At 50.7% G+C, this 72,089-nt stretch overlaps 1 protein-coding gene across 1 annotated transcript; it reads right to left on the minus strand.

The window, feature by feature from the left end:
- Positions 1-8,209: 8,209 nt before the first annotated feature.
- LOC116954657 (villin-1-like) lies at positions 8,210-55,917 on the minus strand. Its single transcript, XM_032975344.2, has 21 exons — positions 55,820-55,917; positions 55,586-55,685; positions 35,518-35,621; positions 33,028-33,102; positions 31,060-31,256; positions 29,616-29,724; positions 28,542-28,652; positions 27,552-27,757; positions 26,882-26,960; positions 26,224-26,322; positions 25,720-25,873; positions 23,438-23,538; positions 22,084-22,221; positions 20,980-21,138; positions 19,420-19,599; positions 17,655-17,800; positions 17,087-17,231; positions 16,316-16,504; positions 15,021-15,089; positions 14,117-14,572; positions 8,210-11,431 (listed from the first exon to the last, which is right to left on the minus strand). Exons 3-21 carry the CDS (start codon positions 35,584-35,586, stop codon positions 11,318-11,320), a joined length of 2,796 nt encoding a protein of 931 aa, XP_032831235.2. The 5' UTR covers positions 35,587-35,621; positions 55,586-55,685; positions 55,820-55,917; the 3' UTR covers positions 8,210-11,317.
- Positions 55,918-72,089: the final 16,172 nt, after the last annotated feature.

A 72,089-nucleotide genomic window follows, 5' to 3' on the forward strand; every position in this document is an offset into this window, starting at 1 on the left:
TCTTGGACTCCCTTCCGGCCAAGTATGTTCCATCAAGATCGTGAAGATCCTCAGACTGTGCCGTCGCTCACCGTCACCACCACCACCACGAGGCCTCTAGACCACCACGAGGCCTCTAGGCCTGGTGGTGGTGACGGTGCCTTTGTAATCGCGGCACCTTCACTCTGTAACTCGTTGCCCCATTCGAGGTCACGACTTCCTAGGCACTGACACATCTCCAAATCTCGACTCAAAACCTATCTCTTTTAAAACGGCTCAGGGTCACCTAACCGCCTTAGGGGCCGTCCATAAATGACGTCACGCACATGGGGGGGGGGGTGTGGGGTCAGACATTTGTGACGATGTGTGACGAGTGGGGTGGGGGGCGGGGTTTGAGAAATGTGACGTCACATCAAAATGCGCAACTTTAAATAAATATATAATTATTACAACAACACTAATTGTTATAACAACACTCCTACAACATCAGAGTGTGCAGCGCCACATTGAATACGCACTACAATGACGATAGTGATTTAAGAGTGTTTTATTGTCAAAATGGAAATATGGTTTTGGGGGGAGGGGGGGGCAGAGCTTTGTGACGTCATATTTGATGGGGAGGGGGTCTGACTTTTTGTGACGCCGTGTGACGAGGTGGGGGGGGTGGGTCAAAAGTCGTCAATGGTGCGAGAGGTACAATCATCAATCGCCCAGGTTTCTCGAAATCAATGCTTTATTAATTCGTTGTTTCCAACACCATCTGCACCGCATTGTAAAAAAAAAAATACAGTGTCGCTGTTGATAACGGATAAAGGGGCAGCCCTGCAATTTCCCACGGTCACTGCTGGCTAGGGTTTGCCAACTCTGACCGGAGCTCTTCCCGGAGATTGACGCCGTTACTGAGAAACTCCCCGATCAATAATGGAGGGTTGGCAACCCCACCGCTGGTAGAAGCGGAATTAAATAAGTCTTCCATTCTGCTGCCCTGAAGTGGCCTGAAATTAATGACAAATCCATACTTTCTGCATCTTCGACAAATGTAATGACGTTTAAAAGCAAAACTGTCAAACCCCCCCCCAAAAAAATATTCGTAGCAATGTTTTTATTTTATATAATATAGGAGGTTTTGTTGGGGTGGGGGGCGGGGTTATATCACGTAAATATTTAATATTTACCCACAAATATTCACGCGATATAACCCCCCCCCCCCCACAAAAAAAAAACTACATTATGAATGATTGGTCGCGAAAGCCAACTTACGTTTTTTTAAATTAATATATATAGAGAGGGAGAGATTTATATTTCACGGTGGAAAAAAAAACAAGAAAGTGTTCACTGCCGCGTAATCTGGTGGTGGCACTCTCATCGTTAGCGACGTGGCGCCGGATTGGTGTGTCGGAGAAGCCGGCGGTAAGATTCGACGTTTCGAGAGCGGCGTCACGTGCCGACGTGGTCCGTGGGCGAAGGCGGTGGGCGCGGATCGGCCGACCTTGGTTCTCGTGTTTTTGTTTCCCGTCAAAAGGCGGTGGGAGATTTGACAGCTGTCAACCCCTTGTCAGTGCCCTACCTTATCACAGAACAACTCAGACCTCACAGGTCACCCCGTGACCCTTATAAATCTCATCGTTCACCCTACAAAGTTACTATACACTACTCTACTATACACTACATTACTATACACTACACTATACACTACACTACTATACACTACACTATACACTACACTATTACATACCTGTCAACCCCGTATCAGTGCCCCTACCTTATCACAGACCAAGTCAGACCTTATTAATCACCCCGTGACCCTTATAAATCTCAACGTTCATCCTACAAAGTTACTATACACTACTCTACTATACACTACATTACTATACACTACACTATACACTACACTACTATACACTACACTATACACTACACTATTACATACCTGTCAACCCCCTTATCAGTGCCCTACCTTATTACAGACCAAGTTAGACCTCACTGGTCACCCGTGCCCTTATAAATCTCAACGTTCATCCTACAAAGTCACTATACACTACTCTACTATACACTACATTACTATACACTACACTATACACTACACTATTACAAACATGTCAACCCCTCATCAGTGCCCTACCTTATTACAGACCAAGTTAGACCTCACTGGTCACCCGTGCCCTTATAAATCTCAACGTTCATCCTACAAAGTCACTATACACTACTCTACTATACACTACATTACTATACACTACACTATACACTACACTATTACAAACATGTCAACCCCTCATCAGTGCCCAACCTTATTACAGACCAAGTCAGACCTTATTGGTCACCCCGTGCCCCTTATAAATCTCATCGTTAACCCTACAAAGTTACTATACACTACTCTACTATACACTACATTACTATACACTACACTATACACTACTATACACTACACTATACACTACACTATTACATACCTGTCAACCCCCTTATCAGTGCCCTACCTTATTACAGACTAAGTTAGACCTCACTGGTCACCCGTGCCCTTATAAATCTCAACGTTCATCCTACAAAGTCACTATACACTACTCTACTATACACTACATTACTATACACTACACTATACACTACACTATTACAAACATGTCAACCCCTCATCAGTGCCCAACCTTATTACAGACCAAGTCAGACCTTATTGGTCACCCCGTGCCCCTTATAAATCTCATCGTTAACCCTACAAAGTTACTATACACTACTCTACTATACACTACATTACTATACACTACACTATACACTACTATACACTACACTATACACTACACTATTACATACCTGTCAACCCCCTTATCAGTGCCCTACCTTATTACAGACTAAGTTAGACCTCACTGGTCACCCGTGCCCTTATAAATCTCAACGTTCATCCTACAAAGTCACTATACACTGCTCTACTATACACTACATTACTATACACTACACTATACACTATACTATTACAAACCTGTCAACCCCTCATCAGTGCCCAACCTTATTACAGACCAAGTCAGACATTATTGGTCACCCCGTGACCCTTATAAATCTCAACGTTCACCCGACAAAGTTACTATACACAACTCTACTATACACTACTATACACTACACTATACACTACACTATTACATACCTGTCAACCCCTTATCAGTGCCCTACCTTATTACAGACCAAGTTAGACCTCACTGGTCACCCCGTGACCCTTATAAATCTCAACGTTCACCCTACAAAGTTACTATACACTACTCTACTATACACTACATTACTATACACTATACACTACACTATTACAAACCTGTCAACCCCTTATCAGTGCCCTACCTTATTACAGACCAAGTCAGACCTTATTGGTCACCTCGTGCTCCTTATAAATCTCAACGTTCACCCTACAAAGTCCCATCACAAGGAAGAAACACAAATTATCTTTTGTTTTTTCCCGAATTGAAACGGCAGTACGCCGTATGGACCGGGAAACTCAATGTTCCCTGTACAAATACGGGTAAACCGTAGTGGAGTTTGCTTGCCGTAGTTGTCTCACCTGATGACGATTGTTTGTGTTGCGATCGAAACGTCGTGATCTATTATTATTTTTTCTACCTACGTGACTTTACCGAAAAAAAACAAAGAGTATGGATTCCTGCAGTCACGAAAGCTTCAAATCAAGTTTAAACCGTAATGGTTTTGACAGGTATGATATGTGGACACGAGAGGCATCTGCGTATCGCAAAGCTATCAACCCATACGGTTAATGCCGTATTCTTGGGCAGGGAAATTGAGTTTTCAGGTCCATATAGCGTCCAGCCGTTTCAATACGGCCACACATTTTTTTCGTCTATTTGTCTTTCTCCCTTCTGGTGATGGGACTTTGTAGGATGAACGTTGAGATTTATAACGGGCACGGGGTGACCATTAATGTCTGAATTGGTCTGTGATAAGGTGGTGGTATCGCCATTCTTACAGCGGTCAAGTTCACTTTCGGCGGAACCTGTTGCAAATTTTAACATTTGAACATTTTTTTCTTTGACCAGGTAAGGCCCCCCCCCCCTACCGGGTAACGTAGCTCTATTTTCTCCCCATATCCGACCTGGCCATCGCTGAAATGATAGCCCAACGCACGTGGCCCATGGCGTGAAGAAATTTACAACAGCGGCCAAACTCTTCGGAAGTCAAAAATTGTCGCCGTGCAGCGCGGCGGCACGCTCCTCCCCGAGCTCGTTCAGAACGAGGTCGGGGATCTTGTGCAGGGGTCGGCAATCCTGCACGACGCGGCGGGTACTTTTGAAAAAGGGGGCAGCTTTCTGACGTCATTCATCACGGTGCGTGGGTGGCTCCTTTTGAAAAGGGGAAGCTTACTGACGTCATTCATCACAGTGCGTTGGTGGCTCCTTTTGAAAATGGAGGCAGCTTGCTGACGTCATTCAGCACGGTGCGTCAGTGGCTCCTTTTGAAAATGGGGGCAGCTTCGTGACGTCATTCGTCACGGTGCGTCGGTGGCTCCTTTTGAAAATGTGGGCAGCTTCGTGACGTCATTCATCACGGTGCGTCGGTGGCTCCTTTTAAAAAGGGGGCAGCTTGCTGACGTCATTCATCACGGTGCGTTGGTGGCTCCTTTTGAAAATGGGGGCAGCTTCGTGACGTCATTCGTCACGGTGCGTTGGTGGCTCCTTTTTAAAAGGGGGAAGCTTACTGACGTCATTCATCACCGTGCGTTGGTGGCTCCTTTTGAAAAGGGGGAAGCTTACTGACGTCATTCATCACCGTGCGTTGGTGGCTCCTTTTAAAAAGGGGGCAACTTCCTGACGTCATTCATCACGGTGCGTTGGTGGCTCCTTTAAAAAAGGGGGAAGCTTACTGACGTCATTCATCACAGTGCGTTGGTGGTTCCTTTTAAAAAGGGGGCAGCTTCGTGACGTCATTCATCACGGTGCGTTGGTGGATCTTGAACTATTTGGAGGATGTTTTTGTCTTTACCGAATTCGAAAACAAAAATGTCTCCCCTTGTTATTTTCGTTTGCCGACCCCTGGTCGAGAACAAGAACAACCAGAGCCCCAGAGGAATCCCATCAATGCCAGCTCCCATGGTCGTTTCTATATTATATTATTTAGCCGACCTACGCTCTCACTTGTGAATACGACTGGGGAAAAATCATAATAATAATATATAGGCCATGTTAATCAATCAAGTAATCTATGCAATCCCTTAGCTTCAAGTGTTAACTTAGCCGGAATGTTTGTTTACATGTTCATCGTATTCATGGCCACGTATACATCCTTAAATCTTGACTTAAAGCTTTCGTGACTGCAAGAATTCATATTTATTTTGGTCTTTCGGTAAAGCCACGTAGATAGAAAAAAAAATACAAATATATGTTTCCTATCTACGTAGCTTTAAAAATATATAAATTTGCATAAAAAATGTTTCTATCTACGTGGCTTTACCGAAAGACCCAATGAATCCTTAGTTCAAGGCCCGGCGCAGTCTTGGCTCTGGCTCAGCTAAGTGAGCAACACGACTCAGATACACGCAACGCTTGACCCTGAGCAGGCTCTGAGCACGGCGCCCAGCTGACGCTCACGATTGCCACGAGGAGTGAGCGAGCGGCTCGCTCACTCCTCTGCGCGTCTTTGGAAGCGACCCGAGCGGCCTTCGGCCAGAGCTGTGAGCCCGGAAGTTGGGAGCCAGAGCTCAGCCGTGACTGAGAATATGGCCCTTGTGGTCAAAGGCGGCAGAGTTGTCGAGAGTGCGACAGCCACATAGCGGAAGTTTGCGGCGACCTATTGTTATTATTAACAACCGGCATTTAATACATCCTGGATTTGAAGCTTTCGTGACTGCAAGGATCCATACTCTTTGGTTCTATTCGGTAAAGTCACGTAGGTAAAAAAAACAACAAAAATCACGACAATTCCAACGCTGTCCTCGTGACAGTACGGTCCCTTCACCTGATGAAGGCCGCTTGTGTTGTGGCCGAAACGTCGTGATTTTTGTTGTTTTATTTTTTACCTACGTGACTTTACCGAATAGAACCAAAGAGTATTTAATACACCTCCATAATACAGGTTTGTCTTTTTTTTTGGGGGGGGGGGGTTAGATCACATAAATATATAAAATGTGTCGTTAAACCCGCCACCACCCAACACAGCCAACTAGTAAGGTTTGCCACGTAAACTGAACGTGCCAATTCGTCACTAGTTCAGCACACCGATTGTGTTGGAGAGCCAAGCCACAACATTTACAATCTGAGTACGACGTTTCGCCAGTAATTACAACTAGCAAAAAAAAACCTGTATTATGCATTTGACAAACCTCTTTATTACATACATTTAACTGCAACAGCAACGTAACAATGCAGCATTCGTCTTGTGCAATGGCAATGTTTAGTTATGACCTTGCTGCTGCAGTGAACTTGCATGTCAAAAAAACAAGTGGTTAATCAGACAATAATAGCAACGTTTTGACACTTCTCCCGTGCCATCACCCCGTGGCCCTGGCGAATGGACTGTCCTGGGTAAAAAGTACTTCTGTGGAAGTCGGTGGACATTTAAACAACAACAACAACAACAAATAAAAGCCAATCATTTCCATAAATACATTCTCACTGGTAGCAGGTGTAAGGAATTTTTCCCTCGGAAGCAACTTTTCGGATTATGCGGAGGTCTGCTTCCGGTGACGGGAAGACATCTGAAAAATAAATCTGTTCTGAACAAGGCCATGAGGCGAGCTCCATCTTACCTGGGTTCACCTTTGCCTTGACCCATGCCATGGAATTTATTTATTGATTTTAAAAAAATTCCAGATCGTTTTCAGAAGCGACCTGGCTGGTCAAAAATGATAGCTCACCGAAGTGGCTCATCATCATCATCATGTGGACATTGATAGCAGCCAAATACCCATAAACGCGTGACGTTGATTCTAGACAAATCCACGCGACCACAGGAAGAGACACGCAAACTCGAAATATACAGCAGCATGCGTCAGGGTCGGGATCGAACCCACGACCTCCTGGATACGAGGCGAGGTAGTTAACATTTCCTAGCCAGCGTGATGATGATGAGAGAGAGAGACACTGCAAACTCCAAATATACAGCAGCAGGCATCAGGGTCGGGATCGAACCCACGACCTCCTGGATACCAGGCGAGGTAGTTAACATCTCCTAGCCAGCGTGATGATGAGAGAGAGAGATACGCAAACTCCAAATATACAGCAGCAGTCGTCAGGGTCGGGATCGAACCCACGACCTCCTGGATACGAGGCGAGGTAGTTAACATCTCCTAGCCAGCGTGATGATGATGAGAGAGAGACACGCAAACTCCAAATATACAGCAGCAGGCGTCAGGGTCGGGATAGAACCCACGACCTCCTGTGTACCAGGCGAGGTCGTTAACATCTCTCCACCGTGGCGCCCTTTTCATCTTCACAGGTCTGCCATCCGCGACGTAAAACTAACCTCGATTGTCCCGTCGATTTTTCTGCATTTTATTAACATCCGTTGTAAGTAAGTTACGAGGCGAGGGTGGCGGAACGTACATTTCTCGAGAGGCAACACGTTGGGACTTGTGTGTGGCGGTGGCCGTTCGGTGGCTGCCTGTGGCTCGTTGCCTGGGCCTTTTGGGGATGGTTCTCAAAAAATGTCCCCCCTCTCTTACACAACGCTGTCGCTGAGAGCAAAGCAATTGTTGAGTTTTGCCCCCGACTGTTCTTGTTGAGAAGAAAATCTAAACCGAGGTTTACATAGAGAGAGAGAGAGGGGGGGGAGTCGATTTGGTCGCGGTCACGTGTGGCGCTTGTTGCAGAGGTTTGTGCGTGGTTCGTGCCCCCGGCAGCTGCCCTGGTAAATATCGCAGACCCCTATGCCATCCCGCTTAGCTCTTGACAATTTTTTTTTTCAAGATCCCCTTGGACCCGATCTGCAAAAGAGCCGGCGTCGTGTTCCAATCATGGGACCTTTTTTTTGCCTGTATCAAAGTATGAAAAACTAAGAAGAGGTTGTATACCCTTTGGGGCCATCAATTTAGCACGTACGCATGGGAGGGGGGGGGGGTGAACCCAAATGCGTACGCATGGGGGGGTCTACTGACAATGTGCGTACGCATAGGAAACGGGGGGGGGGGGGGGGTGAAGCCTCGATAATAATTAATTTGTCTACATTGGCCTTCAAATGAGTTAGATAGTCCGGCGGTGGACTATCTGTTTTGCTTAAACACGTTTAATATTATTAATCCTTTATCGCTTATGCGTGGATTAAATATCGGCCGTTCTAATGGATTCGGGGGGGGAGGGGGGGGCTCAAGCGTACGTACGCAGGTGGGTGGGGGTGTAAAAAGTCCGCGTGCGTACAGGTAGGGGGGTAGTGGTCAAGTTTTGGCAGACGTTTGCGTACCTACTCAGAGGCCAAAAATACACCTTTCGCAAGGAATCAAGTATTGCATTAACCACACATGCATGCAAACAAACATGCTCTGATAATATCTGCATTGTCTTTGAAACGGATTGGCCCACAGCAGAGATTGCCTTCTTTCGGGGCCTAGTTTCACCAGTGTCAGACCAGAGAACGCTAAAAGGCGAACAGTTCCTAAGACAAAGCGCGTATCAGAGCATTCATCATAGCTCTGGGTAAGCAGCTATATCATGGGATAACTTTTTTCACCTCCTGACTTATTGCCAGAAAGGATAAAACCTATTATTATTATTATTAATTTTCATGTCGTGGTTCAAATCTATTAAGAAAGCCCGGCGTTCTGTTTTGTCCGTCAATTAAATTAGAAGATCTTTCAGAAGGCCTGAATCAAAAAGTGAGAGAGAGTGGACTCCCCTCCCTCCCAGACGTGAGGGTAAAAAGTTGATTCAACAGGTTTACAGCAATCGTCGACCTCCCCAAACATAAAATACAATTTGTAGGCCTATATGCCTACACGCCCTACATACAATCGAGTCAGTAGCATATCCCATAGAGTCAGCAGTATCTACTGGTACTACACCTGTACCTAGCCACACCAAACCACACGGCAAAAACCTCCACTTGCGAACCCTTTTTCTGGCGTCTCTCGCTGCGTCTTCTCCAACCACCGTTTGAACATCTCTCTCGTCTTGTGCGATATCCCTTGAAGAGGGGGGGGAGCGGTTGACATTGTTGTCTCTGTTGTTGTCGTTTTTTTATCTCTGTTGTTGTTGTCTCTGTTGTCATCTGTTGTTTTCTCTGTTGTTGTTTTCTCTGTTGTTGTTGTTGTCTCTGTTGTTGTCGTCTCTGTTTCATCTATGTTGTTGTCTCTGTTGTTGTCTCTGTTGTCATCTGTTGTTTTCTCTGTTGTTGTCTCTGTTGTTGTTTTCTCTGTTGTTGTTGTTGGTGTTTTCTCTGTTGTTGTTGTTGTTGTCTCTGTTGTTGTCGTCTCTGTTGTCATCTATGTTGTTGTTGTCTCTGTTGTTGTCTCTGTTGTTGTTGTCTCTGTTGTTGTTGTCTCTGTTGCTGTCTCCGTTGTTGTTGTTGTTGTTGATGCCGCTGCGTGCTCAAGCAACGCCGTGCACCTCTCGTGCAATACAGCCGTGGCAACGACCGGCTAATTGGGAAGTGCCATCCGCGTGATGCTGTGGTTCTTCATTGCTCCCTGGTGGCCTTTAGTGCGGCCCCTGACGTGCGGACCCCCCCCCCCCCCGACAACACACAGCGACAACACTCCACCCCATCATCATCATCATCGTGCTGCTGTCAAACCACAACAGAAGTGTTTTTGGGTTAGGTCTCGTAAATATAAACGCGTCCTTAAACCCGCCGCAGCCAATTAGTAACGGTTCGTCACGCAACACAAAACGCGCCAATTAGTTGCTGCTCCGGCACACCGTCTGAGCGTTGGAGAGCAAAGCCCCCACAACGTTTACCGCTGGATGCCGTTGGTCGCGGAAGGCCTACGCGTTAAAGCCGACGGACCAAATGGTGTGAAATGGCGCGGCGAGACCTCTCGCGCTGACGGTGCCTCATTTCGGCGAAAGCGGGCCGCGGCACCTCTGGAAATTAGCGAAGAGACGCTGGCGCAGCGGGTCGCGAAATTAACTCGAACTCAGCGGCTGCCGTTCGTCGCCAAAAGTCTTGCGAGGCGTCGTGCCCCTGGCGGCGATGCGTCACAATGATCCGTGCAGGCCGCTTTTTGTGAAGGTCGCTCTTTTTCTGCAGAAGGACGGCCGGAATGCCAATGTCCCCCTCCTCCTAAACGAACAGATGACTAAACTGAAGAAGAAAAAAAAAACCATCGTTATTATTTTCAATGAACCCGTTGTTTTTTGGTCTCGCGGAAAACTCTCGTTGTCGGCGCTCGGAAAAACGGCTTGCGAGCCAAGCACGCGGAAGAGCACGGTCGACAACGTTCCAAATTTGATGAAAATTTAATTGGGATGAAAAACAAACAAAAAACGCACGCATACAAGCACGGAGACAAAGACCCCCCCCCCCCCCCCCCCCGTGTAGCCTGTACACAGACTGTAGGGGCAAGTGCTGTTAGCGAGTAGCACCTACGAAGGCCGAAACGGCACACGAGGGTGTGGTTGGCCAGCACCACGCCCGGCCGCCTTTGTCTCCCAAGTGGTGATGTTTACGCATCTCACCGGGCACTCATTTGAGGCTGAATCGACCTAGGGGAGGCCCGGGACCGGTTTGGATGATCGTCACCGGTGTTGACCATTGGCGGGAATCGAACCCGGGTCGCCGGGTTCGTAGCGCTAACCGCTACACTACCGCTTCCCACACACACGGGAGAGTAACATCGCCCCCCCCCCCCACCTCCTACTGCCAAGCCGGTGTACTGCGTCCAATTTGTACCACGCAGGGACAGCTACCACTGGGGGGAGAATGGGGGGCCTCCCCTTTGGCTAAGGGGCCGTGCGTAAATGACGTCACGCGATTTTTGACGATTTTTGACCCCCCCTCCCCCTTCGTCACACGGCGTCACAAAAAGTCAGACCCCCCCCCCCTCCTCAAATATGACGTCACAAAGCTCTGCTCCCCCCCCCCAAAAAAAAAATATATATAAAACATGCTTCAAATCGCTTTAAACTATTGTAGTGCGTTTTTAATGTCACGCTGCACTCTGATGTTGTAGGAGAAAAAAATTATTACAAAGTCTATTTGATTAAGTGGAACGCGTTGTCTACATTTATTTAAAGTTGTGCATTCTTACGTGACGTCACATTTCTCAAACCCCCTCCCCCCCCCCCCCCCCCCAGGTGCGTGACGTTATTTATGGACGGCCCCTAAGATTGTATCCGGGGGGTGGGGTGGAGTAGGGGGGGGTGAGGGGGGATGATATGAGATGACGTCCAAGGTGCTTCGCCGTGCCGCTGCGCTGTCCTCAGAAGAGGCCTTTGGCTTTCTTCAGCTCTTTCTGCCTCCACTGGGGCAGGGCGGCGAACTGCGATCGAGACATCTCGAAGATCCTCTCGAAGTCCCCGCTGCCGAGGTAGACCTGGGGAGCACGGCGGGGGACGGGCGGAGACGAGCGACGACGATCAGTGCTCGTAGAAGGAGGAGGAGGAGATGACGAAGAAGGAGAAAAGGAAGAAGTCGAAGAAGAAGAAGTCGAAGAAGAAGTCGAAGAAGAAGAAGAAGAAGTCGAAGAAGAAGAAGAAGAGTTGGCGACAAGTCAGTGATTGCATTCCTCAGTGGCGGCGTTGTGTAAGGGGGACATTTTTTTATGAACCTCCCGAAAGGCCCAGGCCACGAGCCACAGACAGCCACCAAACGGCCACCGTCACACACAAGTCCCAACTTGTTGCCTCTCTAGAAGTATACGTTCCACCCCCCCTCGCCTCGTAACTTACTTACAACCGATATCAATAAAACACTTTTTTTCTGATCCGTGGGGGGGCCCATATCGTCCGAGCGGAATCGTGAATATCGGCCCGCAGATTCTGCCGTGGTGGGATCAGTTTCGCTAAGTTAATCAATGGCAGCCCTCAATAATCAACAATCCACCGCTGGATGAAGGCCCGCCCCCACGCTGTGCCGTTCATGGGGGGGGGGGGGGTCGCTTGACCAAACTTCACGTTGGTCAGTGCGGGCTAGCGATGGTTTGGGGGTGGGAGTGGGGGAGCGGGGGTGAGCGCGCTTTGCTACGAATTCGGTGACCCGAGCTCGATGCTCGCTCACGGCCACCACCAACACCGGTGACGACCGGTCCTAGGCCTCCCCCTCGGGCGACTCAGCCTTAGATGAGTACCCGGTGCGGTGTGTAAATATCGCCACTGGGGAGACAAAGGCGGTCGGGCGTGGTGCTGGCCACATCCCCTCGTGCGCCGTGCCGGCCTTCATAGGTGCTGCTCGCTAACAGCACTTGCCCTAACGGTCTGTTCAGGCTACACGGGGGATCTTTGTCTTTGCAATGGTTGGGGGGCGGGGGTGGGTGGGTGGGTGGGTGGGTGAAGCCATGATCAGTTCAGATAATGCTCGCCACTGATGTTAGCCGTGCGTGGGAATCAAACGGAGGAGGATGCTGGGACAGCTGCCACTGTGGGCTCTACGCCACAGGCCACCACCACCACCACCACGATCACTTCATCTACGAGGAATTGCATGTCCACGGTGCTTGATTAAATGTCTCATATTTATTTTTTGGATTTGCGTTGTTGTAACTTTCTGAGCCCCGTGTCCCCTACTGGACATCTGTGAGAAAGAGCTTCATAGCTCATCGGGATTCCTCCTGCAGTATACAGTAGAAACCCCACCTCTTAACGACGGTGATTGGTTCCACGAAATCAGTCGTGCGATTTTGGTCGTTAAGGGAGTTTAGGAAATTCACGGTTAAAGGCCTTAATTCGTTCCGACAGCATCGGAAGTTACCCCTTTTTCACCCCAAAAACCTACTTTATAATATTTAAACAATGGATATTAATACACCAAAAGATACTAACAGCATTATGAACACGTACTATTAAAAGAAACACGGTTAATCGACGCGTTAAATAATATTTACTGCACCTACAACAGCCCCTCGTTAACAGGGGAATGGTCGGTAAGCAAACACATTGGGCTCTATGGAGGCACTACACTACTATACACTACACTATACACTACACTATACACTACTATACACTACACTATACACTGCACTACTATACACTACACTACACTATATACTACACTACTATACGCTACTATACACTACACTACTATACACTACACTATACACTACACTATGCACTACCCTACTATACACTACACTACTATACACTACACTATACACTACTATACACTACACTATACAATGCATTACTATACTACACTATACACTACTATACACTACACTACTATACACTACACTATACACTACACTACTATATACTACACTACTATACACGACACTATACACTACACTTCTATACATTACACTACTATACACTACACTACACTATACACTACACTACTATACGCTACTATACACTACAATATACACTACTATACACTACACTGTACACTACACTACTATACACTACACTATACACTACTATACACTACACTACTATACACTACACTATACACTACTATACACTAGACTATACACTACAGATTGGGCTCTAAGTGATTCGTCGTTAACAGAGGTCCTACTCTAAATACAGACTTCTGATGCTGATTCTGTCTCGGGGACCCAAAGAGCCTCGCGCCTCAGCTGAAGCCTCTCCGGGGGAACCCCCAAGTGGCAGCTGCCAGTTCTGCTCTTGGGTACGGCAGCGATGCGGTTCAGGAGCTCGATGCCAATGTGGAGGCCCTGCTGCTACTGCTGCTGCTGGATACGACCGGAGGGCATCAGCAGAGAGAGAGAGAGAGTTCGTGTCGTGTCGCTGTTCCTCCTCCTCCTCCGTTGAAGGCGTTGAAGCAGCGCAGACCACAGTGGGTTTACCGTGCGCTCCATAATTTGCGTTACATGGCCACAAACGCACTACAGTGGCTCGCATTTAGCGTATCTCTATGGGTCTCTGAGTCTCTGTGAGTCTCTATGTGACTCTATGGGTCCACAGTTTTGGTTGCGCAGCCACAAATCACACTGCTTGGGCTCATCTTCAATGTACGTCTACGTGTCTCTACGCACATCCATGAGTGCCGAGAGATGGCCGGCCCCCACTGCGCGTGCTGCACCACCGTCCCCGCCGCTCACCTCTTTCTTTCTGGGGTCCACGCCGGGCGGCAGATCCTCCGTCGCGACGTTCACGAGGCACTCCGGGGGGTAGGACCCAGAGGAGGTGCCGTCCACCTCATTCCCACCGGGCTTGTGCTCCCCGCCGTGGCCTGGCTGAGCTGCCACCGCCCCGCCGGCTCCGGCTGCGGCTGCGGTCCCCGCCCCGGCGCTTGTCGTCTGCGCCGCGCCTCCCACGGAATTCTGGGTAGCGCCGCCCCCTCCGACGCCGCCGCCCTTGGCGTAGGCCTTCTCGTCCGCGGTGCTCTTGTAGCCTTGCGGCTGAAGCCCCGACACTCCGGCTCCCGGCAACTTGCTCCCCGAGGATGCCTTGGCGCCGGCGACTTTGCCGCCACCGCCAGCGGTGGCCGCTGCCGCTTTGCCGCTTCCGCCGCCCGCCTTGCTTTGACCCCCGACGCTCGCCTTGTTGTTCATGTCCTGCCGGAACGAGGGGGCGAGCGGCCGTCGATATTCCGTGCTGTGACCCCGGCGGGAGAAGCGAGATTTCGCTTCCCGAAGAACACATTTTTTTTTTTTACTTAGCACCAGGTCAGGCCCACTTAGCTGTGGAAAAGGCGACCTGGCCACACATGATGGCTCAACACAGTGGCGGATATGTAAATCAGCAGCCAGATACCCAAAACGCACGTTGATAAATAACAACGCAGACATCAACGTTGCAGAGAACGAGTGAGTACAGCAGCGGGGCCTCCCCGCGGGATAACCGCACGACCGACAAAACGAGGAGTTTGACGGGCCATAATGGCGACAGCACAAGTGTGATGATATGAGAGAAAGAGGCGACGGAGAGAGACCGTGGGCGGATGGGGAGTGGGGTTGCAGGTGGAGAGCGGTGCCATCATTGGTGGAGTGGAGTGGAACTTACCACAGTGATCTGGGAGATACCGGTCACATCCCCGAGCTCCAGCTTGAGATCTTCGTAAGACTTGGCACTCTGGAATGACATGGTGAACGGGAGGCATGAGAAGACGGCCACTTTGACTGGGAGATGTCGACTCCATCGCCTGGTATACAGGAGGTCGCCGGTTCTATCCCAACCATTGACGACGCTTGCTGTATAATATTTGGAGTTTGCGGTGGATTTTTCCCCTCCCGTTTTTCCCTCCACATTTAAAATCAACATCGCGCGTTTAGAGAATGTGGCTGCAATGCGTGTCCACGCGACGACGGTGATAAGCCGCTGCTTCGTTGAGTTATCATGTGAAGCCAGGTCGCTTCTGAAAAAGAGCTATAAAGCAGTTCAGTGGGCATTACCTGGTAATGAAGAGTTGTGATGACGGACGGGTGGTTGGAGGCGATTCGTCGCGCGCAACGGGGTGAGTGCACGCAGCGTGACAACATCAACCGCATCGCCTATTTACACCGGCTTTTTGTGAGTTTAGTTTGTTGTGTGTCCCCCCCCCCCATACCTCCGATTAGTACGATGCAAAAGAAGTTCAACATATGCGCCTCTATGGATCTCTATGGGTCTCTGTGGGTTTCTGCGGTCTCTGTGGGTCTCTATAGTTCTATATGAGCCTCTGGTTCTCTGTGGGTCTCTATTCGTCTCTTCCTTGCTCGTGAATAGCAAATTTGGCGGATAATGATATTGGTCTTTTGAATGAATTATCTTCAATAAATACATAAATAATACGTGCAAGTTATAATAACGCAGCACTTTATCTCATTACTTGATCTCTCGACACAGCAGCCATGTAGACTCCCAGATGCCATTCACGGACAGCCAACGTATCGGACAGCCAATGCATTGGACAGCCAACGTATCGGACAGCCAACGTATCGGACAGCCAAAGTATCGGACAGCCAACGTATCGGAGAGCCAACGTATCGGACAGCCAATGTATCGGACAGCCAACGTATCGGAGAGCCAACGTATCGGACAGCCAACGTATCGGACAGCCAACGTATCGGACAGCCAACGTAGCGGACAGCCAACGTATCGGACAGCCAACGTATCGGACGGCCAACGTAGCGAACGGCCAACGTATCGGACAGCCAACGTATCGGACAGCCAATGTATCGGACAGCCAACGCATTGGACAACCAACGTATCGGACAGCCAACGCATCGGACAGCCAACGTAGCGGATGGCCAACAACGTATCGGGTAACCGAGCTCGCGACCGCCGGGAGGAAGCTCGCCAGCGCCGCCTTCCGTCACCTTCCACTTGAGGTGGTCCCAGGCCATGAACCAGCCGGTGAAGGTGGGCGGCTCGAACCCCTGCTTGACGGTGACGACGGGGGTGTCGGGGTCCCGTTGGGACGGGTGAGACTTGAGGAACTCCGTCGCCGTGGCGGCCGACTCGACGCGCTCCTTCTCGCTCGCACCGCTGCCCACCCACAGGAAGAGCTGCGGCGGCGGCGGCGGCAGCGGCGGCGGCGATGACGACGACGACGCCCGGCATCCAACGAGACAACCGTCGGCACACGGCGATGGTGAGATGGCTCCCCGGCTCTCTCCCCACAGTGCTCCCCCCCCTCGCTCCCCCCCCAACTCACCGCTACCCCCCCACCCTGCTCCCCCCCAACTCACCGCTCCCCCCCCCCACACTCACCGCTCTCCCGCCCCCGCTTCCTCTGCCCGCTCACACCAACCCTGCCCCTCGCTCCCCCCTCCCCGCTCCCCCCCACCCACCCGCCCACCGATCCCCCTGTCCCCCACTTCCCCTGCCCACTCCCCACCCCGCTCCCCCCTGCTACCCCTCCCTCCCTGCTCCCCCCTCACCCCCCGGCCGAAGGTGTCGGCAGGCTTCGGCCCGCCGTGCCCAGGGGGAGATCACGACCAACGCCGTCGGCAATAACCCAGCGATCGCCGATCGCGGGTCGGTCGACGACCCGCCACGGTGCCGCCACGGTGCCTCGGAGGGGTGGGTGGGGAGGGGAGGGGCGAGGGGTGTTGGGGAGGGAGAGGGGATGGGGGGGGGGGCGGCACCTCTTCGCCGGCGTCCAGCAGCATGACGTCGTCCTCGTCCAGATCGTCCTGCGTGAAGCCGGCCACCTCGGTGACGAAGAAGCGGCCGCTCTGCGTGGAGCACTCGAAGAGGCGCGGCACGAAGTCCACCGCCTCCTCCTGAAACCTGTGCGGAGTCGCACGCACGCACGCACGCACGTGTTGAACTTCCTTTCGCGCCGTACGTAGCCGCCCGTGCCAATCGCAGGTGTTGGGACACGCGTGGCCTTCAACGGGGCTCCGCGCGTGGCGAGTGCTGTTTCTGAGCGCCTATGAGGGCCGGCACGCAAGGGGGCGCGCGGCCAGCGCCACGCCACGGCGATGTTGGCGCACCGCACCAGGTATTAATTCGAGGCTGGGTCGACCTAGCGGAGGGCCCAGGACCGGTTCGGATCCATCGTCGCCGGTGCTGGTGGCCGAGCGCCGCGCGGACAACGCGCGGCGCTTCTCAGAGTCCGTGCACGGCGCCCGAAGCGAGGCCCACGCACGGCGCCGCCGCTCGGCCGTGGCCGTGGCCGTGGGGGGCGCCGCCGCCGCCGCGCTCACCCACCGCTTGTCGCTGGCGTAGGCCGCCTTGCCGCCGATGGCGAGCCAGAAGTCGACGGGCTCCTGGCCCTCCAGCACGGTGACTTTGTCCCCGCGGGTCAGCAGCCCCGCCACCGACTTGCCCAGCTCGCGCTCGTCACCGCTGCAGCCCTGGCGACACGAATCACCGCGGGTGGAATGGTGACGGTGGTGACGGTGTGCGTAGCAAACGGCGCTGATCGAAGGTGCGGTGGAAGGACAATAAATTACGGGTCTCTGTGCGAGTCTATGGGTCTCTCTGTGAGCCTACGGGTCTCTGTGTGAATCTATGGGTCTCTGTGTGAGTCTATGGGTGTCTGGGTAAGTGTATGTGTATCTGTGGGGAGCGGTAGTGTAGCGGTTAGCGCGCTGCGCTATGAACCTGGCGTCCCGGGTTCGATTCCCGCTCACGGCCAACACCAGTGACGATTATCTGAACCAATCCTGGGCCTCCCATAGGTCGACTCAGCCTCAAATGAGTACCTGGCACGGTGTGTAAACATTGCCACTAGGGAGACAAAGGCGGTCGGGCGTGGTGCTGGCCACCCACCCCCTCGTGTGCCGTTCCGGCCTTCATAGGTGCTCGCTAACAGCACTTGCCCCTACAGTCTGTTAATGCTATACGCGGGATCTTTGTCTTTGTATCTGTGTGAGTATGAGTCTTTGTGTGAGTCTCTGTGTGAGTCTCTGTGTGAGTCTAAGTGTCTCTGTGTGAGTCTAAGTGTCTCTGTGTGAGTCTACGTGTCTCTGTGTGAGTCTACGTGTCTCTGTGAGTCTACGTGTCTCTGTGTGAGTCTGTGTCTCTAGGTGAGTCTATGTGTCTCTGTGTGAGTCTATGGTTCTCTGTGTGAGTCTATGGGTCTCTGTGTGAGTCTATGGGTCTCTGTGTGAGTTTACGTGTCTCTGCGTGAGTCTATGTGTCTCTGCGTGAGTCTATGTGTCTCTGCGTGAGTCTATGTGTCTCTGTGTGAGTCTATGTGTCTCTGTGTGAGTCTATGTGTCTCTGCGTGAGTCTATGTGTCTCTGTGTGAGTCTATGAGTCTCTGCGTGAGTCTATGTGTCTCTGCGTGAGTCTATGACTCTCTGCGTGAGTCTATGTGTCTCTGTGTGAGTCTATGTGTCTCTGCGTGAGTCTATGTGTCTCTGTGTGAGTCTATGAGTCTCTGCGTGAGTCTATGTGTCTCTGCGTGAGTCTATGACTCTCTGCGTGAGTCTATGTGTCTCTGTGTGAGTCTATGTGTCTCTGCGTGAGTCTATGACTCTCTGCGTGAGTCTATGACTCTCTTTGTGAGTCTATGTGTCTCTGCGTGAGTCTATGTGTCTCTGTGTGAGTCTATGTGTCTCTGTGTGAGTCTATGTGTCTCTGCGTGAGTCTATGTGTCTCTGTGTGAGTCTATGAGTCTCTGCGTGAGTCTATGTGTCTCTGCGTGAGTCTATGACTCTCTGCGTGAGTCTATGTGTCTCTGTGTGAGTCTATGTGTCTCTGCGTGAGTCTATGTGTCTCTGTGTGAGTCTATGAGTCTCTGCGTGAGTCTATGTGTCTCTGCGTGAGTCTATGACTCTCTGCGTGAGTCTATGTGTCTCTGTGTGAGTCTATGTGTCTCTGCGTGAGTCTATGACTCTCTGCGTGAATCTATGACTCTCTGTGTGAGTCTATGTGTCTCTGCGTGAGTCTATGACTCTCTGCGTGAATCGGCGGCGCGCGATGCCCCCCCCCCCCTGCCCCCCACTGCGGTGTCTCCGGCGCTCACCTTGCCGCACCACACGTCGCAGTGGTTGGGCTGCTGGAGCACGAAGACGTCGTTGGAGTTGAGCGACCCGGCGCAGGCCGGCACCTCGATGGCCTTGGTGTTGTGGCTGCCCGTCCCTCGCACCTGGAAGAGCTTGATGGCGCGCTCGGGCTCCTGGCCGCCCTTGCGGGACGTGCCGCCCTGTTGGAGCGCAGAGACGGGTCGTCGTCGTCATCATCATCGCCGTCACACAGCTGTCAACCCCTTGTCAGTGCCCTTACCTTATTACTGACCAAGTCAGATCTTAGTGGTCACCCCGTGACCCCTTATAAATCTCAACGTCCATCCTACAAAGTCACTATACACTGCACTACTATACACTACATTACTATACACTACACTATACACTACACTATTAACACTACACTATTACAAACCTGTCAACCCCTCATGAGTGCCCTACCTTATTACAGACCAAGTCAGACCTTATTGGTCACCCCGTGCCCCCTTATAAATCTCAACGTTCATCCTACAAAGTTCCATCACAAGTGAGAAACACAAACAAATAGAAAAAACAATTGAAACGGCTGTACGCCATACGGACCTGAAAACTCAATTTCCAAGTACAAGACTATGGGGCAAACCGTATGGGTTGACAGGTATGCAGTTATCATTATCATCATCAACCATGATGAATCCACCGCCGTACGAGGATTCCTAACGATCGGTTCGATTATGGCCGCGTAGCAATGCACCTGGCCACCTGCGCGTGAACAATCGGCCAGGCTCTGCAGTCATCCAATTGGTGAGCGTTTATTTGCGGGAGGAATCCAGAAAACCTGGAGAAACCCCACGCGTGCGAGGGGGCAACGCTCTATCCCATACAAATGGATCACCAACAAACACAAAATGACCAGGTAAGGCTCCACCGAGCTATGCAGCTCTTTATCAGAAGCAACCCAGATATTGCAAATGATAGCTCAACGAAGTGGGCGTATCACGTGGACATTTAGAAGCAGCCAAAACGCTTGACCTTATTTCTAATGTGGAGGGGAAAAACCGGAGGAACCGGAAAAATATCCATGCGACCACGGGGAGAGAGAGACACACACACACAAACTCCAAATATACAGCAGCAGGCGTTAGGGTCGGGATCGAACCCACGACCTCCTGCGTACCAGGCGAGGTAGTTAACATCTCCTAGCCACCGTGATGATGAGAGAGAGAGACACGCTAACTCCAAATATACAGCAGCAGGCATCAGGGTCGGGATTGAACTCACGACCTCCTGCGTACCAGGCGAGGTAGTTAACATCTCTTAGCCACCGTGATGATGATGAGAGAGTGAGACACGCAAACTCCAAATATACAGCAGCAGGCGTCATGCTCCAGATCGAACCCACGACCTCCTGCGCACCGGGCGAGGTAGTTAACATCTCCTAGCCACCGTGGCGCCCTCAACCTGGCTATCACAAATGACAGCTCGTTGAAGTCGCCTATCATCACGTGAACATTTACAGCAGCAGCAGCAGCCAAATCAATCCGCAGCAGTCTGACTAACGACTTCGACGACGACGATACCTCGAAGATGACCACGGGCCCGCGGAAGATGGCGAGGAAGTGGCGCGGCTCCTTGCCCATGGTGACGCGCACTTGCGTGGGCTCACCGCCGTAGCGGCGGTCCAGCTCCACGGCCTGGTAGGCCGACGCCGCCACCTCGTCGCGGGACGCGTGCCGGCCCTGGCGGGTCCATCGCGCGTTTCGTCACAGCGGGGTTTTTTTTTTCGTTATTTGTCGAATGATCTTTTGACTCTATTTTATAACGCTTGAAAATGTTTTTTTTGGAATTTTATCATAATATACTTTTGCATCCATGACACAGGGGTTTTGTATTTGTTCAATTGATCTTTTACTCGTCTTATTATTTTATGTGCCACGAGATGTCCCGCGCGATGTGTCACGTGACACATCACGTGACGTGTCACGTGACGTGTCACGCGATGTGTCACGCGATATGTCACGTGATGTGTCACGTGATGTGTCACGTGATGTGTCACGCGAAGTGTCACGCGATGTGTCACGCGATGTGTCACGCGATGTGTCACGCGATGTGCCACGTGATGTGTCACGTGATGTGTCACGTGATGTGTCACGTGATGTGTCACGTGACACATCACGACCGGACTTTGTTGGCTGAAATTGAGCACTGAATATGACGAATTGACGCTCTGGTGGAAGGGGGCAAAGGAGATAATGCCCCTTCGGTCCCCCTCGGTCCCCCCCCCCCCCGGTGCCCCCTGGCCGCCCACCCTCTCCTCGTGAATTGGTATTTAATCGAAATGGCTTCCAGTTCCTGAACGAACACATTGCAATGTCGCGCTCATTCCACACAAAGTGCTTTCCACAATGAACCGCGGTGGTGGCGGTGGTGGTGGTGGGTGGGTGGGTGGTGGTGGTGGTGAGTGGGTGGGTGGTGGTGGTGGTGGTGGTGGGGGTGGTGGGTGGGTGGGTGGTGGTGATGGTGGTGGTGGCGGTGGTGGTGGTGGTGGCGTCGGTGGAGGTGGTGGCGGTGGTGGGTGGGTGGGTGGTGGTGGTGATGGTGGTGGTGGGTGGGTGGGTGGGTGGTGGTGGTGGTGGTGGTGGTTGTGGTGGCGTTGGTGGTGGTGGTGGCAGTAGCTGTCGTACCTGCCACATGTAGATGATGTGGGAGGGCTTGTTGGCCTTCAAGTAGGTGTAGAGCACCAGGTAGCAGTCCCCACCGTAGAACTGGCCATGGAACTTCTTCTCCACCGGCTGCAGCTCCAGGTTCTCGATGCGGTAAACCTGCGCCCGACAATCCGCAGCGACGGCCACGGTTAGCGGGCGGCGGCGGCAGACGCCCGTGACCTCGCGGCAGGAAAGGGCCTGGGTTCGACTCTCAACTCGCTACGACCCTCTCTGTGTGGAGTGTCTAGGTCGTCTCTCTCTGTCCTTGTCTCTCTGTCCTTGTCTCTCTGTCTCTCTCTTTCTCTCTCTGCCGTCCCTCTGTCTCTCTATGTCGTCTCTCTGTCTATCTCTCTCTGTGTGGAGTGTCTGCGTCTTCTTTCTCTGTCGTCTCTCTGTCCTTGTCTCTCTGTCTCTCTGTCTCTCTCTCTGTCGTCTCTCTGTCTCTCTCTCTCTCTGTGTCTCTGTGTGGGTCTCTCTCTCTTTGTCGTCCCTCTGTCTCTCTCTGGCTCTCTCTGTCTCTCTCTTTCTCTGTGTGTCTCTCTCTGTGTCTCTCTCTCTGTCTCTCTCCCTCTGTCTCTCTCTGTGTCTCTGCCTCTCTCTCTCTGTCTTTCTCTCTCTGTGTCTCTCTCTCTGTCTCTCTCTGTCTCTCTGTCTCTCTCTCTCTCTCTGTCTCTCTCTGTGTCTCTCTCTGTGTCTCTCTCTGTGTCTCTGTGTGTCTCTCTCTCTGTCTCTCTCTCTCTGTCTCTCTCTATGTCTCCGTGTCTCTCTCTCTGCCTCTCTCTCTGTCTCTCTCTGTGTCTCTCTCTGTGTCTCTCTCTGTGTCTCTCTCTTTCTCTCTGTCTCTCTCTCTGTCTCTCTCTGTCTCTCTCTCTGTCTCTCTCTCTGTCTCTCTCTGTGTCTCTCTCTGTGTCTCTCTCTGTCTCTCTCTTTCTCTGTCTCTCTCTGTCTCTCTCTGTCTCTCTCTCTGTCTCTCTCTTTCTGTCTCTCTCTGCCTGCACCACATGTGTTTTCTCGGGGCCCTCCGCTTTTTCTCCTCCCGGAGGCAAGGCAAGTGACGCGCCGCCGCCCGGCGTCTTTGGCCAAATCCGACTCGACTGGCACGAGCTGCACACTCCACAGATCCCCTGGCAGAGCCGCTTCCGGGCAGCCGGGCCACCCCACGGGGCCATCGCGAGGACGCTCGGCACGGCGAGCAACGAGCGGCTCGCACGACGCACGCCGGGAAACGGCTCGAGAAACGCGGACCGGTGGCGTTCCTGGGAAAACTGGGACAGGTGGTAACCTCACCTGGGTGGGGGTGGGGGGCAGTGGGGGGGGGGAGGGGGGCCCTCACCTCCACGTCGCCGGACGCGTCGTCCACCATGCGCTCCTGGGCCGCGATGTCCGGCCGTGCGTGCAGCAGCGTCGCGTCGAACTTGCCATCCTCCACCTTGGCTGTGAGCACACGCGGCGCGGTTGCCGCGGCGACGTGGAGAGAGAGCGACGTGGTTACCGTGGCGACGTGGAGAGAGAGCGACGTGGTTACCGTGGCGACGTGGAGAGAGAGCGACGTGGTTACCAAGGCGACGTGGAGAGAGAGCGACGTGGTTACCGAGGCGACGTGGAGAGAGAGCGACGTGGTTACCAAGGCGACGTGGAGAGAGAGCGATGTGGTTGCCGAGGCGACGTGGAGAGAGAGCGAGATGGTTACCATGGCGACGTGGAGAGAGAGCGGCGTGGTTACCATGGCGACGTGGAGAGAGAGTGAGAAGGTTACCATGGCGACGTGGAGAGAGAGCGACATGGTTACGGTGGCGACGTGGAGAGAGAGCGAGATGGTTGCCATGGCGACGTGGAGAGAGAGCGACGTGGTTACCAAGGCGACGTGGAGAGAGAGCGACATGGTTACCGTGGCGACGTGGAGAGAGAGCGGCGCGGTTGCCGCGGCGACGTGGAGAGAGAGCGACGTGGTTACCAAGGCGACGTGGAGAGAGAGCAACGTGGTTACCAAGGCGACGTGGAGAGAGAGCGACGTGGTTACCAAGGCGACGTGGAGAGAGAGCGAGATGGTTACCAAGGCGACGTGGAGAGAGAGCGACGTGGTTGCCGAGGCGACGTGGAGAGAGAGCGAGATGGTTACCATGGCGACGTGGAGAGAAAGCGGCGTGGTTACCATGGCGACGTGGAGAGAGAGTGAGAAGGTTACCATGGCGACGTGGAGAGAGAGCGACATGGTTACGGTGGCGACGTGGAGGGAGAGCGAGATGGTTGCCGTGGCGACGTGGAGAGAGAGTGACACGGTTACCAAGGCGACGTGGAGAGAGAGCGACATGGTTACCGTGGCGACGTGGAGAGAGTGACGTGGTTACCATGGCGACGTGGATAGAGAGAGCCACATGGTTACCGTGGCGACGTGGAGAGAGAGCAAGATGGTTACCGTGGCGACGTGGAGAGAGAGAGTGACATAGAGAGCGACGTGGTTACCGAGGTGATACAGAGAGAGAGCGACGCAGAGAGCGACGTGGAGAGAGAGCGACACGGTTACCGTGGCGACGTGGAGAGAGAGCGACATGGTTACCGTGGCGACGTGGAGAGAGAGCGACATGGTTACCAAGGCGAAGCAGAGAGCGACGCAGAGAGCGACGTGGAGAGAGAGCGACGCGGATACCGTGGCGACGTGGAGAGAGAGCAACGTGGTTACCAAGGCAACGTGGAGAGAGAGCGACGTGGTTACCAAGGCGACGTGGAGAGAGAGCGAGATGGTTACCAAGGCGACGTGGAGACAGAGCGACGTGGTTGCTGAGGCGATGTGGAGAGAGAGCGAGATGGTTACCATGGCGACGTGGAGAGAGCGGCGTGGTTACCATGGCGATGTGGAGAGAGAGTGAGAAGTTTACCATGGCGACGTGGAGAGAGAGCGACATGGTTACGGTGGCGACGTGGAGAGAGAGCGAGATGGTTGCCGTGGCGACGTGGAGAGAGAGCGACGCGGTTACCAAGGCGACGTGGAGAGAGAGCGACATGGTTACCGTGGCGACGTGGAGAGAGCGACGTGGTTACCGTGGCGACGTGGAGAGAGAGAGCGACATGGTTACCGTGGCGACGTGGAGAGAGAGCAAGATGGTTACCGTGGCGACGTGGAGAGAGAGAGCGACGTAGAGAGCGACGTGGTTACCGAGGTGATATGGAGAGAGAGCGACACAGAGAGCGACGTGGAGAGAGAGCGACGCGGTTACCGTGGCGACGTGGAGAGAGAGCGACATGGTTACTGTGGCGACGTGGAGAGAGAGCGACATGGTTACCAAGGCGACGCAGAGAGCGACGCAGAGAGCGACGTGGAGAGAGAGCGACGCGGTTACCGTGGCGACGTGGAGAGAGAGCGAGATGGTTACCGTGGCGACGTGGAGAGAGAGCGACATGGTTACCATGGCGACGTGGAAAGAGAGCGACGCGGTTACCGTGGCGACGTGGAGAGAGAGTGACATGGTTACCGTGGCGACGTGGAGAGAGAGAGAGCGACGCGGGGAGAGACGTGGAGAGAGAGTGACGTGGAGAGAGAGCGACATGGTTACCGAGGCGACGCGGGGAGAGACGTGGAGAGAGCGGCGCTGGTTACCGAGAGCTCTCGTCGCTCACCGATTTTGCTGGCGCTGTAGGCCTTGCCGAGGCCCACGGTCTGCCCGGGCACGCTCCACTTCTGGAAGAGCTGCTTGAAGACGGCCGACTCGGCACCGTCGTTCACCAGCTCGACGCCAGTCGACGACGGATAGCCCTTGGCCTTGATGAAGCCCTGCAGCGGTGAGGATCGACCACGCTCTGAGAACCACTGATGGTGTTGGGACCACACTCTGAGACCCACTGGTGGTGTGGGGACCACGCTCTGAGACCCACTGGTGGTGTGGGGACCACACTCTGAGACCCACTGGTAGTGTGGAGACCCACTGGTGGAGTGGGGACCACACTCTGAGACCCACTGGTAGTGTGGAGACCCACTGGTAGTGTGAGAGCCACGCTCTGAGACCCACTGGTAGTGTGGAGACCCACTGGTGGTGTGAGGACCACGCTCTGAGACCCACTGGTAGTGTGGAGACCCACTGGTAGTGTGAGGACCACTGGTGGTGTGAGGACCACGATACTCACCAGTGCACGGCTCATGGCTTCCTTCTTCTCCGTTTTGGTCGCTCCTTTCCCCTTCCACACAAAGATTTTGGAACCACCCTGATCCAAGATGTAACAGTCCTGCCCACGGGAAACACACGCGCGGTGCCGTCACTGTGCAATTAGATCAGCTGCACGACTATACACGTTCCATTTCGCCGGATTAAAGCCCACTCGGTTTTATGTAGGCCCTGGTTTTCGGAAGCGACCTGGCCACGAACGACGATGGCTCGCCGCCGCGTGGACCGGCGATTCTTAACCTGAGGTGACACGCCGCACCCTCTGGGGGGGGGTGCGAGATGCCCTTGTTGGGGTGGCGAAACATGGGCAGATTTTTGTTTTTATCTTTTTTGTTTAGACGGTAAATCATCAAAAGCACGAATTCAGCACGGGGCGTCAAACCCGACGTGTCCAATCAACATTGCAGCGAAAGCAACAAATCACGATCGACAATCAAAGGGGTGCAAGGCTCCAGCAGAGGTTACGAACCACTGGGCCCGTGGACATTAACAGCGGCCTCTTTAACGCATCGGCTCTTCGCGAGCAACATCATCCAACCGGCACGCCGCGTCCGGCGTTCGCCGCCGCCGCCGCCGGCCCAACGGCGGGAGCCGGGACGATGGTCGGTGGGGAGACTTACGTCGTGCAACAGGAGGTCCTGGGTGAGAGGCCTCGTCGCGACCTCCTGAACCACGAGGCTGCCCTCCGAGTCGGACACGCTGGGGGGGGGCGGAACAGCAAGCAGCGGCCACGGTTACCCCGCCGCCGGATGAGGGCCTCCCCGAGGCTGCACGCACCGCGGGCTCATTTTGCGACAAGCATACCCAACCGCAGTCTGCACGTCGCCTCCCTGTTTCTCCGTGACAGCTATTGTCGTGGGACCCCCCGTGAACGACACATCTGTCCCGTCTGCATGCCGTGTCAACCCATACAGTTTACTCCGTATTCTCAGGTCCATACGGCGTACAGCCCATTTCAATACGGGCAAGAAATATTTTGTCTATTAAATTTGTTGTGTCTGTAACAAGTTGGGGCACTGATTAGGGGTTGACAGGTATACAACGGTGAGTACTGGGGGTGAGTGCAGTAGTGGTGATTGTCTATTTGTTTGTGTTTCTCCCTTGCGATGGGACTTTGTAGGATGAACGTTGAGATTTGTAAGGGGGCACGGGGCGACCAACGAGGTCCGAATTTGTCTGTAACAAGGTTGGGCACCGACAAGGGGTTTGACAGCTGTGCTTCTGTAGTCCCTGCATCTCCGTCGGAGCCACTTTCGCGACATCCCCCGGGCCCCCCGGGCGAGGCCTCACTGGTAGAGCTTGACGTTGGCCTTCTGGTGCTGGTCGGCGCGGTCGTCGGGGGCCCCCTCGGGGAGGGGCCTCTGGCGGTGGCCCAGGATCTCGGCCATGGCGGCGACGAGGTCGGGGCTCTCCTCCTCGCGGTCGCCCTCCACCACGCCGATCTGGCTGCGCCCGCCGCGCTCGCGGTCGCGCACGTCCATCGCCAGCTTCATGCCCTGGCCGTGGAGGGGGGCGGGGGGCGGGGGGGGAGGCGGAGGGCGCCGTCGCGAGCCAGCATTGTTAGGATGACGATAATTTTTTAAGGACACCGGGCATGCCACATGGCTGTGTGTCTGCGTGTGCACGTGCGGAGCGGTAGTGTAGCGGTTAGTGCGCTGCGCTATGAACCCGGCGACCCGGGTTCGATTCCCGCTCGTGGCCAACACCGGTGACAATTATCTGAATCGGTCCCGGGCCTCCCCGAGGTCGACTCAGCTTCAAAATGAGTACCTGGTGCGGTGTGTAAACATCGCCACTGGGGAGACAAAGGCGGCCGGGCGTGGTGCTGGCCACCCACCCCCTCATATGCCATTCCGGCCTTCATAGGTGATCGCTAACAGCACTTGCCCCTACAGTCTGTTAAGGATATACGGGGATCTTTGTCTTTTTTGTTTTGTGTGTGTACGTGTGTGTACGTGTGTGTGCGTGTGTGTTGAACTTCTTTCACCACCGTACGCCGCCAATCACAGCTATATACATTTAGCGGCCAGATCACATTGGGGGGCGGGGGGGAGGGGGCAAGGCAGGTCAAGGGGGGGGGCGGAGAATTGGGTGGGGATAGTTCCCCCCCAGCGAGGGAGCGGCATTGGAATGGTAGCGGAGCAGCGAAGGAGTGGCGGTGGAGCGGCGGTGGAACGGCGGTGGAACGGCAAGGGAGCGGCGGTGGAGTTGTAGTGGAATGGTAGCAAAACGGTAGCACAGCGGCAAGGGAGCGGCGAGGGCGTGGAGCCGGGCACCGACCTTGAGGCGCTCCATGCGGTTGCTCCCGGCACCGTTCCACTGCACGATGACCTTGCCTATGTCGAGCAGGAAGACGTCGCTCGTGTTGAAGCTGTCCCACGACAGCTCCACCTGCCGCACGTCAACCAATCCATAATTAGACAACAACAACAATATGATAATGATGTCACGTACATTGCATGCATATTCAGGTTATAATTGTATGTTATTCAACTGTGACTAAACCAACCAGTGATAGATCCTGCATAATCTCAAATTAATATGATCCATTGTAACTTATGTGAGTACATTAACCCCCTTCTGATCTTCGCACCTGACAGGCTCACAGGCGGTGACATCACCTTTACTCCGTCTATCTAAGACGGGAATCAGCTAGACTTCTTCACAATTTTGACTATCGCCTGATGAAGCTGGTGGTTAAATTTCGATTTAAAGCTTTCGTGACTGCAAGGATTCATCTTCTTTGGTTCTTTCGGTAAAGTCACCACGTAGAATGAGAATAAAATAACGGCGGCCGCTTGCGTTGTGGCCGAAACGTCGTGAGAATTTTATTGTGTTATTTCATTATTTTATTCTCATTCTACGTGACTTTACCGAAAGAACCAAAGAAGCTGGTGGTTGTTGTTGTTGTAACCACCAGGCGAAATGCCACGGCGCTACTGGAATTGCAAATGTTGTCGTGGGTTTACTCTCCCAACAACGAACCGGCTAGTGCTGAACTAGTATCGAATCGGCACGTTTCGTTGACGTGAACAAACTTGCTGGATGTATTGCCGCTTCGGCACACCGGTGTGTGTTGGAGAGGGGAGTCCTTTTGCCGTAGTAGTAGTAGTAGTAGTATTTGTACTCTGGGGTTCAGGGATCATATAGCATTCTGTACCCTCGTAGGCGTGGGGGGTTATATTGCTCTAATAGTATCTGTGTAGTATTAAGACTCCAGGGTCACGATACTATATGACGGAGTTTGGGGGGAAGAGAGTTATATCGCTATAATAGTATTTGTATTAGGATCCTGAAATCAAGATACTATATGACAGGCGGGTGGGGGGGGGGTGGGTGGAGGGGGGCTGTCACCTCGCTGGCCGTCACGTTCTTCTTGCCCTTGACGTGTAGAAGCCGCTTCACGTTGTAGGTGTTGCTCTCCACGTGCTTGAAGCCGGATGCAATGCCTCCTTTCTTGTATCTGAGCAAAGACAAAGATCCCACCCCCCGTGTAGCCTCGACAGACTGTTGGGGCAAGGGCTGTTAGCGAGCAGCACCGATGAGGTCCGGCACGGCGCACGAAGGGGTGGGTGGCCGGCGCCACGCCGTTGCCGCGTTTATCGTCCCGCGTGGCGATGTTTACTCCACACGCCGCAGCAGGTGCTCGCTTTGAGGCTGAGTCGACCTCGGGGATGCCCACGTCCGGTTCAGATAACCATCACCGGTGTTGGTGACCATCAGCGGGAATCGAACTCAGGCCACCGGGTTCGCAGCGCAACGCGCTAACCGTTGCACCGCCTCACACGCCGCAGCGCGTGCAGCAGCAACGCAAGCGATTCGCGAGAACCCCATTTCCACTGGCACATCCGAGCCGAGCCAAAACTAAACCATGAGTACCCTGGGCCTCGCAGAGAAAATATCTGAGCCGGGGCTAACGACTCGTTCATTGCGTGCAACGTATCAACTTGGAAGTGTCGACGATGAAGATGATCAGGACGAAGACGATGACGACAATGATTGCTGATGCTGATAATGGCGTTCGTGCTGATGATGATGATGGCAACGATTATGCTGATTATACTGACACTAATGATGAGGATGATGTGAATGGTGACAATGCTGTTGATAATGATCACGATGATGATCGTGATGATCACTGTAATGATGATACACTAATTATGAGGATGATTCATCTTCTTTGGTTCTTTCGGTAAAGTCACGTAGAATGATAATGAAATAATAAATTGATAAAGTAAAATAACACAATAATATTCACACGACGTTTCGGCCACAACACAAGCGGCCTTCATCAGGGACGTCCCTTCACCTGATGAAGGCCGCTTGTGTTGTGGCCGAAACGTCGTGAGAATATTATTGTGTTATTTTATTTTATCAATTTATTATTTTATTCTCATTCAACGTGACTTTACCGAAAGAACCAAAGAAGATGAATCATTGCAGTCACGAAAGCTTTAAATCGAAATATGAGGATGATGACGATGATGTTGATGATCACTATCCTAATGATCACAATGATGATTATCACGATGATGATGGTACCGATACTAATTATGGGGATGATGATGTCGATGATCGCTACACTCATGATGATCACGATGATGACCGTGATGATCACCATAATGACCACCATAACGACGACACACTAATTACGGGGGCGACGACGTTTGACGGTCGCCATGCTAATGATGATCACGATGACGATCACATTACAATGACAGACTCACTATGGGGGCGATGATGCTGATGCTCGCTGATGATCGCGACGATCACGGCGAGCGCAATGCTGCTGACTCACATGACGCCGGACTTGAAGTAGCCCTTGAAGGTGTCGGACTCGCTGCCCTGCACCTCGCGCCGCTGCACGGCCACCCCGCCGAGCTGCTCGTCCAACTGGGTGCACAAGATGGCGGCGGCGCCCTGCTCGTCCTGCGTCGACTCCTGGCCCAGCCAGTAGTGGACGTCCAGCGTCGCGCCGCTCGGAGACTTCAGCACCTGATAATTGGTTGTTTTACCCTCTTATCTGGCAACAAAACTGACACCTTTTTTTTACAAGGAGTCATGTTTACATTGACCACAATACCTGCGGTCGGAACGCAAACAAAAAACAACAACTCTGATAATGTACGTGGCACTGTCCTTGAAATTGATTGGTCCACACCCGAGGCAGCTTTCTTTAGAGCCTCGTCTTACATGGTGTTGGACCAGAAGACGCCAAAAGGCGCACAACTCAAAGGCAATGCACCATCAGAGTATGAGAGCTCGGGGTAAAGCATTTACACCATTGGAAACCTTGTTACCGGAAAACTTCAGCACCTGCGCGCCGCGCGCCGAGCGCAGTCGTCGATGTCGTCATCGTCGTCACCGTCGTCGTCATAACCGTCATCACCGTCGTCATAACCGTCATCACCGTCGTCATAACCGTCGTCATAACCGTCATCACCGTCGTCATAACCGTCATCACCGTCGGCAGTGCCGGCGTGGTCCATGTTTGTTTTTGGGTTGGGTCACGTGGTGGTGGCTTTTAGTCCAAAATTGTTTCGTCATTAACCCCTCCACCACCCGATGAGATTGTCATGTTAACACAGATGGTATTATTTTTATTATTTATATTTATACATTGCCAATGTATTGATTCCATTTCTGACCGATAAAGTTCCTCCTCGCCACAGTGTGTCTATGTGTTGGCTGCTAACAGCACTTGCCCCAACAGTCTGTTAAATGATATATGGGGAATATCTGTCTTTCTATGTGTGTGTGTCGGCACGGACTAAAGAAGAGATGGACTGAAGCTTTACAGGAGTATAGCCCGCGTGCCCAGCCACCGCATGCTTAAACAGCTTTTGTTCGGCCGGATCGAGGGGGCTTAACGGGCGCGGCACGGGCTGGAGAAGAGATGGAGTGACGTGGCACAGGAGGATGTGAAACTGAGTGGATTTGCCAATGACTGGAACCGGCGGTGTCAAGATCGGCCTCTGTGGAGGAGGCTCATGCAGGACGCTGCCACTGGGCAGTTGGAGGCAGTCACCCACTCCAGCAACAACGAAGGGCAGAGGATCGATGCTCACGACAATGAGCGGAGCGCCGGGCGGCTAAAGCTCAGATGGAGGGCATAGATGGTGCGTCTGTCGGTCATCTCAGTCAACCCACAACAGCGTGGTCTGTCCCGTGACAACCTTCCATCAGCGAGAACCTTCGACATTTCATATGACGTCTTCCAAATCTGCACCTAGCCTGGCAACAAGCGCCGTGGTGACCTCGCTGCCGCTTGGTGGCGAATGGAGTCTGTTGTTGTTGTTTTTGTCTTTCTGCGCATGTGTGCGTGTGCGTTTGCAATGTACGGTGCGGTATGCATGAACGTTGAACTTCTTTCGCACCGTGCGTCGCCAGCTGCGCTAATCGGAGGTGCGGGGGGAAGGACACCAAAATAAACACGCAAGAAGCAGTTCTAAAGAAACGAGTTGGTCAATCTAGACCACGATTTAAAAGTGCACGGCTCCATGCGGCTTCCGAACATTGGAAGGAAGAGCGCTCCAGACGGCCACGATGCGGTGACCTCCGTCTTTTGTTCGACGGCCGAGCGGCCTAAAGCCACCGCCGACGTCGCTGCTGCGAGGATGACCGGATGAGTTCGCGTGACGATGGTTTGCGCTCCGCGGCGAGATCCACGGCGAGGTGTCGTGCCTCATTCGCGGACGAGGAACTCGTTGTGTTTGCGCGCGCGCATTGAACGCGGTGCGGCGTATAAACGCAACGCGTTACTCACGTTCAGCAGGACGTAGCAGTCGCCCTCGAAGAAGTTTCCGAAGGCTTTTGGTGGCACCGACACGAGGGCCATGTTCTGAAAGTACACCGAAAAGAAAGGCCCTCAAAGTGATTCACGGGAGGCCAGGCGCTAAGACAAAGACGCCCCGTGTAGCCTTAACGGACTGCCGGGGCAAGTGCTGTTAGGGAGTAGCAGCACCTGAGAAGGCCGGCACGATGGCACACGAGGGGGTGGGTGGCCCAGCATCCACGCCCGGCCGCTTTTGTCTCCCCAGTGGCGATGTTGAACGCACCGCACCAGGTGCTCGTTTGAGGCCGAGTCGATTTAGGGGAGGGCCAGGAGTGGTTCAGATATAATCGTCACCGGTGTTGGCCGTGAGCGGGAATCGAACTCGGGTCGCCAGGTTCGTAGTGCAGCACGCTAACCGCTACACTGCCACTCCCCTCCTGCTCCCCCCATGTAGACATACGTAACGAATACCGCGTATCTATGGGGCCTTTTTGCCCAGTATAAAAATGTAATCAAATAGATGTTAAGCTATTCAAACACCAAAGATAAATCTTTTTGCAAGGCATCAAGTCTACATTAACCACACACGATACTTGTGGTGAACATGCAAACAAACATGGCTATGATCATTTATATGCATTGTCTTTGAAACTGATTGGCCTACACCAGAGACACCGGCCTTCTTTGTGGCCTAGTCTCACCACCGGTGTCAGACCAGAGAACGACGCCAAAAGGCGAACAGTGCAAAGACAACGCCACACGTATCAGAACGTTTATAAGCTCGGGTTGAGCAGCTACATCATCGGATACCTTTTTTGCCAGTGTCAAAGTATGAGAAATAAGAAGAGGGTTTCTACCCTTTCTGGCAAGAAAACAAAAGTGGTGTTAAGATGTTCAAACACCAAACCAGACTTTGCCACGGGACCCTTAACGGCGTCGTTTGTGCGTCACCGTTGCGTCGGCGAGCGGTCCCCCGAGCGACCGAGACCTCGGTCCGAGATGGCGATGGTGCTGAGACTCTGTGGGCCCGCGTATCGCCACACCCGCCCCCCCCCTCTCCCCCCCCACGAGTCTAGCCACGCGCAAAACTCCAGAAGCAGCAAATTTGCACTCGTTGCGGTCCGGCGGCCGACGTTCGAATCGAGGGCGACTGCGACGGCTCAAGGGAATGGTGTCATCCCCCCTCCTCCCTCCTCAACCCCCCCCCCGCGTGATCCGTGGACCGAACAATTTGCTCGAGACGCCGGGCGGCACGCCGGCGAATGGCGGTTTAGTGCCAACTCCATCGCCGGAGGCCGCGCCAAACGCACTCGTGGCAACGGGCCCTGCCGCCGGCTACGAGCGGACGAGCGAATGAATGAAAATGTTAAAACTGCCGTGAGAAATGCAAATGGAAGCAGGCGCAGGTGTCCCTTGGCGCAGAGAGAGGGGGGCGGGGGGGGGGGGGTCCCTGCGACTGGACGCCAGAGTGACCGAGGCCTCGAGGCCTCGAGGCCCCACGTGTGCGTGCGTGCGGTTAACGCGTCGTAGGCTTTCACGACCAATACTATTAACGGTTAAGCTTTTTGGGTTAGTATAAATGTGTCGTAACTCTCCACCACCCGACACAGCCAGCAAGGTTTGTCACGGAAACAACAACGCGTGACAATTAGTTTACGACTTCAGCCCACCGGTGTGTTGGAGAGTAAATCCACGACATTTGCAGTGTGAGTACCGTGACGTTTCGCTGGTAATTACACCAACTCAGCACCATCGGGCGATTTGCCAGACTAGTGAAGCAATCCACCTAATTCTGGTCTTAAGTAGTGCAAGATGACGTTATCTTGTGCGTGTGTGTGCGTGTGTGCGTGCGTGTGTGCGTGCGTATGTGCGTATGTACGTGTGTGCGTGCGTATGTGCGTGTGTGCGTGTGCGCGTGTGTACGTGCGTGTGTGTATGTGCGCGTGTGCGTGCGTATGTACGTGTGTACGTGCGTGTGTACGTGCGTGTGTGCGTGTAAGTGCGTGTGTGCGTGTGTACGTGTGTGTGTACGTGTGTACGTGCGTGTGTACGTGTGTGTGCGTGTGTACGTGCGTGTGTACGTGTGCGTGTGTACGTGCGTGTGTACGTGTGTACGTGCGTGTGTACGTGTGTGTGCGTGTGTACGTGCGTGTGTACGTGCGTGTTTGCGTGCGTACGTGCGTGTGTACGTGCGTGTGTACGTGCGTGTGTGCGTAAGTGCGTGTGTGCGTGTGTACGTGTGTGTGTGTACGTGTGTACGTGCGTGTGTACGTGTGTGTGTGTACGTGCGTGTGTACGTGTGCGTGTGTACGTGCGTGTGTACGTGTGCGTGTGTGCATGTGTACGTGTGTACGTGCGTGTGTACGTGTGTGTGTGTACGTGTGTGTGTACGTGTGCGTGTGTGCATGTGTACGTGTGCGTGTGTACGTGCGTGTGTACGTGTGAGTCTGTTGCGTCCCACGATGTGGCTCTCCTTCACACCTCGACCCTCCACACGTTGAGCCCCGACGCTTTCGTGACGGCCTTCAAGGTGTCCGGAGAGAGCGCCATCGTCGATGCGCCTCGCTTGAGGTTGCTTTTGTCAACTGTGCCAGCAAAGAAAGAAAAGAAACAATGTCAGTCTATGGGCAACAATGTCAGTCTATGGGCAATAATGTCAGTCTATGGGGAACAATCTCAGTCTATGGGCAACAGTCAGTCTATGGTCAATGTCAGTCTATCGGCAACAATGTCAGTCTATGGGCAACAATGTCAGTCTATGGGGAACAATCTCAGTCTATGGGCAACAATGTCAGTCTATGGTCAATGTCAGTCTATCGGCAACAATGTCAGTCTATGGGCAATAATGTCAGTCTATGGGGAACAATCTCAGTCTATGGGCAACAATGTCAGTCTATGGGTAACAATGTCAGTCTATGGGCAACAATGTCAGTCTATGGGTAACAATGTCAGTCTATGGGTAACAATGTCAGTCTATGGGCAACAATGTCAGTCTATGGGTAACAATGTCAGTCTATGGGTAACAATGTCAGTCTATGGGCAATAATGTCAGTCTATGGGGAACAATCTCAGTCTATGGGCAACAATGTCAGTCTATGGGTAACAATGTCAGTCTATGGGCAACAATGTCAGTCTATGGGCAACAATGTCAGTCTATGGGCAACAATGTCAGTCTATGGTCAATGTCAGTCTATGGGCAACAATGTCAGTCTATGGGTAACAATGTCAGTCTATGGGTAACAATGTCAGTCTATGGGCAACAATGTCAGTCTATGGGCAACAATGTCAGTCTATGGGCAACAATGTCAGTCTATGGGCAACAATGTCAGTCTATGGGCAACAATGTCAGTCTATGGGCAACAATGTCAGTCTATGGGCAACAATGTCAGTCTATGGGCAACAATGTCAGTCTATGGGCAACAATGTCAGTCTATGGCCAACAATGTCAGTCTATGGGCAACAATGTCAGTCTATGGGCAACAATGTCAGTCTATGTGGAATAATGTCAGTCTATGGTCAATGACGGGAGCGGGCCGGTCGGAGGAAATGGGGAACATTTCATGATTAATTCGTTATGAATTATTATCACGGCGATCACCACAGTCACCAGCGCACACGCTCAACACATGTTACCAGAATTATTTATGTCTCTGAGGTGTGCTACGGCGTAAAGCTGTACAACAGGCCGACAACCGAAACTCTCATTCATTATTAAAGCGACGGCTAAGTTCCTTGTTGTGTAGATCGTAGCTCAAGCCCTTTCCCAATCATCATCATCATCATCGGCTATGGTCGATCCACTGCTGGATGAAGGCCTCCCCAAGCCAGCGCTGTCTCTCGGCGTTCCGCGATGTTAGTAAACTCACACGTCACGACGAATCCTCAAAATCACGTGTCATCAAATCGTGAATTGTGCCATCATTGCACCTCCGATTAGCGCGGACGGCTACGGAGGGTGCCGAAGAAGTTCAACGTACATACATTGGCCAAAACATCCCTAACGTTTGGGGGCACCACGGTGGCTAGGAGATGTTAACTACCTCGCCTGATGTGAAGGAGGTCGTGGGTTCGATCGTGACTCTGACGCCTGCTGCTGTATATTTGGAGCTTGGTGTCTCTCTCTCTCATCATCATCACGGTGGCTAGGAGATGTTAACTACCTCGCCTGGTGTGCAGGAGGTCGTGGGTTCGATCGTGACTCTGACGCCTGCTGCTGTATATTTGGAGCTTGGTGTCTCTCTCTCATCATCACGGTGGCTAGGAGATGTTAACTACCTCGCCTGGTGTGCAGGAGGTCGTGGGTTCGATCGTGACTCTGACGCCTGCTGCTGCTGTATATTTGGAGTTTGCGTCTCTCTCTCTCACCCCGTGGTTCGCGTGGATTTTTCCTCCGGGTGCCTCCGTGTTTCCCCTCCACATTAAGAATCAACATCACGCGTTTTAGAGCATTTGGCCGCTGTACATTTCCACGCGGTGATGAGCCCACTTCGGTGAGCTCTCATTCGCGTTTGCCAGGTCGCTTCTGAATAATGAGCCAAGGAGCAGCTCAGTGGGACCTTACACTCTTTGGTTTTTTCCGGCAAAGTCACATAGGTAAAAATAATAAATAAAATCAAATAAATGAAACTATATTAAATCACGACAGCAGCCACCTCTGAGACACACTTAAGCGTTTGTGCTTTCGCTACGTTGACCCCACCTGAAGAAGGACGCTTGTGTTGCGCCCGAAACGTCGTGATTTAACTTAGTTTCATTTATTTTATTTTGTTTATTTTTCACCTACGTGACTTTACCGAAAAAAAAACCAAAGAGCATGATATCCTTGCAGTCACGAAAGCTTCAAATCTAGAAACATTGGGACCTTACCTGGTGCAATAAAAATTAAAGACGGAGGAATGTGCACGTATGCTGAATGTATCTTGCGCCGTGCGTAGCCAACGGTGCGAATCCGAGGTGCGGGATTCAGCCGAGGTCACAATTCTGCGCACGTCTTATCGGCAGGCGACGCGTGTCGAGACTTCCACGGGGAGCGGAGATGACAGATACCGTACAAACGCCGTTGAACTTCTTTCGCACCGTACGTAGCCAACCGTGCCAATCGGAGGTGCCGTGTATCTAGGTGCGTTGAACTTCTTTCACACCGCATATAGCCAACCGTGCCAATCGGAGGTGCCGTGTATCTAGGTGCGTTGAACTTCTTTAACACCACATATAGCCAACCGTGCCAGTCGGAGGTGCCGTGTATCTAGGTGCGTTGAACTTCTTTCACACCGCATATAGCCAACCGTGCCAATCGGAGGTGCCGTGTATCTAGGTGTGTTGAACTTCTTTCACACCGCATATAGCCAACCGTGCCAGTCGGAGGTGCCGTGTATCTAGGTGCGTTGAACTTCTTTCGCGCCGTACGCCGCCAACCCGTGCCAATGGGAGACGACAGTTATCGTACTTGCAGGCCACCTTCACACCGATTGTGAAATAGCTCGTCGTCCGGTTTCAGCTGGATCCAGAGGGGAGCTGCTGACCGGTTGTGCTGCTTTTATTTACCCACGCAGGGGCCGAACAGCACCGGCGTACCACCGACGTAACGCCGGCGGGCGTGACACCGGCATAACACCAGCGTGACGTCGGTGTACCACGCCAAAGGGCCATCAACCACGAGCGCCAATCTATTCGTTCGCGTGGATGGCAGCGATGTGGTTCAGGATCTCGATGCCAACGTGAAGGCCCTGCGGCTGCTGCACATAGCCAACCCTGAATGGATGAGTGGATGAGTGAGTGGGTGGGTGAGTGGATGAGTGAGTGGGTGAGTGCGTGAGTGAGTGGGTGAGTGGGTGAGTGAGTGGGTGGGTGAGTGGGTGGGTGGGTGAGTGAGTGAGTGAGTGGGTGAGTAAGTGAGTGGGTGTGTGAGTGGGTGAGTGAGTGGGTGAGAGTAATGTGTGCATGTTGAACTTCTTTCACACCGTACTTAACCAAGAGGGAATGGATGAGTGAGTGGGTGAGTGAGTGGGTGAGTGTAATGTGTGCCATGTTGAACTTCTTTCACACCCTACTTAACCAAGAGTGAGTGGGTGAGCGAGTGCAATGTGTGTACGTAGCGATCGCTGTCCACGTGTGGGCCACCGCTTATCTCGGACAGCTCGAAACTCGGCCACAGGAATGTGGAATGTCCGCAATTTGCTCAGGGCGACGGTGCAGTACAAATGGCAGCTGCTCAATGCTCGTTTTCAGGGCATTGACCTTTTGACTCGACCCAACATGAATTCCCGCTGCCCGGAGCAATTTGCTCACGACAGGTAGGCTCATACTTAGCGTGCACAGTGGCAAATCCATTCGCGCAGGCTTCCCTCGCTTTGTGCGATCTCGCGTTCTGCATGCGCCAGTCCACGTGTCGTGTTTATCGACACGAGTACAGGAAGAGAACGTCCCTCCAGCCAGACAGCAAAACTAGGTTTTGTTTTTTTTTGTTACGTATAGCATAGCCCTGCAAGAACAGATGTGAACTTTTATTTTTTTGGACACGCACTTTAGCGTTTAAAAAAAAAATGTTTAATGCGGTGAGTTGTTTTGGTACGCTGTGAATGGACACAAGGTGTGTGTTCCTTCTTAATAAACACGCACGCCGAGGCGATGTGAATAATACATAACGACAACGATGATGGTGGTAGTGGCTATGATGGTGGTGGCGATGATGGTGGTGGTGGTGACGATGGTGGTGGTGGCGATGATGGTGGTGGTGGTGGTGGTGGCGATGATGGTGGTGGTGGCGATGATGGTGGTGGTGACGATGGTGGTGGTGTTGGTGGCGATGATGGTGGTGGTGACGATGGTGGTGGTGGTGGTGGCGATGATGGTGGTGGTGGTGGTGACGATGGTGGTGGTGGTGACGATGATGATGATTGCGGTGGTGGTGAGGATGATGAATTTCTCACTTTTGCATACAAGCAGCACACTCACTCGTACAAACATTCACGCACTCACTGCCACACCTATACAAAGACAAAGATGCCCCGTATAGCCTCAACAGGAAGCCACTGTAAGCTTTGCACTTTTAAATCTAGATTTTTTTTTTAAACGAATGTCTTTAGAGCTGCATTTCGCGTGATCGCTTTTTCTCTCTCGCGACGTGCGAATTAGTAAGAATTCGTTTTACCCTTTCTGGCAATAAAACAGGCGTGTTAGGATGTTAAAAACACCAAACTGCATCCTTTTCTTTTTCAAGGAATCCTGTCTGCATTATCCACACGCAGGACCTGCGGTGAATATGCATACAACAACAAAAACATACAACGCTCTGGTAATAAATGGCAATGTCTTTGAAACGGATTCGTCCACACCAGAGACAGCTTTCTTTAGAGCCTAGTTTCAACCAGTGCTAGACCAGAAGATGCCACAAGGTGTACAGCAACAAAGACAATGCCACTCTTAGGGTATTTATATCTCGGGGGTGAGCAGCTGCAAAATTGTAAACGCCCTGAGAGTGGCATTGTGTTTGTGCTGTTCCCCCCTTCGGCCTTCTCTGGTCTAACAATGGTTGAGACGAGGCTCAAAAGAAAGCTGTCTCTGATATGGACCAGTCCGTTTCTAAGACAATGCCATCGTGTGTTATCAGAGCGTGGTTTTTTTTTAGCGTTTGCATGTTCACCAAAAGTACGTGTGGCTAACGCAGACGGGATTCCTTGAAAAAAAAGGATTCTGTTTAGTGCTTTGAACATCCTAACACACCTGTTTCATTGCCATAAAGGGTAAAACTATTGTTATATTTGGATGTTGATTTGAAGCTTTCGCGCCTGCAGGGATCCATATTCTTTGGTGCTTTCGGTAAAGTCACGTGGTTAGATAATAAAATAAAACGAATCACGACGTTTCGGGCGCAACACAAGCGTCCGTCATCATCAGGTGTGACAACCACAGCCCACTCCAGCAATTTATTTTCTTGCTGTGGTTGTCACACCTGATGGTGACGGACGCTTGTGTTGCGCCCGAAACGTCGTGATTCGTTTTATTTTATATCTAACCACGTGACTTTACCGAAAGAACCAAAGAATCTGTTTGGATACTCGGAAGAGAGGTTCCATGTTGGTGCTAAAGAAGTTCAACATACGGTACACACATCCAACAGACTGCTGGGGCAAGTGCTGTTAGCGAGCACCTATTAAGGACAGCACAGCGCACGTGGCGGTGCTGTGTCCACCAAGTGCCACCCCCCCCCCTCCGGCCGCCTTTGTCTCTCCCAGTGCTGATGTTTACGATCCGCACAGTGAACAGATTTTAGTCTGAGTCGACATAGAGGACGCCCACTCTCGGCTCAAATATTCGCCACCGCGTGCTGGTGGTCGTGAATCGAACTCGGGTCCATGGCGCTAACCGCTGCACCACCACTCCCCATAAATACACCAAAGATAAAGATCCCCCGTATAGCCTGTGACAGACTGTTGGGGTAAGTGCTGTGAGCGAGCAACTACACACACGTACACACACACACGCACAAGTACAGCACACACACACAGTGGAAGCCTGTTCTTTGAACATTTAACTCGGACTGAGCCAGAACAGGATGGACCACATCGCTCGCCCCTTGTCATTCGATCACCAAGCGGAATCGCATTAAAAAAAAAACCCACACACCAACACCACCCACACACACACACCAACACCATCCACACACACACACAAACCCACCACCCACCCACCACCACCCACACAGACACACCAACCACCCACACACACACACCAACACCATCCACACACACACACCAACACCATCCACACACACACACACACCAACACCACCCACACACACACACCAACACCACCCACACACACCAACACTACCCACACGCACATACCAACCACAACTACACACACAAACCCACCACCACCCACCCACACACACACACCAACCACACACACACACACCAACACCACACACACACACCAACCACCACACACACACCAACCACCACCACCACACACACACACACACCAACCACCACACACACACCAACCACCACACACACACCCACACACCAACCACCACACACACACCAACCACCACCACACACACCCACACACCAACCACCACACACACACCAACCACCACACACACACCAACCACCACCACCACACACACACACACCACACACACACACCAACCACCACACACACACACGCACCAACCACACACACACACCACCACACACACACACACACATAAACCACCTACACAAACACACACACACCAACCACCACACACACACACACCAACCACCACCACACACACCACACACACACCAACCACCACACACACACACAAACCACCACCACCACACACACCACACACACACACCAACCACCACACACACACACACGCACCAACCACCACACACACACCAACCACCACACACACACACCTAAACCACCTACACAAACACACACACACCACACACACACACCAACCACCACACACACAAACACTCCAACACCACACACACACACCAACCACCACACACACACACACAAACCACCTACACAAACACACCAACACCGCACACACACCAACCACCACACACACACACATAAACCACCTACACAAACACACACACATAAACCACCTACACAAACACACACACATAAACCACCTACACAAACACACACACATAAACCACCTACACAAACACACACACACCACTTCATGCCAAAAGACACCGAACATCGCCATCGCAGCACACCAAACTCCATTCAGCCAGGAGCTGCCCCAAGATAGAAATTGGGTGGCATTCATCAACTCATTCACTCACTCGCGTACCCCATGTATGTCAGGGGTTAGAGGCCATCGAGTCCAACTCCTTAATTAACTCATTCACCCACTCATTCATTGATTCATTTACTGTATTCATAGACAGCTGACGGTTTGCTGTTTCATTCACCCGCGCATTCACTCATGTACAGGGCGGTCCACATGTCTTGTGACCCCCCCCCCCCCCCCCCCCATATCAATTTGCTCCAAACATTTTGTTTTCCATGGTATATTTCATTTCTGTTTTAAATAAAAGTTACTTTTACATTCTTTTATTAAGTTTTAGAGAGTTAAATTGGGGGAAGAGGGGGGAGGGGGGTGTCACAAGACATCCGGACCAACCTGTGCATTACTTATAACCCGCAGGTGAAAGACTTTTCAGAAAATCTCTCACTCATTCGTTCCCTCATTCGTTCACTTATTCGTACACTCATTCACTAATTCGTTCACTCATTCACTTATTCGTTCGCTCATTCGTTCACTCATTCACTAATTCATTCACTCATTCGTTCGCTCATTCGTTCACTCATTCGCTAACTCGTCCACTAATTCGTTCACTCATTCGTACACTCATTCACTAATTTGTTCACTCATTCACTCATTCGTTCACTCAATCGTTCACTCATTCACTAATTCGTTCACTCATTCGTACACTCATTCGTACACTCATTCGTTTATTCATTCGCTCACCCATTCACTAATTCGTTCACTCATTCGTTCACTCATTCGTACACTCATTCACTAATTCGTTCACTCATTCACTCATTCGTTCACTCATTCGCTCACTCATTCACTAATTCGTTCACTCATTCGTTCACTCATTCGTACACTAATTCGCTAATTCATTCACTCATTCGTTCACTCATTCATTCACTCGATGTACAACCAAGCGCCGGCCCATTCGGTCAACTGTCGCTCGAACTGATTCGCCCGGATCATCATCGCCGGCTTCTTTCACCGACTCAAGAACCCCTTGGCTCACTCCAATCTCGTCCATAATAGAGGGTTGTGATTTACTGGCGAAACGTCGCACTTCAGGTGGTAAACGTCGTGGCTTTGGCACTCCGACACACAACCGGTGGTGCTGTACTAGTATGCTACACTATACACTACACTATACACTACACTACACACTATACACTACACTATACACTACACACTAGTGCTGTACTAGTATACTACACTATACACTACACTATACACGACACTATACACTACACTATACACTACTATACACTACACTATACACTACACTATACACTACACTATACACTACACTATATACTACACTATACACTATACACTACTATACACTACACTATACACTACTATACACTACACTATATACTACACTAAACACTATACACTACTATACACTACACTATACACTACACTATACACTACTATACACTACACTATACACTACACTATATACACTACACACTAGTGCTGTACTAGTATACTACACTATACACTACACACTAGTGCTGTACTAGTATACTACACTATACACTACACACTAGTGCTGTTCTAGTATGCTACACTATACACTACTATACACTACACACTAGGCTGTACTAGTATACTACACTCTAAACTACACACTAGTGCTGTACTAGTATACTACACTATACACTACTATACACTACACTATACACTGCACACTAGTGCTGTACTAGTATACTACACTACACACTAGTGCTGTACTAGTCTACTACACTATACACTACACACTAGTGCTGTACTAGTATACTACACTATACACTACACACTAGTGCTGTACTAGTATACTACACTATACACTACACACTAGTGCTGTACTAGTATACTACACTATACACTACACACTAGTGCTGTACTAGTATACTACACTATACACTACACACTAGTGCTGTACTATTATACTACACTATACACTACACACTAGTGCTGTACTAGTATGCTACACTATACACTACTATACACTGCACTATACACTACACACTAGTGCTGTACTAGTATACTACACTATACACTACACACTAGTGCTGTACTAGTCTACTACACTATACACTACACACTAGTGCTGTACTAGTATACTACACTATACACTACACTATACACTACACACTAGTGCTGTACTAGTGACGAATTGGCCACGTTCTGTTTACGTGACAAACCCTTTACTAGTTGGCTGTGTCGGGTGGTGGCGGGTTTAACGACACAACATTTATATATTCACGCGATCTGACCACCCCCCCCCCCCCCCAAAAAAAAAAACTCCAGGCCGAGACTGACCCCCGTCAATTTCCATTCGCTCCGCGTTCTTACCAGGGGGAGCAGAAGGAGAGAGAGAGAGAGACGTGGGCAAGATCAGCGGAGTAAAACACTGACATTAAACCTGAACCCCTTCAACTAGTGCATCCACAGGTACACCGTTAATATTACTCTGCCAAATATTATTTTGTATTTTGCCAGGTAAGGGCACCCCCCCCCTCCACCACCCCACACTCTCTTTTTCAGAAGCGAGCCTGGCTATGGCCAATGATAGCTCAACGAAGTGGGCTCAGCGTCACCCTCGTCGTCGTGTGCAAAGTCATTAGCAGCATACTCTTTGGTTCTATTCGGTAAAGTCACGTAGGTAAAAAATAAAATAACAAAATCACGACGTTTCGGCCACAACACAAGTGGCCTTCATCAGGTGAAGGGACCATGCTGTCATGAGGACAGCGTTGGAGTGAAAACAGCCAAGCCCAGGTCGCGTCCTTTAAGCTGTGTGGGAGGAAGCAAAATACTTTGACAAAGGAATTAGTATAGAGATGATCACGATGTACGTAGGAGGTGCATGGGCCATAATGGACCAGGAGCGGGTGGGGACCATGACGGACCAGCAGCGGGGGGGGGGGGGGGAGTAGAGTGAGTGGAGTGAGTGAGTGAGTGGAGTGAGTGAGTGAGTGGAGTGAGTGAGTGAGTGGAGTGAGTGAGTGGAGTGAGTGAGTGAGTGGAGTGAGTGAGTGAGTGGAGTGAGTGAGTGGAGTGAGTGGAGTGAGTGAGTGGAGTGAGTAGAGTGAGTGAGTGGAGTGAGTAGAGTGAGTGGAGTGAGTGAGTGAGTGGAGTGAGTGGAGTGAGTGAGTGAGTGGAGTGAGTGAGTGAGTGGATTGAGTGGAGTGAGTGAGTGGAGTGAGTGAGTGGAGTGAGTGAGTGAGTGGAGTGAGTGAGTGGAGTGGAGTGAGTGAGTGAGTGAGTGGAGTGAGTGAGTGAGTGGAGTGAGTGAGTGAGTGGAGTGAGTGAGTGAGTGGAGTGAGTGAGTGGAGTGAGTGAGTGAGTGGAGTGAGTGAGTGAGTGGAGTGAGTGAGTGGAGTGAGTGGAGTGAGTGAGTGGAGTGAGTAGAGTGAGTGAGTGGAGTGAGTAGAGTGAGTGGAGTGAGTGAGTGAGTGGAGTGAGTGAGTGGAGTGAGTGAGTGAGTGGAGTGAGTGAGTGAGTGGATTGAGTGGAGTGAGTGAGTGGAGTGAGTGAGTGAGTGGAGTGAGTGAGTGGAGTGAGTGAGTGAGTGGAGTGAGTGAGTGAGTGGAGTGAGTGAGTGAGTGGAGTGAGTGAGTGGAGTGAGTGGAGTGAGTGAGTGGAGTGAGTGAGTGAGTGGAGTGAGTGAGTGAGTGGAGTGGTGTGGAGTGAGTGAGTGGAGTGAGTGAGTGGAGTGAGTGAGTGAGTAGAGTGAGTGGAGTGAGTGAGTGGAGTGAGTGGAGTGAGTGAGTGGAGTGAGTGGAGTGAGTGAGTGAGTGGAGTGAGTGAGTGAGTGGAGTGAGTGAGTGAGTGAGTGGAGTGAGTGGAGTGAGTGGAGTGAGTGAGTGGAGTGAGTGGAGTGAGTGGAGTGAGTGGAGTGAGTGAGTGAAGTGGGTGAGTGAGTGAGTGAGTGGAGTGAGTGAGTGAGTAGAGTGAGTGAGTGGAGTGAGTGAGTGGAGTGAGTGAGTGGAGAGAAATAAGCAGCTGTGAAAGTTTGGGATACCACTAGGTGAAGGGACCGTGCTGTCATGAGGACAGCGTTGGAGTGAAAACAGCCAAGCTGTTAGCAGCAGCCAAATGACTCTAAAACACGTGCTGACGTTGTTTCTAAATGTAGAGGGGGGCACTCTTTGGTTTTTTCGGTAAAGTCAATGCAGAAATAAGAAATAATAATAAAATTACATAATAGCATACGACGTGTCGATTGCAACGCAAGCAATCATCAGGCACAGAAGAGCTAAATTTAAGAGAGAGAGGAAACACAGAACCGTAGACATATATACAGACACCTAAGTAGAGGGAGTTAACACAGAGACACAAAGAGAGACACACGTACGGATCACAGAGAGACAGGGTCTCTGTGCCGAGGCCTTAGCATGTAGGAGAGACAAAGAGAGATGGAGAAGCACATCAAATCGAACAAGATTTAGTAAAATTTCACTACTTTAGCCCACACCGGTGGGCTAAAGTGGTGGGCTAAAGTGAATTATTTGTCTTTTGTCAACGTGACACTTTTTTTTGCTTATTGGCCGTGTCGGGTGGTGGAGGGTTAGGACACATTTATAAATAAACGCGATCTAACCCAAAAACCTTTATTATTAATATAATGCAACACAGAGGGTCGGTCAAAGCACAATTAACGCATGGCCTGGCTGATTACGTCATTTCAAAGATTGCTAAATTATAGGTTAAGAGTGATAGAGTACAGATTGCAGTCACATATATAGACATCTAAGCAGAGAGAGTTATTACAGAGACACACAGAGAGAGAGAGACACACAGAAAGAGACACACAGAGAGACACACAGAGAGAGACACACACAGAGAGAGACACACGGAGGGAGACACACACAGAGAGAGACACACAGAGACACACACAGAGAGACACACAGAGAGAGACACACAGAGAGAGACACACAGAGAGAGAGACACAGAGAGAGAGACACACACACATGGGACACAGTGAAACAGTGCTTCTGTGTCGAAGCCTTAAATAGAGGGAGAGGCGGGGGGGTGGAGACTGAGAGATAAAGGGATACAAATTAGCAGGGACTGACTTGGAGCAAGTAGACACACACACACGCATGCCGCCGCAACGTGGGGAATTTGTAGAGGGGGCGTCAAGGTCGAGATGGTTGACATCATCCTCTAGCCCAACGTTTCGCTTCCACTATCGCTGCTGTGAGTCAGCAGGACCCCATCAGCAGGAGCCGTGGTCGCCACGTTTTGTTCACGTGACAAACCTTACTGATCAGCTGTGTCGGGCGGTGGTGACGGGTTTAACGACACATTAATATTTGCGCGATCTAACCACCCTCCCCCCCCAAAAAAAAACCTCTATTACGGATTTGTGTTGCTGGTTGTTGTTGTTGTTTTAGCACCGATTTATCACCCCTTGCACCACCGGTTCCCCCCCACCACCACCTCTGGTTAGGCAAAATAAATAATTGCACGTCGCGAGCGATGAACACAAATTAATAGACAACTAAACAAGCAACTGAATGCGACCTGCCCTCTGTATGCAGAGCTCCCGAAGATTCGACGCGCATGCAATAATGGTTCGCTCATCTACCAGCTTCACATTGCCTATTGCCGCACAAATACTGGAGGAAGGGCCTTTGCTATTGATGCCCCCAGGATCTGGAATGCTATTGCCAATAAACTGCAACTTGAATCGCTACCTGTGAGATCTTCACTCAGAACTGCTCTAGAGGAGTTGTACACCCCTAGCCGCCACTTCTATTCAGTGGCCTAAAATATGGCTCTAGATTTTGGTGTTATAATTTATTTACGTAGTTTATTGTTGAAAATTCGGTCACAGTCCCTATGACCACTGTTACATTGCATTTATTGCTTTTATTTTGTGATTTCGAATACGTTTTTTTGGTTTTGGCCATGTTTTTGTTTATTGTAGTACGGAGTTAGACTGATGGCCTTAATCTTAGGTGGCTTGTGGTTGTTATTTGACTTGCATCCCACTGGGATTTTTGCACACAGCGTTGGTGTACTGTGCCACTGCTATTCAGTGGCCTAAAATAAAATGTTTTCGTTCCGGATGACCGCTGCAACGTATGATCTTGTATTTTGATTTCGTGTGCTGATATTTAAAGGTGCGTTTAAAAAAAAAGTTGATATTTCTACCGACGCTCCTGCTGTTGTGGAGTGACTCATGCAGCCAGCTATGGCTACAGGGTTTGGTGGTACATGTTGTTTATGTCGTTTATTGTGAAATTTTTGGTCACAGTTCCTGTGATCACTGTTACATTGATTTTATGGCTTTATTTTGGTGATTTAGAAAAGTTTTTTTAGTTTGGCCATGTTTGTTTGTTGTAGTACGGAGTTACAATGATGGCTTTAATCTAAGTTCTCTTGTGGTTGTTGTTGTTGTTTGACTTGCATCCCACTGGGATTTTTGCACACAGCGTTGGTGTACGGTGCTATTTTTCTGGAATATTTTGCTGTTTTTTCCTGGATTTTTCTGTTTGCGCAGTCACATAGTCACTTTAAGATGTTTTCTTGTTCGTGTTTTAGTTTTTTTGTTTGTTGCGGTTACACCCGATTCAAGAGCCGAATGGCTCACGGGGCTATACCAAAATAAATGAAACCGAAACTGAACTGAAAAACTGAGAGAGCTGTCGCTGCATTTCTAAACTCCGCCGTGATTTTGGTGACGCGGGAGGGAGCGGTGGCACAGTGGTTAGCTCAACGCGATATTTAATCAAATAAATATACCAAATAAACCGGCGACTCCCAATTTAATCGACTCCAGCCGCGAGCGACTTTGCAACCGGTGTCCACTAACCGGTTTCCACTAACCGGTTTCCATTAGCTGGTTTCCACTAACTGGTGTCAGACGTAATACATCCGGTTCAGTGACGTAGTAACTACATTATCAGTGGTGTAGTAACTACATTATCAGTGGCGTAGTAACTACATTATCAGTTACGTAGTGACTACATTATCAGAGACGTAGTAACTACATTATCAGTGGTGTAGTAACTACATTATCAGTCAGGCAGTAACTACATTATCAGTGACGTAGTTACTACATTATCAGTGGTGTAGTAACTACATCATCAGTGGTGTAGTGACTACATTATCAGTGGCGTAGTAACAACATCAGTGGTGTAGTAACTACACTATCAGTGGCGTAGTAACTACATTATCAGTGACGTAGTGACTACATTATCAGTGGCGTAGTGACTACATTATCAGTGGCGTAGTAACTACATTATCAGTGGTGTAGTGACTACATTATCAGTGGTGTAGTAACTTCATTATCAGTGACGTAGTAACTACATTATCAGTGGCGTAGCAACTACATTATCAGTGGTGTAGTAACTACATTATCAGTTACGTAGTGACTACATTATCAGTGACGTAGTAACTACATTATCAGTGGCGTAGTAACTACATTATCAGTGGTGTAGTAACTTCATTATCAGTGACGTTGTGACTACATTATCAGTGGCGTAGTAACTACATTATCAGTGACGTAGTAACTAAATTATCAGTGGTATAGTAACTACATTATCAGTGGTGTAGTAACTACATTATCAGTGACGTAGTAACTACATTATCAGTGACTACATTATCAGTGGTGTAGTAACTACATTATCAGTGACGTAGTAACTACATTATCAGTGACTACATTATCAGTGGCGTAGTAACTACATTATCAGTGGTCTAGTAACTACATTATCAGTGACGTAGTAACTACATTATCAGTGACGTAGTGACTACATTGTCAGTGACGTAGTGACTACATTATCAGTGACGAATGTAACTACATTATCAGTGACGTAGTGACTACGTTATCAGTGGCGTAGTAACTACATTATAAGTGGTGTAGTAACTACATTATCAGTGGCGTAGTTACTACATTATCAGTGGTGTAGTAACTACATTATCAGTGACGTAGTAACTACATTATCATTGGCGTAGTAACTACATTATCAGTGGCGTAGTAACTTCATTATCAGTGGTGTAGTAACTACATTATCAGTGGCGTAGTTACTACATTATCAGTGGTGTAGTAACTACATTATCAGTAACGTAGTAACTACATTATCAGTCGCGTAGTAACTACATTATCAGTGGCGTAGTAACTTCATTATCAGTGGTGTAGTAACTACATTATCAGTGGCGTAGTTACTACATTATTAGTGGTGTAGTAACTACATTATCAGTGGTGTAGTAACTACATTATCAGTGACGAAGTAACTACATTATCAGTGACGTAGTAACTACATTATCAGTGGCGTAGTAACTACATTGTCAGTGACGTAGTAATTACATTATCAGTGGTGTAGTAACTACATTATCAGTGACGTAGTAACTACATTATCAGTGGCGTAGTAACTACATTATCAGTGGCATAGTAACTACATTATCAGTGCCATAGTAACTACATTATCAGTGGTGTAGTAACTACATTATCAGTGACGTAGTAACTACATTATCAGTGGCGTAGTAACTACATTGTCAGTGACATAGTGACTACATTATCAGTGACGTAGTGACTACATTGTCAGTGACGTAGTAACTACATTATCAGTGGTGTAGTAACTACATTATCAGTGGCATAGTAACTACATTATCAGTGGCGTAGTAACTACATTATCAGTGACGTTGTAACTACATTATCAGTGACGTAGTAACTACATTGTCAGTGACGTAGTAACTACATTATCAGTGGCGTAGTGACTACATTATCAGTGGCGTAGTAACTACATTATCAGTGACGTAGTGACTACATTGTCAGTGACGTAGTAACTACATTATCAGTTACGTAGTGACTACATTATCAGTGGCATAGTAACTACATTATCAGTGGCGTAGTGACTACATTATCAGTGGTGTAGTAACTACATTGTCAGTGACGTAGTGACTACATTATCAGTGACGTAGTGACTACATTATCAGTGATGTAGTGACTACATTGTCAGTGACGTAGTAACTACATTATCAGTGACGTAGTGACTACATTGTCAGTGACGTAGTAACTACATTAGCAGTGACGTAGTGACTACATTATCAGTGGCATAGTAACTACATTGTCAGTGACGTAGTAACTACATTAGCAGTGACGTAGTGACTACATTATCAGTGGCATAGTAACTACATTGTCAGTGACGTAGTAACTACATTATCAGTGACGTAGTAACTACATTATCAGTGACTTAGTGACTACATTATCAGTGACGTAGTGACTACATTATCAGTGACGTAGTGACTACATTATGAGTGGCGTAGTAACTACATTACCAGTGACATAGTAACTACATTGTCAGTGACGTAGTGACTACATTGTCAGTGACGTAGTAACTACATTATCAGTGGTGTAGTGACTACATTATCAGTGACGTAGTGACTACATTGTAAGTGACGTAGTGACTACATTGTCAGTGACGTAGTAACTACATTATTAGTGACGTAGTGACTACATTATTAGTGACGTAGTGACTACATTGTCAGTGACGTAGTGACTACATTATCAGTGACGTAGTGACTACATTATCAGTGACGTAGTGACTACATTATCAGTGACGTAGTGACTACATTATTAGTGACGTAGTGACTACATTATCAGTGACGTAGTGACTACATTATCAGTGACGTAGTGACTACATTGTCAGCTCAAGGGGCGCGGCAATCGGTGTGATTTGTCTCTCGCATGGTCGCACCCTCGAGGCTATTTCTACATCGCGGCTTCCTCTTGCCCCAATCGCATCGCCGTCACACTGCTGGTCTCGAACATTTAACGCTGTCGGGGGCGCTCCATCTGGTATCTTTTCCCACCTGGGGGGGTGGTGGTGGCAAGGCACCCCCTGCCACCCACACTCGTTATGCTACTGGTCCGGTTGAATTTGGAAGGCGTCGAGGGGAGCTACACGGTGGGGGGTTTGCCCAGGGCCTTGCACACACCCCCACCGTCCTCCTATGGACGATCCTAACCACGAGCGTATGAAGCAAAAAGGCACACCAACCCATACCACTTCTACACCATTGTACTCCTCCCTCCATTCCCTATAACCCGGCGGGTCTGCAATCAAAATAAAAGGACGGAAGATATTTTTTTTTATCTTTTCGAATTCGTTCAAAGGAAAAACATAAACCCTCAACATTTCAAGAGCTCGCAGCGCAACATGTGAAGAACGTCACGAAGCTGCCCTTAAATACAGAGCTGCCTGCGGCTACCGGAGCCTCAGGTTGGCGACCCCTGTCTTATAACCCGTCCGTATAACCCCACCGTAAAAGCCCACCATACAACCCCACCATACAACCCCACCGTATAACCCCACCGTACAACCCCACTGTACAACCCCACCATACAACCCCACCATACAACCCCACCGTATAACCCCACCGTACAACCCCACTGTACAACCCCACCATACAACTCCACCATACAACCCCACCGTATAACCCCACCGTATAACCCCACCGTATAACCCCACCGTATAACCCCACCGTACAACCCCACCGTACAACCCCACCGTATAACCCCACTGTATAACCCCACCGTACAACCCCACCGTATAACCCCACCGTATAACCCCACCGTATAACTCCACCGTACAACCCCACCGTACAACCCCACGGTATAACCCCACCGTATAACCCCACTGTACAACCCGTCCGTATAACCCCACCGTACAACCCCACCGTATAACCCCACCGTATAACCCCACCGTATAACCCCACCGTATAACCCCACCGTATAACCCCACCGTACAACCCCACCGTATAACCCCACCGTATAACCCCACCGTATAACCCCACCGTATAACCCCACCGTATAACCCCACCATCTAACCCCACCGTATAACCCCACCGTATAACCCCACCATCTAACCCCACCGTATAACCCCACCGTATAACCCCACCGTACAACCCCACCATACAACCCCACCGTACAACCCCACCATATAACCCCACCGTCTAACCCCACCGTACAACCCCACTGTATAACCCCACCGTATAACCCCACCGTATAACCCCACCGTATAACCCCACCGTATAACCCCACCGTATAACCCCACCGTATAACCCCACCGTATAACTCCACCGTACAACCCCACCGTACAACCCCACGGTATAACCCCACCGTATAACCCCACCGTATAACCCCACCGTATAACCCCACCGTATAACCCCACCGTATAACCCCACCGTATAACCCCACCGTATAACCCCACCGTATAACCCCACCGTACAACCCCACGGTATAACCCCACCGTATAACCCCACCGTATAACCCCACCGTACAACCCCACGGTATAACCCCACCGTATAACCCCACCGTATAACCCCACCGTACAACCCCACCGTACAACCCCACCGTACAACCCCACCGTATAACCCCACCGTATAACCCCACCGTCTAACCCCACCGTATAACCCCACCGTGAACACTTTAACCCAGTGGTTCTTAACCTGGGGGTGCATGCACCCCCTGGGGGTGGCGAGACATGGCCAGATTTATTTATTTATTTATTTTTAGAATGTAAATCAACGAAAACACGAATTAAGCACGGTGCGCTTAAGTTACAAACTTCGTTTCATCAGACCCTACGTCGTTATTAACATTGCAAATTTTGTTTTAACGGGCGGTTGGCAGTGCTGTAGTGAAGGTGAAGAACCACCGGTCTAGGACAATGTGCAGTGGCGAGATGAACCTGTGGCGAGTCGACATTCAAATGTCTCGGAGCAACGCTCGGATCGATTCCACTGTGTATCACAAGCCTTATTTTATTGATCCTGAGTAGTAAGTGTTATTTCCGAATTGCTTATGCCTCGAAAGTATAGAAAATTGGCTGTTTATTCCCTACCAAACTTTGCTTTTGTGACCGGGGCAATGATATTTTTTAATGTACATATTTTCAGTGAGAAAACGTGGTGTGCATTTGTGTCATTCCTTCACGTAAAGTCCTGGTGACAAAATCAACGTTTGGCAGGGAATAAGCGGCCATTCTCTGTAACTTTTTTAGGCATAAGCAATTAAAAAAATAACACTTACTACCCAGGGACATTAATAGCGTCACATAGTGAATTCTCATCGGACGCGAGCATCTGATCCTTACGCTCCTCCTCCCTCCTCCTTCACAGCCACTCATTTCGCTGCCTTGCTCTCAAACAGGGTGGTCCATCCTCAGTAAGTTCTTTCGGTGAAGGCACGTAGGTAGAAAAATAAATAAAGACCGATGAGGGGGAAAAAAAAACCTCTCCGATTCCGCGTTTCGTGTCAACACGATCGCTGCAGTCAAACCCTCACCCGGAAAAAAACTCGGGCACTGTCGTCAAACTCATCCGTTGTATCGCGCTACCCTCGTTAACCGTTACCCTCGTTAACCGTTACCCATTGTTAACCGTTCCCATTGTTAACCGTTCCCATTGTTAACCGTTCCCATTGTTAACCGTGCCCATTGTTAATCGTCGCGGCTGAGTTCAGACCTGGACAAGACCCCGACAGAGCGGCCTGATTCCAGGGACCATCTCTGGGTGCACGCACGCGCATCCATTCTGGAATCGCCGCTCTAAGCTCTGCTGCTTGGCGTTGAGAATTACCGGCGTAAGGCACCACCACTAGACCACAAAGCCGGGGCTACGAGCAATCCACAGTAACCCTATCTTACCGGTGTCGGTTGCCGTTGCTCCACACCTACATCAGCCGTACGAAAGACGAGCGATATTGTGATTGTATGCCCCTGTATCACTCTCATGCTAAGAACATATTTAATTTTGACGGGAAAAGCAGGTACATCGACTCACCTGTGCTCGCTGATGTCAGTTTCTCACGCGGGAGTATCTTTCTGGTGTCAGTTTCTCACTCGGGAGTATCTTTCTGGGACAACCTTCGGAAGCGTTCCGGCTGAAATTAAGAACCAGAATTTGTATTTAATACGGGGGGGGGGGGGTGGGGGTGGGGGGGAGAAGGAATCCGATGAGCTATAAAGCTCTTCTCCTTTAACAGGCGTCCACGCTTCAGCACAGCAGCGCCCTTACCTCGTCGGTGCACTGCTGCGTCTCGTCTCGTTCCCTTCCTTCTTCAACCTCTGGCTCGAGACGCTGTGGCTGGCCTCCAACTCGGGGCTGAGTTATTTAAACCCAACCCACACCCCCACTCCTATCCCCCTACACCCCCCCCCCCCCGTGTGTGTGGTGTGCGCGTTGTGTGACAATGCCTGTGGGCATGGGAGTACACTCCGGACCGCACCACTGTCGCACGAGCCGACAGGGGTCCTGGGGTTACGCGGAACTGAATCGCCACTTGGACTGGTCCGGTTCTCTCGTGTCTCGCTCGTGGACCTCCTGAGAGAGAGTCTCGAGGCTCGCACCCATCAGCGAGTCATCTTCGCCGGGGCACAAACAAACAAAAAAGAGACAAAGCCGAGCAATTTCGTGGCTTGAGGTCTGCTGCGACACCTTTAAGTCTGCACGCGTCCGATCTTGCTACTCTGCACCAGGAACCACGGCGAACCCGAGGTTCGAATCCCGCTCACGGCCAACGCTGGCGGCGATGATTTATCCGGACCGGTCCTGGGTCACCCCCCCCCCCCCCCAAACTCCCACTCCCTAGGTCGACTCAGCCTCGAATGAGCGCCTGGTGCTGGTGTGTAGTAAACATCGTGGCTGGGGAGACAAAGGCGGCCGGGCGAGGTGCCGTCCACACCATCCCCTCGTGTGCCCGTTGCCAGCAATCAGAAGTTGCGAGCTCGCTAGCAGCACTTGCCCGGAACAGTCTGTTCGGGGCTACACGGGGGGATCTTTGTCTTTGTTAAATAAACACCATCAACGGGAAGACCTAACAAGATTATTCACATGCCCACCCCCCGGTATACCCTTTTAAAGGCTGTTGGGAGCGAGTGCTGTTAGCGAGCACCTATTAAGGTAGGCGTGGGGCACGGTGTTGTTGTGGCCGATGCTGATCACGATTTTACTCCAACCTCGCTCCGAAGTGCCGCACTCATTTGCGCGTTTTATTTTGAGCTGATGTAACTCTGCCACTGATGTTAGCCGTCGCTGGGAGGCGCCGGGTCTTTATTAGACGTGAGAACGGGTGCTCATTTCAGGCTGAGTCGACCTAGGGGGGCGGGCATGGGTTGGGGGGGGGAGGGCAAGTGCTGTTAAACTAAAACGAAACCATTTTTTTTATTTCACCAGGGGTTTATTTTGCATAAGTCACCCTGGCCATGACGAATCGTAGCCCAACGTCATCACCATCATCACCATCATCACGTGGGCATTCATAGGCGTCGCCAAATACTTCGAAACGCATCAAAATCTACACGTCAGCGGGCAACCGGTCAAAAAAGTCTTGGGTGATAATCGTCACTGCCGTTGTCCGTGAGCGGGACTCGAACTTAGGTTAGGGGAGGGCCACGGTGATTTGCGATCCACGTGTCGGCTATACAGAAAGCAAAGGGACAAGTAAATAGCTTACAGTCGTGGAAGAATTTTCGGTAATTATTTACGAGTCTCGACCACTCCACTGTCAGCAAAGTACAGCAAAAAAATGTACTGTTGTACTGTACTATGCACCAACGTCTACGCTCCCCTCCTTCGCCAACCCGCAGCTAGCCAGCCGTGGTGAAGTATGGTCAAACCTCCCCCCCCCCCCCGCGTGATCCACATTGCGTGGGGAAGTCTTCATCCAGCAGTGGAGTAACAGAGCGGCTGTCTCTCTCTCTCTGGTGCAGTTTTTATTTCCCAGATTCATTCAAGAACCCGCAGTGGGTTCCAGATGTTGAAGGAAGCAAAAAAATAGCTAAAGGTGGGAGGCTTCATTCGCTATCTTCCACGGTGTCTTTTGCGTTAGCGATCAACGTCGCCAGAGACAAGATCATTCACCTAATATTCAATGTCTAGTTTTTTTCATTCGCAGTTCCAACGAAATCTACATTTGCCGTTCTCTTAATTTATCCCGTGAATTTTACTTTTGTACCTGCCACCCCAATGTATATATATACTCACGTTACTCACTTTATCGGTAAGTTTTTTTGTAAACACCCTTTATGTGAAAAAAAACACTTTTTTACAAGAGTGACAAAGTTATTAATTTACCCTGGGTGATATTTGTTTTCTCGTGCCGTGTAATTAATCATTCCTCATTTCAGCGTGGGGGTAGGAGGAGGAAGGGGTGGGGAGGTTTTCCCAATTCCTCCGTCTTGAAATGGTCACACAAATTTACCGCTCAGCCTTGGGAGCTATGGCCACGTGAGTTCGATTCCGGACCACGGCGAACATCTGAACCGGTCCTGACCTGTCCGCCCTCACCCCACCCCCTGCCCTCCCTCCACCACCTAGGTCAACTCAGCCTTAAAAGGAGAACCTGGTGGGGTGTGTAACCATCAGCACAGGTCGGGAGAGACAAATGGCGGCCGGTCCTGCCCTACCCTGCCACGCCTCCACCCAAACTGTCACCGACCAACGCGGTGAAGCATAACAACAACAACAAAACAACAAATGTAGTAATAGCAGTAATTATAATAATCATCTTTAAAATATCAACTCGCTCCTGCTTTTGCGTACGGTGCAATGCTGCTTGCAGAGCAACGTCTTTGATTCTACATTGAGGTGGCTGAGCCATCTTCATCATCATCACATCATCCCTGCGGGGTCCGGTAAAATGGGTACTCCATGGCTGATGCTTTCACCACTGGGTGATACGTCGGTAAGTACTTTGTCGTTAATGTCTCGTTGATGGACCTCAGTTTAGATACTGGTCCCTGCCATAAGAACGTGGACATTACGCAACCAGTTCAGGAAAGCCCAACTAACGTGGGACGTGCACCAGCAAAAGACAAAGATCACCCGTATAGCCTTAACAGACCGTAGGGGGCAAGTGCTGTGAGCGAGCAGCAGCACCTATGAAGGCCTGCACGGCACACGAGGGGGTGGGTAGTCAGCACCACGCCTGGCCGCCTTTGTCTCCCCAGTAGCGACGTTTACAGACCGCATTTTAGGCTGAGTCGACCAAGGGGTGGGGGGTGACGCCCACCAGCCAGGCACCATCACCACCACCCAGCCACCATCTAGAATACGCCAGCGATGGGCGTGCGTGCGTGCGTGCGCGCATGTGTGTGTGTAAGGGGGTGTCACATTGGGGAGCGGTAGTGTAGCGGTTAGCGCGCTGCGCTATGAACCAGGCGACCCGGGTTCGATTCCCGCTCACGGCCAACACCAGTGACGATTATCTGAACCGGTCCTGGGCCTCCCCTAGGTCGACTCAGCCTCAAATGAGTACCTGGTGCGGTGGATAAAAAACATCGCCACTGGGGAGACTAAAGGCGGTCGGGCGTGGTGCTGGCCACCCACCCCCTCGTGTACCGTTCCGGCCTTCATAGGTGCTCGCTAACAGCACTTGCCCCTACACTCTGTTAAGGCAAAACGGGGGATCTTTATCTTTGTCATATTTCGCAGGGGTGTGCCTGCCTCAAAGCGAGCTGGCTCCGAATAACCAGTCAGACCTGACACACACACAAGAAGCAGCACCCCCCAATCGGCCTCCCACCACCACCCCACCCGTCTCCTCCTCTTAGCTGCCCGCGCGAAGGGGAATCACATTCCCTGTCCGCATTTATTTGTACGAGCAAAAACACGGTGTGTTAAATAGACTCGTGGCGTGAACTCGCCTCGCGATTACACAGCCCTCTGTGTCACTTTCACACGCGGGGCCGACTCGAATTACCAACTTTTGCAGTTCGAAGCCGCAGTTGCGATAACTATTGTGCCACCCAGCCACCAACTAACACCCACGTACCCATCCAGCCAGCCACCGACTAACCCACCCACCTACCGACTAACCCACCCACCTACCGACTAACCCACTCACCCAGCCATCCACCCACCGACTAACCCACTCACCCAGCCACCCACCTACCGACTAACCCACCTACCGACTAACCCACCCACCCACCGACTAAACCAACCACTCACACAACCATCCACTCACCCACTAACCCACTCACCCAGCCACCCACCTACCGACTAACCCACCCACCTACCGACTAACCCACCCACCTACCGACTAAACCACCCACCTACCGACTAACCCACCCACCTACCGACTAACCCACCCACCTACCGACTAACCCACTGACCCAGCCACCCACCCACCCACCGCCTAACCTACTCACACAACCATCCACCCACCGACTAACCCACTCACCCAGCCACCCACCTACCGACTAACCCACCCACCGACTAACCCACCCACCCACCTACTAACTCACTCACCCAGCCAACCACCTACCGACTAACCCACCCACCTACCGACTAACCCACCCACCTACCGACTAACCCACCCACCCACCGACTACCCACTCACCCAGTCACCCACCAACTAACCCACTCACCCACCCACCGACTAACCCACTCACCTACCGACTAACTCACCCACCGACCGACCAACCCACCCACCTACCGACTAACCCACTGACCCAGCCATCCACCCACCGACTAACCCACCCAGCCAGCCACCCACCTACCGACTAACCCACCCACCGACTAAACCAACCACTCACCCAGCCACCCACCCACCGACTAGCCCACCCACTCACCCACCCACCCACCGACTAACCCACCCACTCACCCACTCACCCACCCACCCACCGACTAGCCCACCCACTTACCGACTAGCCCACCCACTCACCCACTAACCCACACACCCACCGACTAACCCACCCACCGACTAACCCACCCACTCACCCAGCCACCCACCGGCTAGCCCCCCACTTACCGACTAGCCCACCCACTTAACCACTAACCCACCCACCCACCGACTAACCCACCCACTCACCCACTCATTCACCCACCCACCGATTTACCTCCGCATTGTAATTTCTTTGCTCTACTCGCGTATAAGATGCCCACGGTCCTAAATAAAATATGTTTTTTAAAGGTTTAACTTCACATTTAACGCCGCACCCAAATGCCAAGAATGTCCTTCCTTGGGGCGAACATATCTGGTGTGAGATGTTAAAGCGACAATTATAATAATATTTCATTTTAATATTGCCATTCATTTATCCAGAAAAGCGTCTCTGAGCCTCAAGATTTTTATTTTCCCGGAGGGTGCTGATACATTCTGTTCGCCGCCATGCTGTGTTCACTTCCTGAAGAATGTCCCGGCACCAGTGGGAGCGAAACGTCGGACATCGTGCCGGACCTCACGCTGCACTTCTTGCGGAATGATGGCAGCGGCAGCAAGATGGTCAGGAGCTTGATGGCAATGTGGGACATCTGTGGAAAAGAGCTTTATAGCTCATAGAATTCCTCCAGAATGAATGCATATTTTGATTCTAATTCTGTAGAGGTCCTGCTGCTGCTGCTGCTGGCCACGACGAGAGGGCTTCAGCAGAAAGAGAGTTCGTGTCGTGTCGCTGTTCCTCCACCTCCAACTTCCTTGAAGAAGCGCAGACCACATCGGGTTTACTATATTGCCCATAGACTAACATTGCCCATAGACTAACATTGCCCATAGACTAACATTGCCCATAGACTAACATTGCCCATAGACTAACATTGCCCATAGACTAACATTGCCCATAAACTAACATTGCCCATAGACTAACATTGCCCATAGACTTGCAATGCCCATAGATTTACATTGCCTATATACTTACATTGACCATAGACTTACAATGCCCATAGACTAACATTGCCCATAGACTTACATCGCCCATAGACTAACATTGCCCATAGACTTACAATGCCCATAGACTTACAATGCCCATAGACTTACATTGCCCATAGACTAACATTGCCCATAGACTTACAATGCCCATAGACTAACATTGCCCATAGACTAACATTGCCCATAGACTTACATTGTCCATAGACTAACATTGCCCATAGACTTACATTGTCCATAGACTAACATTGCCCATAGACTAACATTGCCCATATACTTACATTTCCCATAGACTAACATTGCCCATAGACTTGCATTGCTCAAAGACTAACATTGCCCATAGACTTACAATGCCCATAGACTAACATTGCCCATAGACTAACATTGCCCATAGACTTACAATGCCCATAGACTAACATTGCCCATAGACTAACATTGCCCATAGACTTACATTGCATGGCCACAATCGCACTTATGTGGGTGGCTTCTATTTAACACATCTCTATGGGTTTCTATGTATCTATATGGGTCTATATATCTCTATGAGTCTCTACGTGTCGCTATGGGTGTCTATGTATCTCTATGGGTCTCTATATCTCTATGAGTCTCTACGTGTTGCTATGGGTGTCTATATATCTCTATGAGTCTCTACGTGTCTCTATGGGTCTACATATCTCTACGAGTCTCTATGTGTCTCTATAGACCCACCGTTTGGGTTGCATGGCCACAAACGCACATGCTCCAAACCCGAAACACCACACCAGCAGAGAGATACGTGGATGGGCCTCTGTGTGCCTGCGCGCGCGTGTGTGTGTGTGTGTGTGTCTTAGGTCGACTCAGCCTCAAGTGAGTACCCGGTGCGGTGTGTAGTAAACTTCGCCACTGGGGAGACAAAGGCGGCCGGGCGTGGTGCTGGGCCCCCCACCCCCTCGCGCGCTGTGCCAGCCTTCATAGGGTGCTATAATCTCTGGTTCTTTCGGTAAAGTCACGTAGGTATAAAATGAAATAAAAAAATAAAAAAATTTATTTTATAAAATACAAATATTTTTTTTATTTTATACCTACGTGACTTTACCTAAAGAACCAGAGATTATGGATTCCTGCAGTCACGCACGTGAGCTTCGAATCTAGATTCATAGGTGTTGATGCTCGCTCACAGCATTTGCCCCAAACGTCTATTGAGGCTACACGGGGGAGACGAGCGGAGATCATCGTCTGTTCTCGATTTAAAGCTTTCGTGACTGCTAGGATCCATACTCTTTGGTTCTATTCGGTAAAGTCACGTAGGTAAAAAATAAAACAACAAAAATCACGACAATAAAATTCTCACGACGTTTCGGCCACAACGCAAGCGGCCGTCTTCAGGTTAAAGGTACAGAACTATCGGGACGACAGAGCATTGAAGCTCTGTCTGTACCTTTAACCTGAAGACGGCCGCTTGCGTTGTGGCCGAAACGTCGTGAGAATTTTATTTTCGTGATTTTATTATTTTATTCTCATTCTACGTGACTTTACCGAAAGCCCCAAAGAAGATGAATCCTTGCAGTCACGAAAGCTTAAAATCGAAAAATCACGTCGTTTCGGCCACAACACAAGCGGCCTTCATCAGTCTGCTCCCTTCACCTGATGAAGGCCGCTTGTGTTGTGGCCGAAACGTCGTGATTTTTGTTGTTTTATTTTTTACCTACGTGACTTTACCGAATAGAACCAAAGAGTATCATTGTCTGTGTCTTGTTTGTTTGCGCTGATTAACAGCTTAGAGCGGTGGTCAGCCACTGCCCCGTCGCAATCCCCCCAAAATCATGTTTGATCCCCCTGCCGTGTGTGTTTGCCCTGTAGTGTTGTTTGTCTCTGGGATCAGGGCTCCTGCGGGCGGCTCGGGGAAAACGAAGTGGCCTGCTGCTGTTCGGTCAACAGCCGGCGAAAGGCGAAGCCACTCCACCCGGGGCGTGGTGGCTCCGTCCCATGTCCCGACCCGCGTGCACGCTGCACGCCTCGCCCGCCCTACCTCGTAGAACACGCGCTTGTTGACAGCCTGTGTCACCAGCCGTATCATCAGCTGTGTCACCAGCCAGCTGTATCGCTTGCTGTGTCAACAGCCCTATCGCTGGCTGTGTCACCAGCCGCATCGCTGGCTGTGTCACCAGCCGTATCATCAGCTGTGTCACAGCCAGCTGTATCGCTGGCTGTGTCAACAGCCCTATCGCTGGCTGTGTCACAGCCAGCTGTATCGCTGGCTGTGTCACCAGCCCTATCGCTGGCTGTGTCACCAGCCGTATCGTCAGCTGTGTCACCAGCCTTATCGCTGGCTGTGTCACGATCCCTATCGCTGGCTGTGTCACCAGCCGTATTGCTGTCTGTGTCACCAGCTGTATCGCTGGCTGTGTCACCAGCCGTATCATCAGCTGTGTCACCAGCCGTATCGCTGGCTGTGTCACAGCTAGTGTCACAGGCTGTGTCACCAGCTGTATCGCTGGCTGTGTCACCAGCCGTATCGCTGGCTGTGTCACCAGCCCTATCGCTGGCTGTGACACCAGCCCTATCGCTGGCTGTGTCACAGCTAGTGTCACAGGCTGTGTCACCAGCTGTATCGCTGGCTGTGTCACCAGCCGTGTCGCTGGCTGTGTCACCAGCCGTATCGATGGCTGTGTCACCAGCCGCATCATCAGCTGTGTCACCAGCCGTATCGCTGGCTATGTCACAGCTAGTGTCACAGGCTGTGTCACCAGCCGTATCGCTGGCTGTGTCACAGCTAGTGTCACAGGCTGTGTCACCAGCCCTATCGCTGGCTGTGTCACCAGCCAGTGTCACAGGCTGTGTGACACAAGCGGGGTGACCACACCTGAGTAAAACACACCGATGAAACAAACGTACCCTCGAAACTCGAGCGAGAGACTTCCCTGGGTACACACACACACACGCGCGTCGTCGGTGGTGGTGGTGGCGGCGGCGGCGATGATGATGATCCATCGTAGTAATTATAATCATTCGTGATCATCGCTAGACGGATCGCACCCCCCCCCCCATCCTCTCGTGCCAGTGCCTTGGTGTGCACGGCGGCGTCGCGAGGGCTGTTTCGCGTGGCACCTGTCGCCCGCAACGATCACCACACAGGACACATTAAGCCAATGTTTGCGCCGGCATGCCAAAGCCCCCCACCCCGCCCCGCCCCCCACCGCCCCCCCCCCCCCCCTGAAAGAATGAACGCGGATTTTTGCACGAAGACGAGCAGCCAACATTGTCGCACCGTTCGACAGCGAAGATCGAGTTTCGACGTCCGTTAATTTACCCAAATTGGAGTCGCGTGCGAGGGTTGTCCCCCCTCCCCACCCCACCCCGACCTCGATCTATGCGAATAGCTTCACGGCGACCTTATAAGGGATTGACGCCACGGTGGCTAGGAGATGTTAACTACCTCGCCTGGTATGCAGGAGGTCGTGGGTTCAATCCCAGCCCTGGCGCCTGCTGCTGTATATTGGGAGTTTGCGTGTTTCTCTCTCTCATCATCATCACGGTGGCTAGGAGATGTTAACTACCTCGCCTGGTATGCAGGAGGTCGTGGGTTCAATGCCAGCCCTGGCGCCTGCTGCTGTATATTTGGAGTTTGCGTGTTTCTCTCTCTCATCATCGTCACGGTGGCTAGGAGATGTTAACTACCTCGCCTGGTATACAGGAGGTCGTGGGTTCGATCCCGACCCTGGCGCCTGCTGCTGTATATTTGGAGTTTGCGTGTCTCTCTCTCATCATCATCACGGTGGCTAGGAGATGTTAACTACCTCGCCTGGTATACAGGAGGTCGTGGGTTTGATCCCGACCCTGACGCCTGCTGCTGTATATTTGGAGTTTGCGTGTCTCTCTCTCTCATCATCATCACGGTGGCTATGAGATGTAAACTACCTCGCCTGGTATACAGGAGGTCGTGGGTTCAATCCCGACCCTGACGCCTGCTGTATATTTGGAGTTTGCGTGTCTCTCTCTCATCATCACGGTGGCTAGGAGATGTTAACTACCTCGCCTGGTATACAGGAGGTCGTGGGTTCTATCCCGACACTGACGCCTGCTGCTGTATATTTGGAGTTTGCGTGGATTTTTCACCGGGTCCTCTGGGTTTTTCCCCTACACGTTTAGACTCAACACCACGCCTTTAGAGTATGTGATGAAGATGATGATCAGCCACATTCGTTGGACCATCATTTGCGATGGCCAGGTCGCTTGTGAAAAAAAGAGCTACACATTGTCGGATTAAGCTAGCTATATACATAAAAAATGTATCAGTACCAATAATAATAATAATCTTCGTAAGCGTCGCCATCCGGTCGTGTGATGGAGGGGCTCGACGAGGAACGATATTGACACAAACGCTAGAACTTGGCTTCACAACAAAACCAAACGTGGATCAGGTGATGTCCTCGCCTATACTAGGTGCTATAGGCCGCGTGGGCAGCAGAGGGCAGTGCATACAAATCCATTGTCCCGCTTTTCCCTCCACCTTCACCAACCCGTAGCTGACCAGCGTGCTGAAGTATGCTCCAACAGACGCCAGGTGCTGGGTGGGAGATCCTCATCCAGCATAAAATCCGTGATCTGGTTCCGTCTGTAAAAGATGTGATTCCGGACATACAATACCCTGGTGTCTACAAACTAAGTTGCCTCTGTGGTAGTAGTTACATTGGAGAAACCAAACGCCATGTCTCGGACCGCATTCGTGAACACAAAGCAGACCTTAAACACGGTAGGACCAACACCTCGGCCGTAGCAGATCATTGTTCTAATTCAGTAGGCTCACATACCATTGACTTTTCCAAGACAGAGGTTCTTTGTAAGCCATCTGGCTTCCATGAGAGATTCGTTCATGAGGCTATCCACATATACAAGCACAGAGACAATTTCAACCGAGAAGATGGATTTTATCTTAGCAATCATTGGAAAGATTTGATAAACAATTTCAGTTCTTGATTGATTGTTCACGCTTACAGTGGCTTTCAGACAGCATACATTATAAAAAATTTCGTCTCCCCCCTCCTCTTTTCAAAATATAGATGGACTAGTCCTGGGTAAACTGCCAAATCGCTGCGCGTGACGCTAACGTTTTTTTATAAATAAATAAATGCGCCGTTTAAAAATAAATGTATGCAAACCAACACACCTGAAGATGACCGTTGAGTTATGGTCGAAACGTCGTGAGATTTTTTTTTTAGTGTTTAATATATATATTTTATTATTTTGTTGTTTCTCTTCAACGTGACTTTACCGAAAAAACTAAGAATACTGGCCGAGCTGTAAAACAACGGCACGTGCACCTAGCCTGGCACAAACGCCGTGGTGATGTCACCCCCGCCCCCCTTCCTCCCCGTGAGTAGCCAATGGGCGCTTCGCGTATTGGAAACGTGTCCATGTAGGGGCAAGGTGAGGTTCCAGGTATGCCGTGACATGACGTCACACGACACGCTCGCTCTCACCCGGTGACGTCATCGCTTCAGCAGCAATTGGCTTCTCGTGCGTGTGTGTCTGTGTGTGTGTCTAAGTATGTGCGTGTGTGTCTGTGTGTGTGTGTCTGCGTGTGTGTGTCTGCGTGTGTGTGTGTGTGTCTTCGTGTGTGTGCGTGTATCGCCTCGGCCTCAAATGAGCACCTGGTGCGGTGTGTAGTAAACACCGCCACGAGGGAGACAAAGGCGGCCGGGCGTGGTTGCTGGCCAACCCACCACAAACCCTTCGTGTGCCACAGTGCCGGCCTTCACAGGTGCTGCAACTCGCTAACAGCACTTGCCCCTACAGGCCTCTTCAAGGCTATACGGGCCATCTTCGTCAGTGTGGGGAGCGGTGGCGCAGCGGTTAGCGCGCTGCGCTACAAACCTGGCGACCCGAGTTTGATTTGCCCTCGCGGTCACCACCACCACCACCGGTGACGATTATCCCGAACCGTTCCTGGACCTCCCCTAGGTCGACTCGGCCTGAAAATTAGCACCTTGTGGCGGTGTTTAGTAAACATCGCCGCTGGGGAGACAAAGGCGGCCGGGCGTGGTTGCTGGCCCACCCACCCCCTCGTGCGCCGTGCCGGCCTTCATAGGTGCTCGCTAACAGCACTTGCCCCAACAGTCTGTTGAGGCTACACGGGGCTTCTTTGACTTTGATTGCGAGACGACGGTGATGGGTAGGTCACTTAATGAATGGCCGTCACGAGGCGGCACCTTTAAAGATCTAAGCAAGCGAACTCTGCTACCCGCAGCTTTGCCTACCACCACAACCACCACCACCACCACCCCCCTCGATCACGCCACAATACGGTCGAGTGGCCGACACGTTCCGTTGTTTTTGCTGTGTTGGGCTCCTGTGATGTTCCTTGACGACGCATAATGAGTTTGCACGGACGAAAAAAATGTTTCGCTTTGAACAGAAGAGGAGAACGCGCGTCTATTATTATCCACCCCCCCCCTCCTCCTCCTCTCTCTCTATCTCTCTCTCTCTCTGTCCTGTGTGTGTGTAATTACCCTGCTGTGCATATTTACAGAAGCATCAAGGACACCGCTCTCTCTCTCTCTCTCCGTGTGTGTGTCTCTCTGACAAATTGGGGACGCGCTCGTACAGCGGAAGAAACAACAACAACGACAATAAAACACATGGCCATACTTCACCCGTACGTGGCGAGAGTCGTTGATGTTATTCACCACCACCCCCAACATCGCGACACGCACCTTCGTGGACGATGTCCCCTTGACTTCAAACGCACTTTAAATGTGGCACTTTATTTAAAACCGGTGGTTCTTAAACCTTTAACTCGCAGACTTGCAACCTCCCCCACCCCGTTGATTCTCAGTCGTAAAAAAAAAGTTTGTGCAATGTTAATAAATGCATAGTCTTTGATGAAACAAAATACGTTGTATTCATGTTCTTTGGTGCTTTCGGTAAAGTCACGTAGATAGAAAACTAAAATTAAAAAATTTTAATATAAAATTACAAAATAAAAATTTTATTTTTTAAAATAATTTTTAAAAAGTAAGTTGTAACTTTGGCTATGAAGAAGGAGGGAGTATGCGGTGAGAATTGATCCGAGTGCTGCTCCGAGACATTTAGATTTCGGCTCGCCACAGGTTCATCTCGCCGCTACACATTGCCCTTGACCAGTGGTTCTTCACCTTCACTTCAGCCCTGCACCACCACCCCCTTTGGTTCTCAGTCGTTAGACAATATGTAATGTTAACAACTACGTAGGTAGCCATCTGGCTACCATGAGAGATTCGTTCATGAGGCTATCCACATATACAAACACAGAGACAATTTCAACCGAGAAGATGGATTCTGGCTTAGCAATCATTGGAAGGATTCGATAAACCATTTCGGGTCTTAATTGATTGTTCACGCTTACGGTGGCTTTCAGACCACATCCATTATTTTCGTTTCCCCCCTCCTCTTTTCCGAACATAGATGGACTCGTCCATCTGAATAACTGCCAAATCGCTCTCCGTGGTGCTAACGTTATACAAAAACGCCACTTTTTTAAAAATTTCTTGCTGTGGTTTTCACACCTGATGACGATTGCTTCTTTTGTTGCAGTCGAAACGTCGTGATAATTTTATTGTTTTATATTGTTTCCCTTCTACGTGGTGACTTTACCGAAAGAACCAATAATATGAATCCCTGCAGTCGCGAAAGCTTTAAATCAAAAGATACAAAGTAAGTTCTAACGAACATTTCCCCGTGCTTCATCCGGCACTGCTCCGTCTGATTTCCACTGCTTCCCGTTAATTATTACTTAGCATTTGAAGTGCCGCTGTCTGGTGTGACATTAGCAAGGGTTCGTAGCGACGCGTGGCATTCATTCCAGTGCGTTTGCTTGGCTAAAGGCGCAGCCCCTGAAATTCCCACTGCTCACTCCACTGCCGGCGGATGAGGCCTCCATTGGAGAGACACAGGGGGGTATTTAGGCCTACTCTTTCACGCTGGCCGGATGTCTTGGACGTATGTTGAACTTCTTTCGCACCGTACGTAGCCAACCGTGCTAATCGGAGGTGCGGGGGAAGGACAACAAACTATGGGTCTCTGTGTGAGTCTATGGGTCTCAGTGTGAGTCTATGGGTCTCTGTGTGATTCTATGGGTCTCCGTGTGAGTCTATGGGTCTCTGTGTGAGTCTATGGGTCTCTGTGTGAGTCTATGAGTCTCTGTGTGAGTATATGAGTCTCTGTGTGAGTCTATGGTCCTCTGTGTGAGTCTATTGGTCTCTGTTTGAGTCTATGGGTCTCTGTGTGAGTGTATGGGTTTCTGTGTGAGTCTATGGATCTGTGCGAGTCTGTGAGTTTCTGTGTATGGATCTGTGTGAGTCTATGGGTCTCTGCGTGAGTCTATGTATGCGTGTTGAACGTCTTTCGCACCGTACGTAGCCAAGCGTGCTAATCGGAGGTGCGGGGGAAGGAAAGCCTGGTGGGAGCAACTCACATTGTTATCTCTATCCAGCACTGCCCACGGGAGTGATTGGTTGCTTGCGATTGCTCTTTAGAGACACCTATCGACAGATGTGCTCATTTGAAGACGTTTCTGAAATCATCATCATCATGCCACTACGATTTACAATAATGAAGGTGAGCACCATCCGATTGCTGTCGATGCATTGGAATTTGTTTTCATCATCATCATCACCATCATCATCATCACCATCATCATCACCATAATCATCACCATCACCACCACCACCATCATCATCACTATCATTATTACTATCATCACCATCATCACCACCATCATCATCACTATCAATACCACATCATTATCATCATCACCACCATCATTACCAGCATCATCACCAGCATCATCACCACCATCATCATCATTATCAATACCACATCATTATCATCATCACCAGCATCACCACCACCATCATCATCACTATCAACACCACATCATTATCATCATCACCACCATCATCACCAGCATCATCACCACCATCATCACCACCATCATCACTATCAATACAACATCATTATCATCATCACCACCATCATCACCACCACCATCATCATCACCACCATCATCACCACCATCATTATCACTATCAATACCACATCATTATCATCATCACTACCATCATCACCAGCATCATCACCACCATCATCACCACCATCATCACTATCAATACAACATCATTATCATCATCACCACCATCATCACCACCACCATCATCATCACCACCATCATCACCACCATCATTATCACTATCAATACCACATCATTATCATCATCACCACCATCATCACGAGCATCATCACCACCACCATCATCACCACCATCATCACTATCAATACCACATCATTATCATCATCACCACCATCATCACCAGCATCATCACCACCACCATCATCACCACCATCATCATCACGATCAATACCACATCATTATCATCATCACCACCATCATCACCAGCATCATCGCCACCACCATCACCACCATCGCCACCACCATCATCGCCAACCATAATCATCGCGATATTGCAAATGAGTTGAGCTTCCACGGATTTCTTTCTACCGCCAACCCGAGTCGAAAGGTGCAATGGAAGACGAGAAATGAACACACACACACAACAGCAGTTCTAAAGAAATTAGTTTACAATCTAGACGAAGATTTTAAAAGTGCATAGCTCCGGTGACTTCATAACATCAGAAGAGACATATCGAGGCCCGCAAAGATCCAGACGCTCATGAATAAAACCACAGAGACCCACGGATATCCACAGATACCCAGAGACCCACACTCATGCGTATGTCGGACTTCTTTCGCACCGTACGTAGCCAACCGTGCTCATCGGAGGTGCGGTGTTTGTGTGTCGAACTTCTTTCGCACCGTACGTAGCCAACCGTTTAAGATGTTTTCTTGTTCATGTTTTTGTTTGTTGCGGTTGCACCCGATTCAAGAGCCGAATGGCTCACAGGGCTATACCTAATAAATGAACTAAATGAACTATCAAAAAAAACGTGCTAATCGGAGGTGCTGTGTTTGTGTGTTGAACTTCTTTCGCACCGTACGTAGCCAACCGTGCTCATCCGAGGTGCGGTGTTTGTGTGTATGTTGAACTTCTTTCGCACCGTACGTAGCCAACCGTGCTCATCGGCGGTGCTGTGTTTGTGTGTTGAACTTCTATCGCACCGTACGTAGCCAACCGTGCTAATCGGAGGTGCTGTGTTTGTGTGTATGTTGAACTTCTTTCGCACCGTACGTAGCCAACCGTGCTCATCGGGAGGTGCGTGGGCAGGACAACTGAACACACACAGAAAGGCAGTTGTAAAGAAATGTGTTTTTTTATGATGCATCAGCAGCTTCACGAGATGTACCCAAGCAGAACTACCGCTGTTACCATGCCCATCGTACATTTGATATGGGGAGGGAAGGGTGGGGGGCATAGGAGGAGGCAGTGTGGGGGGGGGGGGTCACACAAAGCACACTAACCTGCCAATGCCATATATGGCGAGGTAACCTTATTGTTTATTTTAAATGTGATACGGACTGAGCAAACAGGTAAACACGTCGTGGTAGTAGTTAGTCGTCATAATAATAATAATAGCGCGGACCCATGGTTACATTGAAGGCTTCTCGCGGCGGGGTGGGGGTGGAAAGAAATGTCTCGAATTTACCTTTAGAATTGTTCGTGTCGTTTT

The sequence above is a fragment of the Petromyzon marinus genome, chromosome 56 (assembly GCF_048934315.1).
Source record: "Petromyzon marinus isolate PM22_M1 ecotype Great Lakes invasive population chromosome 56, UKy_Petmar_22M1.pri1.0, whole genome shotgun sequence".
Lineage (NCBI taxonomy): Eukaryota > Metazoa > Chordata > Hyperoartia > Petromyzontiformes > Petromyzontidae > Petromyzon > Petromyzon marinus.

Coding starts and splice junctions, on each gene's coding strand:
- LOC116954657 (XM_032975344.2), bottom strand. CDS start 35,586: ATGGCGCTCTCTCCGGACACCTTGAAGGCCGTCACGAAAGCGTCGGGG. Junction 28,653..29,615: donor AGAACGTGACGGCCAGCGAG/GTGACAGCCCCC, acceptor GACGTGCGGCAG/GTGGAGCTGTCGTGGGACAG. Junction 19,600..20,979: donor GGCCCGTGGTCATCTTCGAG/GTATCGTCGTCG, acceptor GCGCTCCAACAG/GGCGGCACGTCCCGCAAGGG.